Consider the following 58155-nt stretch of genomic DNA (forward strand, 5'->3'; position numbering starts at 1 on the left):
GGATGGTTGCAGTGTCCCTGGCCCTCATCACACCTCCTGACTCCCTGACACTTCAGGAATTGCAAGGGAAGCTGCCTGATCCCTGATAGCTGTTCTCTTTCTCCCTGCATCCTCCATCTTCCATTGTATGGATACTTTTAGGGGGACAAACGCACAAATTACTGGGAGAAAGAATAATTCACTGCAGAAGTAGGATATCACACATCATTGTTTTTTTCAATAAGTCGTTCTTCCCAGTCTGCCAAGCCTTCACACTCTTCCCAAGAGTCACCTGCCCTGGGTGCCTCCCAGCAAGGAAGTGAACAGCCAGGTGAAAACTTTTCTGCATGAGGCAGCCAGAGGAAGCACAGAGATGAAGGTTCACTCCACATGGAGGTCCTGGAGTTACAGCCCAAAATGTAACAATGGCTTAAAAGCTCCGGTCTACCATATTCTCATAAGAAGGAGGACATCTGTCTCCTCACAGGGAAGAGGAAGAGCTGTCCAGACACCCTACAAAGGCAATAGTTAAGCATCTCAGGTTCCTCCTGCCAGAAAGGGCAGTAGATGACCAACCCCCAGACAGGACCTCAATCAATAAATCTCTCTAGAGACATCCCCCACATCAGCATCCCACACATGGGCACAAACTGGCCTTTCTCAGCCTGACTCTAAGCTGGCAGGTTTTTTCCAAGCCACCTCTTCGGTGTTGTATTCCCTATAAGTATTCAATCCTTTTGACCCTCTTTCAAAGAGACAGTTCCCATATTCATCTACCTGATCATTCATCTCTTACCAGCTGCTTCCTACTCTCTGCCCAGCTAAACATCTTTGCTGTGAGTGGCTTGTCAACACCACCAGCAACGACCTAGGATAAGAAACTCAAAGCTGTGAATTTGCTGTCCATTGTCCCAAGAATGAACCTGGAGCTGAGGAAGTGTCTGCTGTGTTCCCTGGCCAGAGGAGTCCGTGGTTATTCCAGCAGGTTTGGCCTGGAAGATTCCGTCCTGGCATGAGGGTGCACTTCCTCCACTCCCCTTTATTGTCACAATCTTCCCAGAATAAGCACAAGTGACCACGACTTAGTTCCAATTAATTCAGAAGTGCAGGCAAACAGAAGTAGCCATTGCCCAGGGGCGGGGGCAGCAGTTGCATCACTAATGAGAACTCCGGGTTCAATCATCGAGCAGCTCCAGGCGGTGAAGTATACTTCAAATGCATGCTACAATACTGTTGACAGAAATGGTTCCATTTGCCATAAATTATTCAACTTCTAATTGTTTAGGCTTCAGAGTCTGTAAAGATGCTAATTGCCAACTGTAGGATTAAATTGATAATACCTGCTTTTCATTTTCATAAAGTTACACTTAAAATTGCAGACAGAAGAAAGACTGATTTTACAGGTACCTTGTTAAAAACAAGGAGATCAAAAAGTTGATGAGTTCTGCTATTCTATTCTGGGTTGCAATCATTAAAAATATGTTCCATATTTATCATGTCTGTGTGAACAAAGTAATAAATATTTTGACCAGAACACATACCTAAATCCATATTTCACTCACTCTAGGTTATCTCATCCCATATCTTGATCATGTTCAATGAGCACCCTGAGACTATAATTTTGCTTGTCGTATCTGAAGACCAATACTTTTCTTTGAAATAGGAAAGTAAAATGGAGTCAAGTATTTCCCAGTTGTCTGGCATCTCTTCCAGGTTTTCATGTATTTTTATCATTCTTTCACTGGCTATTTTATCTTGCAGGATTTGTAAGGACATTGTCTAGACAGCTGACAAAGAGAAAGTCTGGGGTTTTTAGTAATCGCTGTGGGGAAATGAAAATGGGAGTTTATTCAGAAATATTTTTCTTTAGGAAAAAAAACCAATTTGCTAGAATTGCAAATCTGGTTACAACTAGAAAGTCAGTCAATTTTATCTGGTTTTGTTTAATTTGAATCTCTGTTTAAACTGTTTGATGAAGGAAGGAATTGCTGTTCTGGTATCCTGGTTCACATTCCACTTCTGAAAGGAACATCAGCGCATCTAATCTCAAACATACAGAACAGAAATAAGCTAAGGAATCTTTTCCTCTGTTAGATGTTGAAAACCCCTTCCTGGAAAGCTGCAAAAAGGCCGGGGTATTTTTTTTCTTTTAGCTCAGAATTTCCCTTTGAAGCAGGATTCACTTACACAGCTGAAGAGCTTGATCCCAGGAGTGCTATCTGTTGAAGTCAGTGAGAGGTAAAGGATGCTCAAAATCATGCCCTAATTGCTAGCTTGGCTTGAAGGTACGTGCTCTGTCCTACTAAGGAGCAGCAATCACCCTGTGCAGGGTGAAATCGTGGCAGGCTCTGGTGGCTGAGCTTACCAGGGTGTAAACACAGCATTGCGAAGAGGCACTAAACAGGGCCACCATGTCAGGGCTGTTTTGACAAAAGATAATCAAGAGGGAAGTGGAAAAGATGATCTACTTGAGTTAGAGCTTCGATGAGGATACTCTGCTTGAGTATCCTTTTGCTTTAAGCCCCATCGTTCATAGGAAGGTCATTAAATTACTTTGTTTCTGGAGTATATTTATTACTTTTAAATCCAGTGCAGTCTATTTAGTCTTTCATGATGCTTCACTGTGAATCATTAATGAGAAGCTCCTGCACACAGTCATAGAATTTGTCTGATTACTCCATTCATATTTAATAAGCTTGCTGCTTACACTTCAGAGTAACAACAGAAATTAGATAGTGCAATACTTTAGTCCTGGAGTGCCCCTAAATTTGGCTCTAAATTATTCATAATGCTGGCTGAAGGCAAGAGAACTGTTGTAACCCCAAATTTATCTAAATCCTACGTTGTCTAATCTGTTCCTCTTTGTTGTTATTCTCACTTTAAAAAATAACTAATTTTTATTGAAACTGAAAACATCTGGGTTTTGTCTGTTGCAGATTTATCATCATTCTCTGCAAAAGCACTGCAGTCAGCTAAAAAAAAAGATCATTTACTTGGACTTCAGCTATATAGATAAAATGTGTGCCCTGCAATCAAGCAGGACTGTGAAGATGTGTTTTGTTAAAGCAGGGATTGTATTTTCTAGCTAAGACAGCATTTTTTTTAAACTGTCAATTAGACAAGAACACAGAGATTAACCAGCTGCACTCCCACATTTTTAGGATTTTATTGTTTCATTCTATGAACTAAATGTCTCTTTTGTATGGCTTATATCTAGAAACACATTATCAATGTAATATTTTTAAGATCTTCAAAATAAATAAACCTTGTGAGATAAAAGGTCTAATCTAAGCCTAGGTGGGCCCTCAGGCAGAGTCTAAAATCATAATGTAAATGTTTACGGGCTCATAACTGATTTACCGGAACAGACAGAATCTGCCACACTTTCAGATTTATCACTGGGAATGTCCCAGCCTTTAAAGCCGTCTCTGAAAACTGGACCACAAAGTATGTACCCCAACTTTGTCAAAAGCAGAAATTTCAGAAGAACAGCTCACCTAAAGAGACTTGTGTCCTCTGCTTCCATCTTCTAGTAGGGATTTCCTGTTCTCATGGGAATCGTTCATAAACCGCTTCTAAGTTTAAACCTTTAATGGGTTATGTTCTACTGCTCAGCATCAAAATGGATCAGGTACTAATGGATGGCACTGACTCCGAGGTTTGTCTCCCGGTGTTACTCAAGTCCAGCTGGCTGTCTAACACTGTGGCAAAAACAGGCTCATGGGGAGAGGTACTGAGCATCAGAGAAATACCAGCTCCTCTCAAAACACCTTGGAGGAAAATAAATATGAAAAATAAAGTGGGGTTTAACAAAATTACACGCAGCCAAGAGGCAGTGCAGCTACCCCCACTTCTCCCTCAATGCCTGCACTGCTGAGCGAAATGGCTCCACTGTGGAAAGCCCCAGCCCGGATTAGTGGCAGCTCAAAAACTAATCATTCATCACACACCTCAGCTGGACCAAACAACCTGGTCTAATAGGCCAAAATGAAGGAAATAGCATAGAAAATGTTGTTACACTATTCCTAAGATGCACTAAGTCTGCATTAAAATGTTGGAACCTCTTTGTACTCATTGCCTGTAAAGTGACGTGCATCGAAAATGTGTCGTTATCATCACCTGGTCTTAAGAAATAAAGTAACACATGTAAGAATTGGAGGCATTTTATCGCATCTCAAGTACTGTCTCAGTGGAACACTCACAGAGACAGATTGCATATCCTGACAGCAGTCCAAGGGGGAAAAAAAAACAACTTTAGGAAAGCAGCACAATCTAAATTTCTTAGAGTTGAGCCAACAGACAGATGGCAGGAACTAAACGTCCTTAAAAAAAATCCCACGGCCGTGGTTGTCCTGGCATCAGTCTGATACTCTGCCAAAGTGAGAGCCCAATGAATGAACTGCAAAGAGTTTACAGTTGTTTCTGTCGAAATGAGCTTAAGGGGTGAGAGTTGGAATAGATGAACTGCTGCAAATGACAGCAACTCAGAAAGTCAGTGTGGGAACCTGCCCATTCAATACTGCCGGTGGGAGACAGAGACTCTAAAAGAAATCTGTGATTTGACAGTCTAATAAGTTACTTTTCAGCTATAGTAGATCAGTTACTGTGACTGCTCCATGATCAGCGGCTCCAGCTGCTGGAAGCTTACTTCTTGTGCAGAAAACAAGGACAAGGCTTTCCCCCACTTAAATCCTCAAAAATAAAGCTTAAATTAGATTTGTCTTGGATATAGCAGAGGTAGATTTATGGAATAACAGCCTCTCTGCTCTGTGCATTGTCTGCACAGCACACACTCCTGGGTGGGTACCAGCCATGCAGCTCCCCCAGCCACCCCTGCTTCCAGTGCCATAGCAGAGCTTAAAGATTTCTCTTTCTGAGAAATCCCGTTAAATAATGCCTTAGCTTTCCCCTGTGTCTTGCAGAGCAGGAAATACCAGCTGGGGATGGAATGAAATCTAGAATAGCAGCTTGTATTAAACAAGGCTTTTGAGACCTTTCCCTCATTCTTTTAAGTACAGCTTAATGGTTCAGACACTAAAAGGATCTACTTTCCTTCTCAGAAACATTCATCTGGATTTAGCTTTAAAGTCCAACGGTTTTAACACTGAAAACTGTGAGTTTGTGAGATTCAGCAGCACAGTGTTCTTGCTTTCTCCCCAGGGGTCTCTACGTTGTCTGACCAGCATAAAATGAGAATGGAGCCATAGGAGATGCTCACAGGAAGATGTTTGTGTGTCAGAGAATCTCCGTCATGTCTCTGAAATCAGCTGTGCTCTGAGCTTGGGGTTGGCAGCCAAAACAACAGCCTTATATGATGCTGGTAGGCCACGCTTCAGTTCATAGGCGCACACTCCCAAATGTTTCTGAAAATCTTCTGAGCTTGTTTCAGAGGCTTCGTGGGGCAGGGAACAGATAGAAAACATGACCTTCCCTCAGAAGTTCCTCCCTCAATGGGTAGACTTGGAAATGTCTCCCACTCGTAATTCATATTTCCATCTGTCCTCTCACTGAAGGATGAGGGAGAAAAACATGCCTGGGGGAAGCCTGGCCACAGAGCTATGATTGGTTTTCCCTGCATCATTGCTGTCCAAAGTGAAGGAGACATCCTGGCCAGTGGCAGGAAGGCAGAAGGGGCTGCAAACACAAACCTCTGAGCTGATTAAACTTGCTTTGATCATCACAGTAATTCTGCATCAAAGATGCTGTGTGGCAAATCTCTGCATTGCGCAGATCACTGTGCCGGAGCCATTCCTGGGTGAATGCTTTTCTCCCCAGTGCCTGAAAATGGGTTCCTTATTCCACAGAAAAAAAGGAAAGATTGAAGCAGACTACAGGCAGAATGAGCGAGCTGCAGGGTCTTCTCATTTCCTCTGGGGCCAGCCTTACACAGCCTGTCCAGGATCAGGGAGCAAAGAGGACACTTAAAGTCACTTTTCTTCTTTCTGGTTTTGATTGCTGTGTGCTCCTTGCCTGCAGATCCAGTCCTTTGCTGTTCTGTTTACCCTTCCCAGAAGTGCACTTAGCCATTAATGGAAGATTCGAATTCAGGCATTCACTCTGGGGAAAACATAGGTTACAATAAATAATGGTCACAGGTTAAGTCATCCAGGTATTGTGTATGCTCTTAATGGGTATCTGAGAAAAAATATGACATAATGCTTGCAAATAAATTTCCCCCATTACACCACCATCCATTTTAAATTATATCTCTTGAGAGTTTTCAGCTATTTTCTTTGCTTTCAAACACAGCTTCCCTGTGTGTCTCTGACTCTGAAGTAGAGAGCTGAATTCAAACTGCAGAGAAATCTGTTAGAAGATGCCTGGAGGTGTATGTGGCACAAAGACACGGGAACTTTATCTTCTTTTCTAGCTGCTCGGAACTGATTGTGGGGATTAATGATTTATCTCTCTTTAAAGAACTCCTTGGAGCTACATAGTCTCAAATCAGATAAAGTATATACTATTCCTCAATCAGGCACCTGCCAGTTTAGGTTCAGCCTTTAATCTGGGCAGTTGTAGTTTTACAAAGATTTGACTTCAAGAAAAGTTTCCTGAGAGATATCATCAGTGTTCATCACTTTTCCAAAACCTGTATGATATTCTTTTCTGTTAGGATGGAATGATTATGAGAAGAAAGGAGAAATAGCAGAAATCTACCTTTTCTGCTGAGAACAATGAACAGCTACACACCTCTGTCCTGGGTAAACCCCTTGAACAGTGTGTAGGGCTTGAGTTGGCTCCTGACATAAGGACAGAAGTTGCCTTGGAGAGCATCACAGGCACATTTCTTCCTGCCCTCAGGAGCAGGGTTGGTTACCAGTAAAGGAAAGCAGGGAACTCCCTCATCCAACCAGTTCCAGTTTGCTGCAGATTTACATATCTGTGCAAAAAGGGAGCAAGGGATTAGTCAGAAGCAGAAATACACAATATTGGTCCATAGACAAGTGTTTAAGAGCTCAGTATGGGTGTTTGAGGAAATGCACCCATGTGGTTCAGTGACATTAAATCTGATTATTGACTCCCTTGTAACAAAGTCAATGGGAGTCATCTTGTTGAAAGCATGTTTGGACCGGATAGTTGTCTGATTCATGCCCTTATTTATATGAATCCAAAGTGGGATTTGCTATCTGTGGTAAAAAAGAAAACGAGCCGTTTATCCGCATATACAATAAAAGAAAATTCACACACAGTCAGAGGTCTGCCAAATGCAAGACAGCTCCAGAGAAAAATGGCATTGTAAACCACTTCATAGCTTAAAAGAAAATAAGCTGGGTGTAAAACAAGGTAGGAACCATCTGCTTGGCTTCAGTGGGAATTTCCCCAGAGTAATCATTACAGGGGTGGATAGATTGTGAAATAAAGGAATTTTTTTTCCTATCTCTCATAATTAAATTTACTGGGTTTCTGCAAAACAGTTCCTGGCACAGAGTAAGGCATGTAGATCTCATACCTTATCATTGTAAAGCTACATAATTACAGTGATAAACAAGCCCATTTAGTTTAGCAGAGTCTCACATTTTGTCTGACTGACAGACCTGAATTTCTACACATCATAAGTCCATGTTTTGTAGTCGTGTCAGATTTCCCATTCAGCCGCTGCTCCATGCCTTTCCTCCTCACAGCATCCAACACCAATATCTGCTTGATGTAGTACCAGTTCTAGGAAGCTGAAATTTGAAGGGGTGACCCTATTTGCTTCATTCTTCTTTATGACATTCAGACTAAGCAATTGACCTTTACACAGGTCTTCTGTAAAGTTAGGAGCAGAGAACATGAATCAAGAAGGTGGAGGTCTGCATGACCTTGTAATAAATTAATATTGTCCTTAGACTTGACGCTTTTGAACCTGCACTGTAAATTCTTGATCAGGATGTAAGTTCAGACCTACCCCTGGTTTGCTTCTGCTCTGGAATCTGGAATTAATATTGCAGGTAGTGATTCTGTTATAATGCAATTGGAATTAAATATTGCTGTCAATCCAAGCACATTTAATTAAGCAGTATTTACAGAGCAGTTGGGTGCTCTGAGGACTACAGTATAGTGACCTGGAATCATCCAAGTCTTCCTTTTCTTTCTTTTGTATTTCCATACTTCAGCATTTCAGCTTCTTTTGCCCTGGTAATTTAACACTGTGTCACATCCTCACAGCTGACCTTTAGAGGACAAGAAGCTGGGACCATTGTGTTGGTTCTGTGCTTTTCCCCTTACAGTTTCATATAACGCATATTAGATTTGCTTTTATTTTCTATGTGAAATGAAACTGATCTTGAGAGTTATACTCTCAAGAGTCAGAAATAACATTTTGTTGGATCTTTTTAAATATGCTAAGGTTTCTTTTTCCAGCTTTTATGCTAAGTGGAAAAGGCCAAAAGAAGTAACAATTATTGTCCAGTCTTGTCTTTACTACTAATTAAAAATTAATAGATTACATGTTAAAAGAAAGATGAATAATTTATCTCCAAGCAGTGGGCCTGACTAGGAAAATCCACATTCTGGCTGTATTTTCTCAAAATACATCAAATACAGAAAATAATTATCTCCCACAAAAGAGCTTAAAATTATATTGATCATCTATCTTGAATGTAAATATAGTCAGGTGAGTTTACAGAGACAGACAGAAAAAAAATAGAAATGGGGAAATATTTTTAGAATAGGTGTTTATCTTTTTGGATCTTTTGCAATGTTTATTTGACTTTCTAATGTTCTGTTTAGCAATACTGTTCTCTGTAATCAGAACCAGAGGAAAAATTATCAATGAGCAAGAAACCGGCTTTTCTAAAATGTCCCATACTCCATGAGAGAAGTCTTTGAGCCTCAGGGCTCTGGCAGCATTTTTCCTTGCAGGAGCACAACGAGGATTTTTTGCCTCATGGGCTGCAGGGCTGAGAGTCACTGAAGCTGTCTGAGCTTTGAAGGGCACAAGAGGAGCACACAAGCCCTCAGATGAACCCAGAACTCGAGGTTTTGCTCCGCTTCTTTTTCTCTAGGCATCCTGATTGTTGCACATTTGGAAAACATAAATGTTAGATGAATTTGAGTTGGACCGTGAAAAACCTGCTCATTGACAGGGTAGTCCCACCACTTGAATGCTTGAATCCATCCACAGAGAATTCCCAAGCTGGCATGTACCCTAACCCACACAGCTTGAGTGGTTTGAAAATGCTTCTGTGAACACAATATGTCTGATGTGACTTTCAGGGTGACTTTCAGCCCACAGTCTTTAGTAATTCCCCGAGTTCTTTATCAGTCTTTACAAACATGGTATTTTGCACTAAGAGGCTGCTCAAGAGTCCCTCTCCCATTAGAATTCAGCAGAGCAAAGACGTTCCCACCTTCTCAGAAAGCTGAGAGCTGGGACTGTCTGTCCTGCAGCGTGACACAGCTGTGCTACAGTTCTGCGGGATGTACCAGATGTATTCAAGGCAGGAGCTGGCCTGGCAGCCAGGGGAGGTGAGCAGCAGATGCATCATCCCCTTCTGCTCTGGGGAGAGATGAGCTGGGGGCTGCGGGGGCAGAGCGGCCTCTTGAAGCAGCGCAGCACAAACCCCCGGGGAGCGCTGAATCTGCGCTTTGGATCCTTAGGGCTGGGTGGTACAGATCTTTCTTTCTCTATTATGCTCGTTTTGAGATAAAATTCCAGTTGCAGCGTGGCGTTTTCTGGGAACCAGTCTGTTAGGAAAGGGTCAGCCTCATGATGTGCCCATGTCCGTGCTGGGCAGCGGCCACGCAGCCATGTGGAACGCGGACCGCTGCGATTACCGGGGAACACCCCGAGTCACATCGGGCCGCCTTTAACAGCCCCAGAACGGCCTGGCAGGGAGCGGGGCTGGCAGCCCCTGACTGGTGATGAACTGGCTGTGCAAGCTTTAATTAGCCAGCGACAAGGCTGAATTATAAGCGCTGTTTTACGAGGGCAAAGTAAATACTTGCTCTCCTGCTTTGCCCGTCCCTGGAATTTATTAGGCGCTTGGATGTGTCCATGCCTCGGAGCCAGGGAGGCAGATGCTGGGGGAGTGAGGAAGAGGCTTTTGCAACCTGACCCCTCAGGAGGAATAGCTGCAGCCAAGCCTTTTACGCTGGCACATTTTTCTGAAATATTTATGCCCGATCACCCGTTGTTGTTTATCTCAGTGCCTCCTCTCCTTGCTCACCCCGGGCTGCCTTATCAGACAGTCTCTGCTATTTAGGGAGCACAGAAAAAAAGTTAGGAGACTGAAATTAGAGAAAAAACCTTTTTGGCACACACTGAGGCTTCCACTAAGAGACCTGCGGGGAATTAATTGTCGGGCAGGAAAGGCTGGGAGTGGGGACTGGCGAGTGCCGCAGCAGTGTCATGCAATCATGTGAAGGGCAGAATTCCCTCATCTCGGCAGGCGTGACTGCTGTGGATTTAGGTAGGAACTGCTTTTCAGGAGCAGCTATTGTTGTTGCACCCAATCCATGCTGGACGTCTTCCCCTTGGCTGCTTGCAGAAAGGGCAGCTGCAGCCTCAGCAGCCACCCGCAGCAGGGAGACGGGGAAAAGCCTCAGAGCAGGAGGCAGAAAGTAGGTTAACCCGAAAGATGAGAGTGGGAACCCTGCTCTATAGACAGCTTTCTTACACAATTTGATATATTCACTTTTAGCGTCTCAGAAGCAGAGGGCGTTGCTTTGCATCATTGTCAGTGAGGAGGGAGCTGAGCTCCCTCCCTTCGTGCTCCCCTCTGTGACCTGTCTGATCGCTGTAGGAGAAGAGAAGCCCAGAGAAAGTCAATACGGATAAAACCCTGTTGAATTCTGGTATTGGTCAGACTGCTGGTGGAAGGGTACAGCCTCCCTCGGGTCACAGATTTAGCTGAGAATAGCAGATTTGTCCTTTTCAACAGTTTTGCAAGACAAGGTGCTTTTGCTGTGGGATTTTGGGGTTGCTTTGATCAGTTTTGGGTTGTTTTTTTCTTTCCTGTGTCTAGATCCAGGCTGCCTGAAGATAACCATGTGTTTGCCAGCGGTTTTAGTGAAACAGGAATTTGACCTTGAAATATGCTGAGTTCACAGGCTATATCAACTAAAATATTTTGTATGTTTGCTCTAAATCCAGACAGCCAGAGAGCTAATGGTACATTTCCCCACTGCGAACAGATCTGCTGAAAAGCATGAACCTTGATTTAAAGGAAAGCCACCATTGCTGATGGTGTGATGTATCTTCGATGGAGAGTGGAAGGAGAATTCAGATCAAATGCAGTTTATTGACTTTATTCTTTCCTTAACTAGCAGACCAACTTCTGAAAATGTGCACAGTAGCCTTTTTATGAACTATGAAAGTGAACACTAAATTACAATCCTCAAATCACCAATTCAGAACCCACAGATTTTTTTTTTTCCATTTCTTCATCTATAATTTCCGGGCTGGAGCTCTAGCCATTAATAGCAGCTACATCATTGCAGTGCCGACACTTCAGCAGCACCCTCATCCATTTCAGTCATTGATCCACTAATGTGCGCCGGATGAGAAAGGAAAAGGGCGGCTCATTCATCCACCCCCTCCTTCCTCCTCCTCTCACCAGGTGGCAACCACTCACCCATTGCTTTTAAACCCTATCAGATTTCAGAGGCTCAGTGTTAATTGTCCCTGTACAAGGACTGACCCCAGACTGTGAAACTAAAATTAAAGTAATGGGGCCGTGGTAGTAGGTGAAATGCTACAGGAGGGGACAGATCTGCACCTGCTTTCCTTGGCCCACAGACTGCAGACAGCGCTGGAAATGATAAGAGCTGGAGCTCCTAAGCACACTTATAGGCATTGGGCTCTTCCTGGAATGTGAAGCCAAACAAGGAAAAGAGTAGGAGAAAGGCTAAAGAATTCAGGCAATGAGATTAAAGTTAAACGTACAGCAAAGAAATGGTACTTTGGGTAGCATCAGCTGCATGAGCAATACTGTAATTCCAGTTGCATATGGAGAAAAAAATATTCTCCCCATGGACATCCATGAGTGATCCATATTGCAGCCCCATTTGGGTGTTTTTCTGACTTACAGACATGCTGAGCTGAAAGATATATTGCTTATACCTGTAGTTTGCTGGGATTTCCTGATCCAGAAACCTGATTTTTTTTTTTTAAATCTACCCAACTAACCTATAGGCACATTCTTGCTTTCCCTTTCCATTCTTTGCTTGGTACATCTACTCTTTTGTTCTCATATTCCTTATCTTTATATTTCTCATTTTGGGGATTAAAGGGCAAAGGAAATAAAAAATCCAGTTAGTTTTCAAATGACCACACAGCAGTAGATAATTGGTTTCCAATCAAGCCCAGACTTCTTTGATCTCCAAAGTCCTTACAAAGGAGATTTTGCTAGGACACAAGCATGTGTTTGGTAGCACTACCAGGAGATCTAATTCTGGAAGTCTGCGATTACCTGAGCAGTGACACTTTTAAAGATGAGAGGGACTGATAACAATGCTGTGTTCTTACACCATCTTCCACTACACTTGCATTAATGAGACATAGCTACACTCTTCTGAGGAAACACTTTCAGTAATATTTCTCGCATGCTGTAGTAACAGAGATGTTGGGTCATGCAGCAGGGTCAGGAACAGAAACCAGCTTCTTCCAGCTCCCCAGACCACAGCTCAACCACATATTCACCCTTTCTGCTCAGAGACTGCTGCTCTTTCCAGCTCTGCTCCGTGGAGACAAATGGAAATGTGCTGCCCATTCCCACCCTGGGTCACGTTTCCACCTCTGCAGCGGTTTATAACCTTTGCCTGTGCTGGCTGAACTTTCTGGGCTGTGGTGCAATGACCAGTGTAACGTTGTTTATATAACACAATGCCCAGCAGCTAAGGATATGAACTTTTGAAAACAAGCTTTGCCACCAGAAAAACCGTGATGTGAAGCTACACCCCTGTTCATCTTTGCAAGGACTTAATCTCTTCTGTCACTTTGAGTCTCAGTGACCTTCACCTCAATTTCCCTTGTTCACTAAATGCTTTTCCGTCTCAACCCACACTTAAAACACATGTGGGGTTGGTCTTTTCCCCTAGGTGACAAGAGGAAATGGAAACAAGTTGCATCCAAGGGAGGTTCAGATTGGATATCAGGAAAAATTTCTTCACTGAAAGGCTGGTCAGGCTTTGGAACAGGCTGCCCAGGGAACTGCTGGAGTCACCATCCCCTGGTTGGTGGATTTAAAAGACATGTGGATGTGGCACCGAGGGACGTGGTTTAGTGGTGGCCTTGACAGTGCTGAGTTAACGGTTGGACTCAAAGATCTTAGAGGTCCTTTTCAACCAAAATGATTCGATGATTCTGTATGAAAAAGCAAAATGTGTTCATGCTACAAAAACATGGGATATAGTTAAATGAGTGATCTAGGGTTTGTAGGAATCTCTCTGATTTATTTTTCTTTTTCCCTTTCTCTTTTCCTTTTTTTTTTCCCTTTTGCTTTTTGGTTTTTCTTTCATAGTCTTCATGCCAGGGCTCCCCAGAAGCAAACAGTTCCTTTTAATGTATCAAGGCAGCATTATTTTGTGCAATATGGAGAGGCAGAGTGCACAAGATGCCAGATGCACAGGTGTATACTTGTGCATGCATAGCAAAATCTATAACTGACTCTGCTTCTTTAAATAAACAGAATACATTCATTTAGCTCAAAATAGGACTCCTGTCAAGCTCCTGCCCTAGAGCAACTACCAATTGCATTGTCAAAATCACTCTCTGTGGTTCTGAATAGGTTTCTTAATGAAAGAGCAACATTAGCTCTTTAGAACATTTTGTCCCTGAAGGATGCAGCAGCAACAGCCACAAAATGATTTCTGGCTCAGACATGCTTATAAACGGTAGAAAACATAATGGTTTAAATCGTGATTATCAGCTCCCTGGAAATGCTTCCCATCAGTGATTCAGGGAACCAAGAGACAAATGGATACTAAGAATGGTACCCACTGATGAGAGCTTTGTTTCTCACATGCACACTGACCCCCCTAAAATAAATGTGGTGTGAGTAGGTTGTCACTGAAACAGTGCAAAAACCAGGGAATGAAATTATTTGGGACCCAATCGGAAGAAAACTATGTTCTGGTGAAATGAAATCGTAATATTTGCTGGATTAAACAATGATGATCATGTGAATGAAATTCCGCGTTTCTGTTTTTGCAGTCTGGTCATACTGACTGTCACAGTAGCAATTTTTTATTCTGGGTAAACCTGGAGGCAGTAGTAGAGTAGAATATGATTTGAATAGATATGTTTATACTCAAACCAAAGAAAAAAGAGCTTTTCTTATAAAATGCATGGTTGGAGACAGGACTTAGGTGTTCTCTTGTTTCTTTAATAGGGATGGTGTGGCTGTACTCGGCTAAAGTCTTCCAGTTGGAGCTACAGCACCATTTAAATGTTGGTAAATACCAACAGCCTCATGCATATCCCCAGTCTGGCCTCCAGACAGATTTCAGATCAAATGTCACTGTTCTCAGGCAGGAAAAGCCCTCAAGCAGCTTTTCCACAGCATGGAGAGTATCTGGATCAAAACCAACAACAAAACAGATGACATTTTTCATCAGAAAATAGAAGTGTCTGTCCCTGCTTTGTCAGAGTCTTCTCCCTGGCAGCAGAAGACTAAACTTTTCCTGGTGTCTTTTATCCTCTTGCCTCCTATGCTTGCAGTCTGTTCCAAGAGCCACTATCAGCCCAGATGTAATTATCACAGAAAGAAGCAGCTATGTCTAGGCACAAAAATTTTCAATGCTAATAATAAAACAGTTAAAAGCGTTCTTCCTATGTTTTACCCCATTTTCTGATGATGTGGTCCCTTTCCCAGCTCCTCAAGGCGCTGGTGGTGGTGCTGAAGGGCACTGGTGTCTGGAGCCTTTGCCCAGGAGGACTGTGATGTTCATGGTGATGGTTTTGCCTCAGTTTAAGACACATTTGGGTTCATTTATATGTTTGCCAACCCATTTTATACCTTGCAAACTCTGCACTAAACCTGTGGCCTGTTACCAGTGTCGGCAATACAATACAACAGGCATTCACAGCTGCATTATTATGCTGTTTTTAAGTTTCTCCTTTGTCATCCAACTAAGACCCTGCTAATACATCGCTCAAGGTAGGGGATCAGCAGAATATCAGGAGTTAACTTAATGAAAGCCAGCTCATTCCATACTGCACTCAGGGTTGGTGTCTCCTTGGCTGTTTATAAAATTCCATGGAGCATCTGGAATAAATGGTACTGAATTAATACAATGCTATAAATAGGTTAATCAGGTGGAATCTTCAGCTGCTGAAATAGTAGAGTTACACAATTATACTGACCTTGGCTCATTATGGTGCGAGTTTTCATTATCAAATTTCAGTTCCAACCTGGAGAACTTCTCTATCTGGCATTTGGGTCAGCTTGCTCTTGCAGTCCACACTTTTCCACTGCAGTAATAAACACTGAGGCCAATGTTGGAGCAATTTCTTAGGGCCTCCTGGTAATTGTTCACAAGCTACTGGGCAGAGTCTCTGTAGAAAACTGAGTCAGGACTAAGAAGTCAAGCCCCTTCCACCAAACAATTTAATACCTGAAGAGCTGGAAAGATGAATTTCACCTATATAGCTTGCACTTTAAAAATGTAAATGAAGCCTATACGTGTAATTCCTCTGTGACAGCTTCCTCTATTAACAGAATAAGTCATCCATCTGTCACAGGGAGAGAAAAACCTACCTGCCACTCAAAACCACAAACTCAACAAAATTGCTCAGAATACTCAGCACCACCTCAGTGCGTGGTTAGTAAGCAAACTGCTTAACAATAACTAAACAATTGGCAGCACAAGACGGTGATCAGGGTTAAAGAGTAAAATGTGCCTTGAAATGGCATCACCTGGTGCAGATGCTGGCTGGGATTATTAGCATGGCATTATTTACAGTTCCCACACCTTTGCTTCTTCCTGGAATAAAATGAAATATAAAAATAATGCTTTCCAGGGTAAGTATATATGCCATAATCTCAAAGTATCCATCATAATGTACCTCTAATTTCCAACCCAGAAGTAAAAGGTATAAACTTTTCATGTTGCAGCTTTCCCCTCTTAGGCAAGAACAGTCCTTGCCAGCATCTCACTTGAGAGACATAAATTGAAGAGAGAAGAAGCCGTGGGCCTGTCCCACTGGTTGATCAGGTCACATTTAATCATATCAAAGCATCTATTTTTTCATTATTCTGTTTGGTTGATATTTAGAAACAAAAAGGCAACCCCATTTTAGAAATTTGGCAATTAGAATTGTATTAGTAGATCAAATTGACATTTGGAATTAATTATAAAAGGGGGGAAAGGGGTTTGTGCTCATTCTTGATCTTTTAGAATGTAAAATTATGATCTGATAAGCATATTTGCCATCTTGGAAACATCAAGGCTTATTGTGATTTATTGGCTGATATTAAACCAACTCCTTATTTAATGATCTAAGCTGAGATCATGGTTCCATAGAAGCAGACATTATACATATATATATATATATATATATATATATATATAATGGAACTTCTCACACAATTTTGATGCATGATTTAGCCATTATTACTACTACTTTTCCTAAATTTTGTCAAAAAGTCAGGGAACAGCAGAGTTCTAAGCTGTTAATGGAAGGTCTTATTTACCAGAAGGCAAAGCAGCCTTCTGCTGGATGGCTCGGAGAGGGTAATACTTCAGTTATTACTGGCTGAAGTATGAATCTTGTATGATCCTGCTAAGTGTTTACCAATGTAAGGTAAGGGGGTGACTGCATTCCTTAGTAATTTGTGTTTGATTGTTTGAACAAAGAAACAGCATAAAATAATAAAGTTTTGAGCAATTAGAAACATTATAGATATGATACATTTCTCATCTATTATATATATTATATAAATATACATGAAATATGTTTCTCCTCTCATTGGTTTATCTTTACTTCTGTGGTAACTCTTTAAAACGCCCTCTGAGGGTTACAAACTGTTGTATTTCCCCTGGTCCCAGACAAGTTGTCCCACACGTGCCAGAGCTGATCCAGGTCCTGTCCCTGTGCTGAGCTGACACCAACCACAGATGTTGGGAAGCTCAGAACTGCTGCCAAGTTAGAAGAAGACATTTGTTTTCAGTGTCTTTCTTTTAAACATGTCCAGGCTGTCCAGTTTTCTTCAGCAACCACTGTTTTCTTAATTTTCATCTGTTTTTCCTTCTTAAAAAAAAACATTATCAGAAATGCCATGAAGAGTTTGAGAAGCAGAGAGTGAAGACTGTGTGCATTCCTCCTGACAGCAAAATTTCCACAGATTTCAGCGTGTCCAGGTTTTCCTTCTGACCACTCCACGTTTTCTACGCAGGTGGGATTTCTTCCTGCACAGATCCTGCAGCTGTACCTGGGTGGGCAGAAGCAGCTCTGATTTTATCCATGCTGTCCATAACCCTCCCTGCCTGCTGAGCCTCACAAACTGCTGACTACTGAATCCTCAAGGTGAAGGACACGACAAAGAACATTTTCAGGGATTTGAAAGGATGGAATTAACAAGGCAGGAGAATGTGAGTCTAAAAGCCAGGATAAACAATACAAAGATTTTTTTTCCCCCCTCTCAGGAAGCTGAAAGGAAAATTGTCTGGAAACGTGCAGTGTTGATGGACAACCTGCTAACAGTAAAAATAGGAGTCTCTGAAAACGCTAGGAAATAAAAATTCATGACCCAAATGAAGAAATATGAACTTGACAGGTGTTTCCTGTGGATGTGGAGATGAGGGAAGTAGAAGTGGGTTTCTCAAGTAAAGCATAATGACGATGCAGAGAACAGGTAATTTGTTTCTTCTCTCCAAGGCAGCCCAGCATGGGGGGACCCTACCCTGCTAATCAAGCCGTGCCCCCGCTGTGCGTGGTGGGTGCTGCGTCTGCAGAGGGGCTCTTGTGTGAGTCAGCGGGGTCAGGAAAGCTGAAAATTGCTTCCCTCAGACTGCAGCAGCTTCCCTCATTTACAGGAGATGCTCAGTCCATCTCCCTGCTTTCCAGCAGAACAAACCCAAGTCGTGCTGGAAATGTCCATCAGCTGGGAGTCTGAGGGTGTAACTGTGTGTTTGCCTCACCTCCTCACCAACACAGGCTGGTTCCCTCGTGAGACATTCCATGGTTTTTGTCCAGTCTGGCTTCAGAAGTTTGAGGTTACAGGCTCCTTCCACTTCTCATCGAGTGACATTCAAGGTCAGGAAGTTTTCACTGACAAGGAGTTTCAGTTTGCCTCAACGCTGTTACTTCATTCTTAATTGCATTCTCATCAATTAAGGTTTCAAAATTCTTTCAGTCCTGCTGCTTAAGTCTTCCAAATCTTTTTATTGGGAACTAATGTTCCTCTAACCCTAAGCCATAACTTAACTACGCTAAACTTAGTTACTTCTGTTGCTCTCCTCTCTAAAATAACATCTTTTGCTATTTTCTACAGAACTTCTTGTATTTTGTCTCTTGTTGTATTACATATAACATTTTCACCTATTTCATCTCTCCAAACTGGAATTCAGATACTACATATCTTCAAATATCCAAAACAAATAACAGATTTCTGCCATGCTCAGGGAAAATGACTGAAACAGGTTTATCCTCACTGTCTAGGGCTCCCTGTGGAGAATACTCTCCCTCTTTATAGAAGAGAACCATTCACTTTAGAAAATGAGTTTCAACTTCTTGAAAATTAAGGTGATTAAGAGAATATGTTCCCACAGCCTAGCACAGAAACAGGGTTCTCCCTTTCATGTGTTTCCTTATTTTTCAGCCTGTAAAATGTTTCACCAGAGGAAGGGACACCATACTCAACCCTACTGAGTTATGATGCTGTAGAGCAGAAAGGCAAAGCTAGCAAGAAGTATCTACTTTTTTTTTCCAAAGTTCCAAGACACTGGCAAAGTTGTGAGCTCCACAGCACTGTCGTGGCAGATTTTCTACCAGCAGCAGCATTAATTGTAATAACCAGCAGGAATTCAATGAAGCATACTTCAGATTGGATGTGCCATCCTAGCAAGGGCAATCAAGTAGCCCAGTGAGACACCACGTTCCAAGATGCATCATTTTATCCTCCCAGATCTGACTCCAAAGGCACAGATCTAATTCCAAAGGCAACCAGTCAAAACATGTAAAATTTAAAATTTCACACTCTCTTTTTGGCATTTCCAGGAAGCTTATGACACCTGAAAATTTGAATCCACCATATGCTTCACTTGGTTCCTGAATTGCTCTTCAGTTCTTTCTCTCACCATTCAAAGGGAGCCTCAGCTGATAAAGGATGCACAAGGAACACACAGTTTAGGCTGAAAGGGTTCACACAACCTGGGACAGATTCACTTCACTGAGCATTTATCCACTTTAATCCAATTGGATCACATACCAAACCAGCAAAAGCCTTGAGGCTTTGACAGCACCAGTACTGCTGATATTTAAAGGTTAACAAAGTCAGTAGATCCTGTGCTACTTTGTATCTACACTGAGAACTCCAGCTGATAACCCGTACACGGAGTTAATGAATATGAAGTAGAGACCACACACTGACAGCACTCTTTTTTCCCCCCCAATAGGATGTAGAGCCCCCAAATCTTAAATCAGAATGCAAGTGCCATAAGATAACCACGCTTCAATAACTCAGTCATTTCAAGAATATCAAAGTAAAGTATAAGAAGATGCAAAGCATTCCATTTTGATACAACTTCCTCACTGCTTGAGAAAGCAAAGTCTCCCTGAATCTCTGACTGCCTCATGCAGACACAGCAGATAAATGATCTGGGGTGGGAGATGACAATCTCTGAGACCCAAGAGGATGGGAGAAAGATGCAGAGAGCTATAATGAAAGCTGTCAAGTGCATCATCTTGCTGTAGCACTGTTCTTATTAAAGATGTAAGAGCACTTGCAGATGTTAAATACCGAGGAGGAACAGCTTAACATCCAAGTGCAGCTCTCAGAGGGGATCCTACAGAGCAACAAGATTTTTAAGAGGCTGACGAAAACTAGAAAGAAACCAAAAATAGAAAAAACACACAACAATTTAAAAGTATATAAAAACATATATAAATCCCTGCGTATAAAAGCCTTCTTCGAAGGCCCTGAAGGAAGAAATGATGCTCACTCACTCCCATGACATGTCTCCAACAAACCAGTGTTGTGACTGACACACTCTGCACTCAAATGCAATAGAAAACCAAGGCCTTGAGCAGCTGCAGCCTTCCTGGGAGGGTATCAGAGCTCCCAGGAAAGAGCAGATGTTAATCTGTGCCCAGGATGGCTCCATCCTGCCCATTTCCCTGATTCCCATTTTCCTGGGCAGAGCATGCTGATTCAGTTCAAGCCCTGCACAGCACAATACAGCAAGTATGTCTGTCCCAGAAGATGCTGTAGTGACAGACTCCAAATAAATGAGGACTTCAGGATCAAAGGCATGATGTAAAATGTAAAAACATACTCTGTCTCAAGGTCACCCACAGAAAAATTATTACGGATTCTGTAATAATAGAAGCAGTCGCTTCACTGAAATTAATTTATTTTGAGAATATCCCTTTTAATCCTCCATGCATTTTTTTAGCACAAAAAGTTGAGTTTTATCACAACCTCCTTCATAAAACTTAATATTGTATGTCTGGTAATGTGGCTGTTTCAACAATTCCTCATTGGAAATTCCCACATCTGTGAAACCTTGGCAACACTGTTAGTAAATGACCTACACAAAGTTTAATAGAAAATTTTTACTGAATATCCTCTGTTTAATGTAAACAAGGCAGGAGGCAAAACAAGGAGTATATATTTTATATAATTACACTATTTTACAGGGCACAGAAAGCATTGAGGACATGGTTTGAAAACCCTGTACGATATGCAATATCAGATATGGATTTTCCATGTAGCCCCAAGTCTACTCCAGGACCCTTTAATCTTATCAAGTACTTCAGGTTAGTATTTCTTCTAGCAAGACAAAGAGCACTAATAAAATGTCACCTGTGAGATTGCACAGCAGGTTATGGTAGAAATTACCATGCATTTACAAAGCCATTCCATGATTACTTGTGCCCTGTAAAATGAAGTGTGACGATCTTTACACTAATCATAGTGTAAGCAAGCTCGGGATTCTGGTCCTTTTATATATATATATATATATATATGTATATATATACATAGGTGATGTACAACCAGACTTAAGCTGTGCATCAAGTCACAGCTTTTATATTGCACAGACAAATATAGAGTAAGAACATTACACAGACAGAATCTGAATACCAGGAATATTATAGGAGAAACTAAGGACAAACTTGTTCTACCAGAGCTAGCACATGGCTTATTACAAAATTTTCTAAATCAGAGTCTAAATCAAATACATACTATGAATGAAATAAACATAAAACAATGCTTCTATTTACACACATGTGCATCAGGATTAGAATGTGGTTTGGATCTGCTTTTTGAAATAACAAATTATTCTACTATCCCATCTCATGTATTTCAATCTAATACCGCTGGCCCCATTCCCATAGGTGATGAGCACTCGTCTTTCCCACTGACATCTGGAGGATCTGCACAAACCATGAACTCTTCAGGCCAAGTATTTTCTTGGGTGGCCCTCTCTGGGTAATAAATAACCACATACAAACACACACACACAGAAACAAAATGGGCTCCTCAATGACGTGCATAGATCAAAAAGGTGAAAAAATGGACCTGAACTAAATTCTAATCATTAAAAAAAAAGTGCATGAAAAATATCACCACAAAAATAATTAAATGAGTTCCATCTCTTAAGAAAGATTAAACCACTTTTACAAAAATAAAGGTCATTGTCATCAGGTATGGTAATTAAGGGTTTGTAGGCAGCACTCACAAAAGCAGTTTAGGCTAAAGCAACTTAAAGGATTGCTTCACTTGTGTGAGGATGGATCCATATCTTATAAATGTATTGACTAAATAACATTTGGTTTGCAAGAAAACATTACCAATGTCACCGGAGACTGAACAATCCTAGCCTGAATTTAAGAGTGATCATAGTTCTATCAACTTATTTTTCTCATGGACAAGCTTCAGGAGCTGTGTTTGCAGCTCTGCGTGTTTTGCATTAAACCACCACAGAGGCTGCAGCCTTTCAGTGTAATGAGTTCAGGTGCCAGTGAAAACAGCAAAACAAGGGAAGTGATGTTAATGCTTTCATTCAAAATCAGGCAACTCTTGAACGGCTTTATCAATTCTTACATTACTCAGAATGCTCTTGCAAGCTTTGTTTAACATTTCGCTCAATTTCATTTATAGCAGTATTATCATTTCCAGTTTCCACTGAAATTGGGACATTAGAAATATTCTGGAGCACACGCTTTAAAAAAAAATAAATAAACGATTTGAGGGAAAAGCAATTAAGCTCAAGCAAAACCAACAAAGACCAAAATTCAGTAAAGCATCAGCATTTCTCCTCAACTGCTTAACTTTGTTCATATAAAAGATTGTGATTTAAGGAAAAAATACTTGAAATTAAGCTTATGTTTAACTGTTTTGCTGAATTGGGACCTTATAAATAACAAATGTATGTATTATGGATCGCTCTGCATAGACATCAACATGTTCTAAACTATGTGTCAGGTATTAAAGGAAGCTCCTAACATGGACTGCCTGCAATGCAGGTCACTAAAAATGATTTGCTACATTCAAAGGATGTTCCTAAAAAAGAAAAATGAATAAAGTGTAATTTTTTCAGATTTTATCCTACTATGCTACTTGGACCTGAAAACATTTGGAGCTAAATCCAGAAAAAAACCCCAACAGGTGAAGAAGTAAAACATGCTTTTGTTTGCCAGAGAAATGCAACACTTTTTACAAAAAAAAAAAAGTACAGGGAGCCACTGAATACAGGTTTTACCTGCTAAAATGTTTCCCCAGTTCCAGAACTGCTTTCTCCAGCTGAACCTGTACTGGAAGCTTTTACAGCAGGATGCTCTTCACTGGTGACAAGAATAAATTTAGCCCATTAACTGTGACACTGCTCTAATTAACCTGCTAACTCAAAAGGCCTCTTAACATCCAGCTTCCATAAATATTAAAAAACAAGACCTCAAAGGCATGGATAGAGAGCAGAATCTGATTCTAAGTACAGTCATGTAAATCCAGAAGAATTCTAGTGACTGAATAAATTAGTCCATGTTTGCACACGAGCAATGACATCTGAAATGGGCATTAGCTGTGCAAACAGGGGGGCAGCAAAGACAAACGAGGACAGACAATGTAAACGGAAGGAGCTGAGCCCGACCTGGCCTTGTTCAAAGGAGGGGAAAGATGTCCTACCCACGAGTGTGGAGAGCAGGACAGCTGTGACTGCAAGGTCCAGCACAGCCACCTGCCAGTGCACAGGGTGCTGGCAGTGAGGACCCTCTGGAGGGCAGAAGCAAAGCACCCTGTGGTGGCCTCTGCTGGCACTGCCAGCGCCTGCCCTGGCTGATGGCACTCACATGGAAAACGAGTCACTGAGAGGCGTTCCTGCATCCCAGCACTGTGAAAAGCAGGTGCAAATTTTGGTCCTAAAAAAGTTATCAATGCTTTAACTGAGTTGGCATCACTGTGATGGTTAGGTAAGCAATAAAAACGTCTCTCAAAATAACAGAATGTTTATGCTGCCAATTTTCAAGGCACAAAAGATTCTTAAACCAATTCAGACTAATACCAATTTAAAAGAAATTAAAAATACTGTTTCAGCAACAACTACTGATGACCTATAATTAACCTATAATGTAAAGGTGATGTGAGTCAAACAACTAGAGTTCCCATGTAAAAAGCTAAAGCAAATCTGGCTACATGGATGACCTGGAGAACAATCATTTGGAATGACAGAGACAAACACGCTACAAACATGGACACTTCAGATATATCTGCTATGCATGTGATGCCGAATCAGGATTCATTTCTTTAGTATTGATTTTAGACTGATAGATTTCTTGGAGTAAACCACTGAGGAATCAAGCTCAGAGTTCTACTTAAGGTCTACCAAAAGCAAAATGATCCCTCATTAACATTCCTACTGTATATGGACTGGTGGATTTTTTGAACTTCTTCATTTTTAATAACATACATTGCAACTATAGGTGTGTTTTTCTTTCATATACCCAACTGAAAAGAAAAAGAATTAAGACATAGAAATGTTATAAAATTAATTTGTTTTTTTAAAAGTAATATGGTCAGAAAGAGCAAATTGGTGCATGTGAGCCCCAGGACATACAAGAGCCCAAACAGTCTAAGCATTGTCATCAAGGTCTGATGTCTGTGGTTCTTCATGCAGCTTTTGCAGCTCTTCACACAGTGGCTAGAAATGTTGTGTATTAGTTTGTCCCCAAATGCCTTCGCTCATGTTCCAAGTCCATTTGCAGTCTCAACATCTGGTGAAAGGAACTTGTCTTCCAAACATCTTGCGGCACTTTTCCGGTAGACACCGCCTTGTCTCTGGGCGCCCGGAGCCGGGGCCGCTCAGGGCGTGGCTGAGGTGTGGTACTTCACAAAGGCGATGGCCGCCAGCTCCTTGCAGAACTCCTCCAGCACAATCACGCCCTCTAGTAACGTCATGTGGTCAATGCTGGGACGGGAAGAAAATTGCAGGGAATCAGGACTGGCACACACAGACCCAGCCACGCGCCTCGGTGAAGGCGCAATGTGTTTACTCACATGGGCCCTTCCGGCTCCAAGCCCAGCAGGCGTTTTCTGACCAGCAGAAGTTTGGGAGTGAAATCTGGGATGCGCTGGATTCTAACCATGAGGTCCCCGACGACCTGTAAAGGGCAGGCCATCAATACACAAAGTTAACACCTCTGCAGAGTGCCTGACAGCAAGGTTCAATGGCAGCCTCAGTGCCCACTTCAGCATCCTCACAGGCTCACAGAACAACCCGCAGAGAGGCTGCTCTGCCCAAAAGGAGGGTGAGCGAGTGCAGAAAATAAAGAAATACAAAAGCCTTACTTGCTCTTGTCACAAATGGCATTACTTATTTCAATTACATCAGTGATTAACTTGTCTTTTTAAATGTTGACACAGACAAGCAACCAGTGACTTCTTGGGCCTAGGGAAAGCACAAGGGGAGAGAGTGAAGGCTGCATTTTGGAACAGGGAAGGCTGCTGGGAGAAAGGGAGCTAAGCCCTCTGTTACTATTGGGCAAGCATCATTTACAGGCTCCTGACCAGCTTAGTAACAGCTGGTGCGTGGAGTGGGCGAGGGATTCTGACTGAGGACACTGCAGCGTGACAGGCACCCAGCCAGCACTTCTAGGATGCAAGTCTGGCAGGAAGAGATGGAACTGGAGAAGAAGGGCACTTTTGATAAATCCAGGACTTAATTGTCAAGAACAGCCTTCATCAGAAAAAAAAAAAAAAAAAAAAAAAAAAAAAAAAAAAAAAAAAAAAAAAAAAAAAAAAAAAAAAAAAAAGAAAGAGTATGAGCAGAGATGCCCATCTAGGCCCAATCTTGATTTGAAATCAGCATTCAATGACAAACATTTACCAACCTGAACTACCCAGCAACTACTACCACTAACGACAAAGTTATTAAATACATTACTGCCATACAGCCATGTGTAATTATTGCTGTGTTTACTCACCCTGACAATCACAGAGAAGAGAGACTTGCAGCCAGAGGCGAGGTTGACGTAAGGATCCAAAAGGTATTCGTGTATATGAGGATGGGGAAACAGGGACAGTTTGGACAACACTGATGTAACTTGTAAATTTACATCATAGGGCTGCAAAAGAGGCAGACACAGTGCTTAGTTATTTTCATGCTGGGCTTCTTTTCATCCACCTCATGTTTATTTAACTACTAGAACTTTATACATAGGGTTATGAATAAATAAAGATAAAAAGTTAGATTAGAAGACAGGCCCAACCTCTGCTTTTCACAGCTGTGAATATGACAGTTGGGCATTAGATGTTATTATCTGTATTGCTGCTACAACCACTTGAAGCTTTTGCACACTTGTTTATTGCATGGCAAGCCCTCTTCCCGTAAAATATTCCTTCAGCTAAAGAAATAGCATGGAATCAGCCTAGATTAAACATCTGCTTGCTTCTCCTGGGAAATTGTAAAGTATATGAGCTCAGGAAATTGCCAGAGAGAAATCCATGTTTACAGCTAATATGTTATTTCTCTTCTACTTTATTTTTTTCTGGGAAAGAACCGTTGCAGAAGGCCTGGCCATCTTATGGCAGCAGCCTATGGGAGATGGGACCAGTCCTGGGCTGGGAAAGCAGCAGGAAGTTCTGAGTTTCAAGTCTACTTCCCTTCCCCAAATCAACCAAATGGGAGAGGCAACACTGCCAGATGCTGGAAAACGCTTATCAGTCATAAGGAATAAAACAGTACCTAATTTTCCAGGAAAAAAGTGCCTAGTTTAAAGGATTTGACCATTCTAGTAAGAAACTTATTTCCATAAAATCAAGCATTTTCACCATGGCTTCTTCATATTTCAAAACTGTTTTTTTTCTCTTTGTCATCCCAGTGAAAACAAGGTGACATTTTAATTCAGCCCAGAATTTACAAAAGAGTAGAACCTCCTCGCGCTTCTACAATGGCAGAACACACTAAGTTGACAAGAGAGGGACAGACATTCCTTTGGTACAGCTCTGTGTCCATCAACCTTGTTGATCTAAGTGGATGACAGGGCCCTCATTTAATCTCTGACTGCATATTGGCAGTAATACCCTCACTGGCTTCATCACACCTAGAAGAGGAGGATTTCATGACCTCAAATTCCCATCTTTATGCTCTCTTTATGAAAAGAACAGCTCCTTCCCCTTTTCAGGTCTGGGAGATTTGGATAAATTCAGCCTCAGATTAAGACAGATACATTTAGCCATGTCTGCATGTCTAAGCTCTCATTAGCTGGCTCAACAGAGATCTGACACTTCATACACCTGCCCACACACAAACATCTCCTGCCTTCTCAGATGCTCCCAAGTATCTGCTGGTCTCTTGATGGTTCCACAGAGGGTGGAACCTTCAAGATCTGTGTTGTAACCACAAACTTCTGGGAATATCCTGGGCACCACAAAAATGGCAACAGATACCTGAGCTCAGGCACCAGAGTGGAGCTTTCAGTCCACAGAGTTGAGGAAACTGAGCTGGTGATTCACTTTGCACTGAAAGAAACACCTACTTGTCTTTCTGCTTAACAGCCTCAGGGACTACTGGGGCTGCTCTGACAAAATTTCCACTGATTACATGTGTCCACGTAAGTAATATTTAGGTATCTTATTCTCGAATTTGTTACCACACACCGTTGCATCGCAAAGTTGCCTCATAAATCTTTTGAAATGAAAGCATTTATTTCTTCCAGTCAGTGGCAGTTATTTCTGTACTTGGCACTCCAGCAATAGATTCATCCCAATCTCCTAACAAATGAAGCTTTCAGCCCCTGGACCACAGATGTTACAGGTAAAAAGAGATCACTACATTTTGAGTTATTATAGCAGAGTTACTCTGCAGAGAGAGACAAAAATTCCCTCCATAAATCCATTCACTGTCTACCTAGCTGAACTGTAGGAGAAGGTCTTTAGAGCTGTTTGAGTCAGCCAATTCATTAGGAAGCTTTGAAGGCATGGGCATTATCTGGTGCTCACAAGAGGAGAAGGAAACAAAGGAGTAACACGTGCTGCATTGTTCTGTCAGATTGCTGTTGTGATTCCAACTAATTGACAGCATTAAAGAAAGCTGCTTCTTCACACAGAGCTTTTATTTCTGTCCATATGTCAGCAGACTCACTAAAATGGCCCCATATCAGATAAATCCGAAAAAAATTTCCCTGTAGCTAAAAAGATTAAACCCAGCAAATTTTGACGTTCAGGAAATTAAAAAAAAAATTCTTAGGGTACAGTCAGTTCTACAGAAACTTGTAATACCAGCAGGAGGAAGAAGGTAGTGTCTAGTACATGAGGCATTTGAAACAAGTTACTTCACTTGTGTGCTTGAGCTCTCTTCTGCCAGAAACGAGGTGAGAGCCACCACCTCTGCAATGCTTTCTGATATCACAGATTTGTATCAGTGTTCCCATGAACACTCACAGAGCTGACCTAGAGGCTACTCTTGGCTTCCTGCACATGTTCCCTGTGCATTTGTACGTGCAAATGGGTCTGGCCCTGCTTATGACCAGGAAAGGGCACATTACACAATAATGTAACACTATAATAGAGAGTGATGGGAATCCACAGGACCTGATGGAGATCAGCTCTTAAAAGTGATGAAAGTATCAGAAATTGAATACTTAACTTGTTTTTTCTTACCTGATCAAGAATCCTGCCCATTCTTTCAAACAGGACTTTCAAGAAGTGCCCTTCAAAAAATGACGCTTCTAAATTGCACTTTTCCAAAGATCTGGGAGATCCAGGCCACTCCCACCGTAAGCAAATGACACAATAATCCCGGAACTACAAACAAAGTAGTGAGGAAAACAGACTTAAATCTCCATGGAAACCATTAGTCCATACACCTTAAAACCATAATCTGTAGCTAAATGATAAATCCAAGCTCAAAAAGATCAGTCACTATAAAGTAAACGCTTTCAGTAAAACCACTATCAGTAGGCACCTCATTTTCCTGGGGATATTCCTGCTACCAGGGTAGTTTGAGAAGCAGTGAGTGGAGAACAGAGCTCCCAAAAAGCAGCTGGGGCCAAAACACAAAGCAACACCAACAATACGCAACCTAATCAGGGTTCTTCTGAAGCAGGAATTGCATTCTTAACTATCTTCTCAAAACACATCACACTTCCACTACATTATGGGTAGCTGATCTTGCTATCCAAACCATTCTGCTCCCCAATTCCCAGGACAGGAAAGGCACGTGTACATGCAGAACATACAAACTAAAAGTATTCTGAGGCTTCCTCTTCCCTCTCTTTGTTTCCTAACACCCCTGGCAGTCTTTCTCTACCTTGCCCCATATTTGCTGTACGCTGCCTGATGCCTCACGTGCAAGGAATTACACCTTGAAAGAAGCACAAGTTGAAGCAGAGAAAATAAGGAACACAGGAAGAAACAGAAGCAAAAGAGTCAGAAAACACACTCAAAAATTCTGCATTGATTGTAGCTTACCTACTTGTGCAGGCTTCCAGAAATAGCAGTAAGGAAGCAGAACAGCTATTTGGATGTAATAACAGCAACAGGCAGGGCTACTCTTAGGGGGGAAATATTTTAACAGTAGCCATATCATCGTCAGGAAGTGACAGAAACCAATTCTGCTCTCTAATAACTCCCAGTACACTCTTTTTCCCAAGGCATGAAAGAAAGACGAGGATGATAAGTGGTTTCTGGCATCCAAGAATAGAACATAGGGGAATTTTACATCAACCTTTGTTTCCTTATTCTCTATTTTCTATTCCCTTTCTTTTCAGGAGAGACTACAGATGAAGCAATATAAATACAGAAATCCAAACTTCCCATCTTTAGCAGCTGATAACACAATTCCAAGGTTATGGAATTTTTGAGTTACCTACTAAATATAGCTCTCAGTTACTCTGCTCCTTTGCATAAATTTGTCTGTTCTAGAAGATTCACATGGTTTCAGTAAGAAAGCTGCAAACAAACAGTGGCTGTCCTCTGACCAAGGAAACTTCATGTTTGTAAAAGCAAAACTTGCATTTATTTCTAAACAGTAAATCACAAAGCTTTCCCTGCCTACCCAACCTCCCAACTTCAAACCTGAATGCCTTAGGCTGTGCACTCCCTGTGATGAGCCTTTATTTGCAAAGTCCCAGATTGCATAACTCCTATGCAGCATTTTAATTTCTCTTTAGTTCTTTCAAACAGCTTGGCAGGCAATTCTCCAAGAGAATGCAGATAAATGCAGAAGCAAATTAAGAATCTATCTGCGGTTCAGGTTTTCTCTCACTGTATTTGTTACATGAATATTAATGCATTTCATGTCATCCATTATTCCCACTAGTGCAATACAAGGTGAATTCATCATCGACAGATCTCCAAAGGTAAGTTTTCATTAAAAATGAAAATTGAATTTTCCCATCTTCCATTACCAAAAGATGCATTTAATAGGACTATTTACAGAAGCATTTGTATATTCTCACCGGCATTTCAAATTCTCAAGGACTGAGGAAGAGTTCACTGACTTACTTGTCTGTGGGCATCTCTGAGGTAAGTATCATAACCTGTACCCTCCACATGGTATGATGACTTTGCTTCATCAGGTACAAGACAGAGAAAACTGAGGAGAAAAAAAGTACATTAATGACTATATTCCACAGAGCACCGGATCAATACTTTCTCATCATCTGCAGCAGTGTACACACAGTGCTGAACTGTCTGGCCAATTAATCCACAGACTCTACCATAAGTTTATGTGAAGAACAGAGAACACAAAATCTATTTAAGCCTATCTATTCCAACTACTGTTTGTAGTAACAAGGTATATGCTTGAGAACTTTTGTATCTGCCACTAGAGCTAAAGTCATCAGTGGAAGCATTTTCTGAGAATCAGCAGACAGAATGGAGATTAGAGGGAATACTCATAAATAGGTCAAGTATTTGCTAAAGGTCAGACTCCATCTTACTAGAGCTAAAACAAAATATACTTGGGAATAAATGAGCCAAAAGAGAAGAAGAATTACAGTTAAAATTCTTCTTAACCTATTTCATAGGTAGTTTTATTTACCAGTTTGTTGTGGCAAAAAATGAACATCTAAGACACACAAGAGGATTTGCATATAAATGTCCCTGTTACAACTGTAATCGCTTTTGCCAGGTGTGTAGTCAAACACTCTGTCCTTATTACTCCAGTATCTGCCCTAAAATGCATCAGAAAATTCTGAATAATATTAAAAACATTAAAAAAAGTAAATTAAACCCATTGAAATTTCTGGTCTGCAAAATAAAACCCAGTCTTTGGACCCTGATTCCAAATTTCAGCCTTCACCATACCCCAGAATTTATATGCAGGAATATGTAGTAGCTGACTTTTCATGCGGAGTTCATCTTATCTCAAAAAATACAAATTTGCAGAACATTTCTATTCTATAGAAAACATTTCTATTCCCTGATGGATGTTACACGAGGTGAATTTAGGAGAGTGTTCTTTGTGTCTTTGCTCCAAACCATGTCCACCATGAACTATAAATAGTGATACTGGGAGGAAAGAGGGCAAGAAGTGATGATGTCACTCTGTCCTGGCTGTCCCTGGGCTGTTTGCTTCCTTTGGCTAACACCTTTGATTATTTCTGGGCAGGCAGATAGGTCAGCACTGACACACCAGTGCTGCTCTGCTACCAAGTATTGACAGAGCAAACAGCCCTCATCCTAATATTAGCTCCTAAGAGAATTACCATCACTAAGTTGCTCAGAGCTTTGTGATATCCAATTTGCAGTGAGTCTAACAGGCACTGAGGTATGTCACAGCTGACACAGGTGGCCCTGACTTTCAGGGAAGGTTATCTCTAGCATGGCAATTATTTCCTTTTATGTATGTGCTTAAGAACTTTGAAGTTCTAAGGAAGTTTGAGGGTTTTTTTTTCCCCTGAAAGGTTTATGGCAAGACTCCCCAGACTTGTCCAGGAAGGTCAAGTCCAGGAACAGCATTTGAAGTACAGCAAATATTTCTGCAAAAAGCAACTTTTATAATCAACGAGTATTCAACCACTAGCTGTAAAGTTCTTCCATTTTTCTCATTTATGTTGAATTAATGCAAGCTCTAATCTTTCAGAAGTAGCTTTCTGATAAAATGCCACATAATTTCCTTCTGAGGAGTCATTTTCCCAGCTGGCACAGAATAACATCCATTACAGAGTACACATTTAATTTGCACAGTGTGTGCAGACACCCACACATTCAGACATTTCCTCAAGTCTTTGTTTCAACTCACCTATTTACAATTTTATGAACTTCAGTCTTCCCATCATTTTTCGGATGTTCTGGACTGATGGGCGGAGAAGCACTGAGCCACTCCTGAGCTGACAATGTGTTATCTGGAGACAGATCAGTAAAAAATGGATCTTCCTCCAGATCTCTGTGAAATTACATTAGACAAAAACATAATCATCCACCTAATGTTATGGAAGGCAGGACAATCTCTGGGTCACAAGGCAGGCTGCTTTTCTTCTCTGAACAATGAGGATGTTTTCCAGAACATAACAATATCCACACTGCATTACCTAATTAATGTGCAGAAATACCAACCTTTGCAAATATCCAACAATCTGAACAACAGAAGAGACATCTTTGGCTTGTACAAAATTACTGCATTAAGTCACTTAAAACTTCTTAGCCCTATTTTTCACATGAGAGGATTCTACTCCAGGACATATTTAAATTATTCTAGATGACTAAAATAGTCTGTGGGGCCAGTCCTCACCTGTCCTTCACTAAAACATTGAGTTACAAGAGTTACCTAGCATATATACTTTATGTAGTGTCTCAGTATTTTATTTATTTATTTTATGTAGTGCCTCAGAAGTGTTCTTTCATCAAAAAATACAAGGAACATAAATGTAAGCAAGACACTGAAGTTATTGACTGCAAGAATATTCTCACTGATTGCAATAAAATATGCATAGATTTCAGCTTGGTAGATGCATAAATAAATTAAGACCTCTGAATGTCTGTATTCTGAATTGTTCTGCAAAGAGGCTTGTGGAAATTTTAGATTTTCTGTTCCTGTTCTAAGAGTTTCCATAAATTGCTGATGTAGGAATTTCTGCATCACTGTACAGATATGGATTAATACATACAGCACTCAAGTGCTCTCCAGGCTCACTTTTCTTTCAATTACTGGAAAAAAAAACTGTTTCATTCTAAAAATAAGGATCCAAGTTACTTGTGAACACTTTTCTTAATAATGAAACTTACACTGCTCCAGCAATTTGTCCATTCTCTACCACATCTCTATCTTCTTGACAGGGAGGCTTGTATTCCATGTAGTTTCTTTCTTCCAAATTTCTCAGAACCAAATTATAAAGAATGTGTTCATTGGGTTTTTGCAAAAGATGCTCAAACATTCGTAAAGTCATTATGCTGATCTGCAACAGAAAGAGTAAAAACTCGATAAACTGAAGCACTGCTGCCCTGTGCTTGTTGCCTTTTATCTGCTTTGTCCACCCTAGAACACTGCAATCACTTATTGACATTATGGAAGGAAACAAAAATCATAAGAAAAAATAGGAAACTATGATGCTACATGTGGTATAAACATGGAGGAAGAGTCCATTTACATTTGAAAATCAATATAAGAATGCCTTTTTTTTCTGGAAAAAAAACCTCTTTTGAAATCTGTGAAAATAGCAATACAAAGAACATACAGAGAACTCAGAATTTAGCTTCCTCTTCTACAGTCAGATCCATGCTGGTTATCATTGTGCAAATGAGACCCACAACAGGACTTATAGTAATAAATACCCAGAAAAAAAAAGAAAGTAATACTCGGATTTTGTGACTAGATCTATAGGCTAAGATTTTTACTTGCAGACGTTACATAGGCTTTTAAAGGAACACTGACTTTAAGCAATATAAATACAATTTTTCAAGACTGCTTGAGAGTGCTTAGCTTTGCAAAGATAACTAATTTACAGAGATAACTCATTCTGACAGGGTGAGCAGGTAGGCATACTAAAAAATGGATATGAGAAAGCACAGACTTGTATTTCTGCAAGCTTGGTCTTTATTTGAAAAAGTAGAGGGCTGAGATTGTTTAATGGAAAAAATGAAACGAACAGCTTCTAAGGAAGGATTTTACTGAAGTAAATTATTTCAATGATGCTTACTGTATGTAAGGAGCTTAAAGTTACCACATCCTCTTTTAATTGGCATTGCATATATTCTCCAACCACACTCAGTTCATGTAAGTTTTTATCTGGATCTTATATGATAATGAGACAGAACTGACACAACATGGAAAATAACAGCAACAAATTAAAATGCAATTAAAAACACTCAGTTTATCTTACAGACGAGCAAGTCTAACTGGATATGCATAGTGCACAGGCAAACTCGTCAAAAAATTTTTAGCAAAAAAAAAAAAAAAGAAATATGCTCGGTGGAGAAAACAGCTTGACTTCATTTTCTAAAGGGAATTTGCAGGGCTGAGAGCCAGAATTCTCTTTCTTGGCAAAAACCATTACTTGACACAAACGTGAAAAGTCCTCACAGCGGTGTCTTTACAGACTCCCCGCAGTCCCAAACCGGCCAGCAGACACCCCTGTGTCACATCACCCTCACCTCATCAGAAATGTGATCACAGTGCTCGATCAGCCTGTGTCGCAGTGGATGCCTGTTGATGTCTGTCAGTGTTTCTGGCTCCCTGTGCTCTCCAAGTATAAAATACACCAGCTCCTGCAGCAGCACATCCGAAGTCACCTGACGAACAATGCGGTGCAATAGTGCAGTTGACGTGAGGATTCCAATCTCTGAACTGAATGAAACATTTTCATGTCAGATATGGAGTGGATTTCCACCACCCAAAAATCAGCTTGATTCAGATTCTGTTCTGCTGTGTCTTGTAGGAGCTACTCACGTTTGCATCAGCTGAGGTTCCATAACATCAATGAAGAATCGTTCCCGCACAGCTTTTGCCATAGCAACAGCAGTCGTCTGAAACAAAAGTAAAAAATGGTGTGTCTCAAACTCAGAAGCTGGGAAACAACGGCAACTGCTTATTTGCTGAATACATTTGTATCAGCTGAACACATTTCAAACCTTTTGTGCTTCTTTGATGAGTTGATCACAGTAGTCAAACCAAGAAAGAAATGAAATCAACGCTCTTTTCCCTGGAAAAGCAGATGCATCTTCTTTGTGGCTATAGGAATCCAAGCTAGAGAACACAGAGAAAAAATATTTATTTAGTCTACAAGTAATTGAAATATCTTGGACTCCATTCTTATTGAACCTAACAGAATAATTAATGACCTACTTCTAATGAAGGGAACATGAAAAAGGCTTTTCTGCCTCTATGGATCTGGCAGTGCCATCACAACACAGGTATTCAGTGTGTGCTAAAGGATATACAGAATGTACAGCACAGGAACTCTGGTTAAGTGTTTCTGGAGTCAGAAGGGAAAACTGATCACCAAGCCTGTTCTCCCAGGAAACACAGACCACAGAAAATGAATCAGCAACTCCTGTAGTCATAGAACCGTAAAATGAAGGCAATTGTTCTTCTCTACTCTGTAGGCGTCCTCAGGCAAGCCGACCAAAACCACACAGTGTATACCTGAACTTGACTGTATCTTTCAGAAAGAAACATCTATCTCAATTTAAGGGATCTAAGGAATAACAAATACACCACTTTCTTTGGTAAAAAAAACCACTGCTTATTTAGCCCACAGTTTTAAGTTGTGGGTCTTCCCCTTCTAATTTCCATCTCCAACCACCGGAAATTTTGCTATGCACTTTGCAAATACCTACTTCTGTCTCAGTACTAAAAGATCAGGAGAAATTCATAGTAATGAAGGCAGAGTGGGAAAGAGAAATGTTTTAAGAATCTAAATTACAAGCAGTTAAGATAACAGGTATGTATCTTTTGCCTGATGGTGGTGACTTATGCAGTAACTCTTTCCTTCTTCTTTTTTTGCTGCAAAAATTTTGCAACAACAGCCTGTTAACAAACAGACCCTTCCTGCCCCTTGCAGCAGCTTGTAATGCCCACTGTGTACAGTGAGAAGTTAATGCTTCCTAAATCCTTGACATCTGCATGAGAATATAATCCATATCTGATACTACAGTGACACCACTATAAACTGTTGATGTAATCCAGTGGAAAAACTTGCCCCCTGAGGCATCTCTGCCAGGGACTGGCAGGCAGACCTGGCCCCATATCAGAAATCACAGGTACACTGGACACCCAAAGGGCACCACTGTGCTGCAGCTCTATCTCAGCTCTGCCCTTGAGGCTTTAGCCTGTGTGTATGTGGGGAAATATTTTATACACATTATCTACCTATCAAAATAGTTTCAGGGAGGGGTGTAAAGTCACTTTGAGTATTAAATACAAAAATAAAATTCTTACCCCCAGTTAATTGCCTCCACTGTTTCAATGTCTAAGGGATCCAGTGACTGAGGCAAGGCTTTGTAGAGGGTGGCCAGCCTGTCTGTCAACAATTCACATAAACAAGTGCTTTGAGTCAGGCACTTGGCAGCTGCTGGTTCTGGCAAACTCACCAAAAGCATGAGACCTTCACAGGCCTTCACTGCTATCCGGCCGTCCTGGCAGAAGGGCATGGAAGAATTAATCAGAGGGTGAATGAAGGTCACTGGAAATCAAGAAGCAAACACCTCCCAAATAAAACCTCTCCATTCCCCCACAGTGACTGAATGCAACTATTTTTGTTGCCTTTTCAGTCATTAACTCTAGTGAATTTGGATGCTACAAAATAAAAGAATCTCACCTGAAAAAGAAGAATGCCAGCTGCAACCTTCCAGCTAACAGAAGTAGAGCTGTAGGTCAGCTTGAGACCAAGATACTAAATCCTGTAAACTACTCATGTAACAATAATGAGGTACAGTGGTAGACTTGGTTTTCTGCTCTCAGCACTGCTGCAGCAGTTACAGGCTTACCCAAACTCCTTCAAAATTTTCTGAAAGAATCTAAGTCTGAATTTGAGGATTGACATGGGTAAGACATACAGCAGGCTTTTTAAAAAGAAAACCGACTCCTAGAGATAGCTCAGTGTCATTTCAAAGAGAGTGGGTTTGGTTAAGTCAGAACAATTGAAAGTACTTTTAAAAATATTCTCTTGTAATATATTTAACTTTCGAATTATCCTGTGTAGCTTTTCTGTGAAATATCCAGCATCCTATACAAGTTTCTTAAAAACCCCACTTATATTACTATCAACAAGCTTAGTAATAATTTTCTAAAATAGTATTTCTATTTGAATCTGAATTTGCAAAGAAAATTGCCAATTTACAAAAAGTGCCTGCAAAACCCCTCATTTCACTTTTTATAGCTAAAATACAGTGTGTTTATTCACTCCCTCTGCCCACTTCACGCAGCATCCAACTATTTCATTTTATCACACAGAGTGGAAAAAAAAAACCCCAACAAACAAACAAATAAAAAACCCCAACTTACAGGACTTTTAGTGAGATTTAGTAGAGAATTCACTAAATTATAGTCTTGATTTGTACAGGCAGTGGAGGACTCAGGTGATGCTGTGACATTGAGTTCATCCAGGCTGAAAGAGAGCTCATCTGCCTGTTGTGGGAGCTCATCTTCCCTCTCCATGTGCTCGGCTCCGGCAGCACCGGGCGTCTCCTCAGGCTGGCCAGGCTGCCCCGTGTCTGTTGTCACGGACTCTTGGTCTTTTATCATGTCTTCTGTGATTACACTTGCTGATCCTTGGAGAGCCATGGCTTTCAACTTACTCTGCAAAGCATTTTTTGGAATTACACAGCTGAAATTACTGTTCATCCTGAAGCAGGAGTTTACTAAAAGCGTTTTTTTTAACATCAACATTTGAAGTAGTCAAGGCTGGATACAGTAACCATGTAAAACGTAAAGGGCTGTGGGAGCATAGGTGTTTTATAAACCTAGGACACTTTTAAATCTGCTTATATTTTTTTAAGCCCTATACACTTGGCTTCAAGGCTGAATATGCCATTTACAAAAGGATGGCAGCTTTTTCTTTTGCTACTGAAAGCTCAAATTCACTTGATTTGTCCACAATTTGATAGAGGTTTTAATTTATTTTACGTGTGCACCTTTAGAACTTAGCACTTACTATAAAACATTCCTTTCTTTGTCAAGGCCTCACATTCATCTAATGTCTGAAACACCATTTCCAGCTGGAATCACACAGGTAAAATAATTCTAAATTTCTTGAGATTTTATCTTCAACAGGAAAAGGAAAGAAATACCTTTTCTGACAGCAGAGTACTCTCAAATTTGGTTTCTTAACAAGAAAAACATGAGAAGATTGAATGGACAGAAGATATTAGAAGTTAGCACTGGGCACTGGATACTCTAAAAGGTCGCAGAGAACTGTCTTGGAAGCTCCAAACCATCTCTGCTTTGCCTGAAAAAAGGCAACGCATCTGTCTTCCCATAAAACTGTCTCCAGCACATAAAAAGACATTTAAATTTGTGGTCTGTGATACCATGAAGAAACTCACAGAAAGGCAAGAATTCAGTGTTCTTCTGGCATAAGCGCAGGTGAAGAATACTTTATTGGAATCATAAATTAGAATGCAGCACAAGACATTTCTTTCAAGTGAGAACTGTAGTGAGATTATAAATCCAAACGGTTCCCTTCTCTATGATAACACCAAAATTATTCCACAGATATCTCAAGCATTAATAATTTAAAATACTAACCATCTGGGGTTAATGGATTTTAGTACAGACAAACCAGCAGGGACTGAGTACATGACAGTCAGGCAGCAAACTGGAGAGCTGCTGTGAACACTTGCTCGAGTGCCGCGCATTCATTGTGGGGAATTGCCTCTGAGCATTCTGATGCACTCACAGAACCAATTCCCTGGAGAAGCAAACCAGTGGTAAAAGCAGCAGACTGCATGCTACAAAATAAAGATGATCTTTGAATGCAGTAGAAAAATTACTGCTTCAATATAGTTTGGGGGTTTTTTTTGACAGTGTGAAAAGTGCAAGGCTGGCAAAGCAACAAACGGTGTCTGTCTGAACCGAGTGTGTCCATCAGCAGAACTTCTGTAGGCCTTCAGTATTGTCCCATCTTCCTCATCAATTCACAGAAATGTCTGAATCACAACACTGACCCTTGCACATAAAGCTTGGAACAGCATTTCAATCCTGGACTTTACACTGTTGCTGGCACCACTCAAGCCGCAGGTAGGGTTGTTAAATGGAAAAGCCTTTTTTTTTTTTTTTATTTTTCAAAAACTGGGCAATATTCTGTAAAATACTTATTTCATCTTACAGTGGCTTATTACTTCATATCTGGATTCTTCTGCCATTTGAAAGGCCATTGTTCATTTAGCTAAGGCAGTGATGAGAGAACTAACATATATAAACGTATGAATGCCCCTAGAAATGTGTCCATAGCTCATTTCTCTTATGTTGGCAGGTGACACAAAACAGTTTGTACATTGAGCAACACACAGGCAGAATCTTTGTGTGTATTTAAGCTTCCTATTGTTTAATCATGCAATTCTGCAGCTCAGCTGCTCACCTGCCTCCTGCAAAGGTGCAAAACAGGATCCTGAATGACCTAATAGAAAAGGTTACATAAAACACATATTCAATGCTTTCTAAACAAAGTACTTGAGAATTCAGCATTAACAAAGAGCAGATAATATAAAACCACACTTTTGTTTTTCTGTGATCTGTAAACGTCAGTTTTAAAATCTGTGGCGGATAATGCCATATCTAAATTCTGATAGATTTAAAAAGAGTTCTACGAAAACATCCAGTGATATCACAGCTGATGGGAATATCTACTTAATTTGTTGTGATAAATATAAAGGTGATAACTGATAGTACTGAAAGTAGAAGTGTATAGTGAAACTACTGTTCATTCCATAAAATCAAGGCACAACTATTTAGCTACTATATTAGAACTTTTTTAAGGTCTCAAGAGCAGAAATTGAAGCACAGAGCGTTAAGTGTCCCTTTGCCACAAACAATCAATTGCAAAGGAGTATCTCAACTAAGATGGGATGAGAGGAGATAGGCAAGTTTACCCTAAAACATAACTGAGGTAGAGGTGATAAACAAACATTACCATGTATACTCTTTCTCTCTGCACAAGAACTAGGAAAACTCAATTTAAACAAAAAGGAATACATTAAAACCAAAATAAAATTAGTATAGGGATTATAAAGTTTTAAAAAAGTAAAATGAAGTTCTTCAAGTTCTTATGTCCACAACAGACTTAACTTGCCCAAGCAATACAGTTATGCCATGTAGGCTTATTGGTTAAGCAATATAGGTGACAGATTTCACCTATATTGATTCACCAATATAATCTAATTTATATATATATATATATATATATATATATTAAATTTTAAATAGAAACCAGCATTCTATCAACAAACTATTTGGTATGGAATCAAACAAAGGAAGTGAGTTTGTACACACTCAGTTTTTTGTGTTCATAAGATCCTGTATAAACTGACTGGAAACAGTCGAAGAAGGAAGCAAAACTAACAGACACAAACACTCTCTGGAGAGATCCATCTGCATTTCATCTTTATAAGTGTTAGACATTGGAGACAGAAATGCCACACAGAATTCCGTGAATTTACCCTTTCATGCATTTTAAAATGATCAAGTTACAACAGCACCTCTAAGAGGCCAAATGTGAACAACCAGAATATCCTATTCCAAAGAAGTACAATTCTGCACCCCACATAACTGATCTGGAAACAACCATCACAAATTGTGAAGATAAATGCTTTAGGCTACAACACCTAGAGTAATACTGTAAAATAACAAGAGCGACAAGAAATGTTTGCCAGCTTGCCTGAACTCCACAGCCAGCATTTTGTGAAACTAGAGACCCCTTTGAAACTCAGAATCATTTGTTTCTCCATGTCTGTTTGTTAATATTGGAATCTCGCTATTTTGGGGAAGAACACTAATAAAGTGGGACAAAACACTTGTGGTTCTTGTGACTGGGCTTCTCAGGTTTGATTGCAAGGGCACCATTTAAGAGGCTTAAACCATACAACTTACACAAATAACACTAAAAATAATCCTGCTTCAGAATTTTACCATATTTTGCATGTAATGTATGCAGTAGTTTGCTACTGAATGCTTCTAATGTTTAAACATTAACTTTTCAATCCCTATACCATTTCTGTTGCCTGTACAACTACAGTGGATACAATTGTAACCAGGATAATACTTAATTAAGGTAAAAATAAAGTCAAGATGGATTCTTTACTACTGACATGCAAATGATAATCACATACTAATAGAAAATAACATCCTCTTGCAGTTTTGCAGCCTCTGCTGTCACAGACCTTGTTTGTGGAAAGCTTGTAAAATAGTCCTGAAGGAATATTTTTCAGCAGTCTTATGTAATTAATAGAGATTGTATCACCATAGGAAACAGCAAAGTGGGAGCAAGAGGCATTTTTAAATGGACTTTTATAAACTGATTGCTTTATGGTCCTTCTAAATAGGAAAAGTCAGTCTAGAAACTGTTTATCCTCCCACTCTGATTTCATAATGCCACATGTTAAAGGAGGCAGTAAAGATACTTCCAGGCTGTCTTACAGATAGAAGATGGTGTGTTGTAGATTGTGAGCTGGCACTGCAGCTCCAACATATGTGCCACTACCAAATAAGGACCCACTCCTGCAGAACACTCAGCAACTTGCAAGGTTTCAGTGCCCTCTGCAATCTGTCCCTTGGTCTTTGTTGGGATGATAAAAACACCACAAGAAAGCCAAGGTCTCCCTCACACAGTGTTCTACACTGCAATTCATATCACTGCTCTAATGGTACTTTCATGGCAAAGGAAAAGTACCTTGGGCAGGTGTATTTCTGAGCCCTGAATGAAATTCTAGTGAAAATCACATGCATAAAGTCTCTGGGAGAAAAAAAAAATTCCCAACAACAAGACTTCTAATATCACAGGATAAAAAACAGCAGATGGAATGAAAACTAAGCTATGAAGCACAATGTGACACCACCAGTTCTCCACCAGATTTTGTATATGACACAGTGAATACAAGTGTAAAATTTGGAATTGATTTACTCACCTCAAGGAAGAAGTTGACCAGGTACGGATCCTGTTTCAGCTTTGCACATACTATGCAGAGAAACTGAATTTCTTCATTTTCTGTTGGTGTTGCCAGAACCTCACCACACAGTCTGATTAATTTCTGTCACATAAAGTGAACAATTAAGACAGAAAGTTATTGCTTTTCCTCAGAATAATAAACCGAATTATTTTTCTGTATACACACTAAAATTATTTATAAGTGGAACATTTGCTCTGAATTTAGACTGCTATGAACAAGTTTTCTTCATTATTTATGACCTGTATTGCAGTGGCAGTCCAGGGCTCTAATCATCAGCACATTAAAAAAACCCAACTGATATGGCACCTAAGCAATTTCCTTACAAATTCACTTGACAACGGAAGAATTAAAGATAACATTAGCTACAGCAAAATAAAAGAAACTTGTCATGCAAAAATATAGTTTATTTAAAATCTGAACAGTACCTGCACTGGCCTATGCACATTTATGTGGGGAAGAAGAGGTTGCCGTATTCTTCCAAGAAGTTTGGTAAAAAAAGCCAGAACTTGCTGTTTCATTCCTGGAGGACACTGAAACAAAAACAGATGAACAACAATAAAAATACAATAAATGTGGAGAAAAACACAGATGTAAATTTTTCACTCTGAATGGCTAATTAAACAGCAATGATTTAACCAAAAGGATTTTTTACAAAGTCATCATCTGTTAACATATTACTTTTATCAATATTAGCAGAGATCAATAAAAAATGTTGCATCTCATTACTGTTTTCTCTTTCAAATTATTCATACTTTCAGTTAATTGCTCTAGGGCAAACTTCCACCAATCTTTCCAGAAAATATTCCGTATCATTACAGTGATAAGGGTAAATTAACTTGGAATTAATTTGCTACAGGTCAGATGTCTTCTAAGGTACTGTGCCACAAAATCCAGCAATTCAGTGAGTCAGTACATACAAATACAGACTGATAAACTATAAAAATCTTAATACCTACAGAAGGTTTCTTAAAGTCATGAGCAATTAACCTTAGCCAGCTAAAGTGTTTATAAATGCACAGATGGTCCAGGACAAGAGAAAGCTGTTGCTTTTCCTGAGCAGAATATAAATCACAAATATCTGTGGAACATGCAGACCCTTGTTCTACCGTCCCTAATGCACCACATCACATGAAAGGACTTTCCTATCTCCAGGAGATCTGATGGCTTGTGGGCCTTTATGTACCTTTGTTTCCAGCTAAATTCCCCCAAACTAATGTGTTCTACCATGTTAATAAATGCTGTTAGTTTTAACCCACATAATTTCCCTCCTCTGGTTCACTGCATGTCTGAACGCAGCTGAGGTGGCAACAGCCTAACCTGGCTCTCCTTTCTAAGCAATTATCTCTCTATTTTTAATCCCTAATCATTGCTGAGTTGTCAAGCAATCCTTTGAAGAGAATGGCAGGATACGTACCATCAGGGCACATCCACAGTAATGCAGTAAGTCTAACTGACTGCTGTGAAAGGGAACTATTCATTTTGCACCAGATCTTTGCAACATCTTGCAAGCACTGAACTGTGTGTTTACTTCAGATGTATCAACTCACAAGTGGCAAAGTGTAAAGACAGGCTGTACAAGAATTTCCTGTACAGACATATTTGTATGAGTACAGAATGACTTCTCTCAACTCTTAGAAACACACTACTAATTACCCGCTTCACATATGTCACCATTTCATCTTGGTTTCTTGACAAATTTTAGAGATTACTGAATGAGCTGTATCTCTGAGCAAATGCCTTTAATACAGCAGTGCTGTGGTTTTAAGCCCAGCTGGAGCAGGTATATTAGCCTGACTCTAGGACAGTTGGTACAGTAACAGGTACTACAGATCTCTGGCCCTTACAGAGCAAGGAATGTCTCAGGCTCAAACAGCCACTGTCCTGTGTTGCTTATTTATGTAAAATGGATTAAAAACTCATGAAAATGTGTAAAAGATTGACTGAGAAGGAACCCCTGGAGAGCTCCATTTATCCTTGGAACAGGATAAATGCCTCCCTAACTGCATCTGCACTGTGATACAAAATGTTCCACCACAAGGGCTGCCAAGCTAATTCACTCCATGATCCACCCAACCACACACATTTTAGCCCAGAAGTCTGCCAAGAAAGACAGCAACAAGGATGGACCAAGAAAATCAAGGTAACTTCATGTGTGCCACAAAGCAGACATGAAGAACCAGACAACACTGCCAAAGTATGAAGTCTGTCTGGAGATCAACTCAAATTAATGCTTTCTGATACCAAAGTCTTTCTGAGCAAGAGCTCAACACACACAGGAAAGTTAACTGAAAATTTCTATTTAACACAGCACTTTTCACCCAAGAATCCCCCAGCATTTCACAAAGGACACAGAGGCATAATACTGTCTTGTAGTAGCCAGAAAAACTACAGACTGAAGAAAAATGTTTCTCCTACTTCTAGTATCACAATCAGCATTATCAGAGTGGTGAGTCTCAGGGTTCTGTCTCAGCCGGCACCTCAGAGGTTGTCTCACCCTGATCACACCTCTAAAAGGCTGTTATTTGCAATTTGCTGGTAATATACGTTGGTATATTTGTAATATAAGCAAGCAGCTCTTTGCTAGAGTTCAGTGTCCCACACTACCACCTACTGTAGAACTTCAGTCTCTATCACAACTAGGAGCTCACACAAGACATAATCTGTTCTGCTGAGAGATACATACATCAGCTTTTCCTAGAGTGTAGAGTGTCTCCAAAATCTTGTGATGTAGCAAATATTCCATGCATGGTCCTGTTTCGCCTGATTCCCTCTCATTTTCTTCTTGAACTAGAATATCCAACATCTGTTCCAGGTGGGAGGGAATGTTGGTATCAGTCACAGGAGCTTTGTCATCTAAATAAAAGAAATAGGCAATTAAGAATGATTTAAAAACTGCCCACATATTTAAGTTCAGTTCCACATATAAGACTTATAAACATGACATCCATTTAAAGAACCTTATATAAAGTGCAAGTTTTTAACATGTTTTAAAACTTTCAGAACTGTATCTGAACACGTACACTGGAATATGCATTGGGCAGATATCTGACCTTGCAAGGAGGAAAAAGTGAAGTGCCAAAATTCGAAATATGCATTAATTACACGGTCAAAAAAGGAAAATTCCTACTGCCAGAGAGCAAGCCAAGGGAGGGAAAGGTACAACTGTCAATCTTCTGTTTAATATGCACTACGTCTTGATAACTTCCTCTTTGACCCTGCATGCAGCATTCTTGAATCTGTGAATGGCCTCTAACATCAGCTTAATTTGCAGCTGATCAGTTCCTTTATAAACTAGATAACTAAATAAATGGCTTTTCTCCTGGTAACAACAAAGAAAATTCAAACTCTATGCTGTTTGTTCTCTAAAAGCTACTAAATTTCTCTTTTGTACTTTCTGCATTGAAATAGAATTCTGTCAAACTTAATGGAGGAAAGGGTAAAATGTTGATTTTATTATATTGAAGTCATTAAACTGCAGTGGATTTGTGCCACTGGCATTCACATATTGCAGAACATATCCACACATGAAGATTTTCCTCTTTTATGTTTTTCAGCTGAATTCTACTGGAACAACTGTCCTAGGGAAATGGTTAGTACTGTTTACGCAATAATCTAAAAATAACTTGTCACTTGCATGCAACTGGCAACAACATCACACTCTGCCATGTCAGAGTGAGTTTGGTCTCTGCCACAACCTCCATTTAGCCTGGAGTGTTTTGCTTGAATTTCCTACACATAATTCTACTCCTACTGCAGAGGACAGAAATATATCCACCGAGTGGAAACTTGTTTTTCAAAAGACTTCTGAAACTCCGGGAGAGAGGTCAGCTTTTATTCTGCACCACGTCACTGCAGGTGTCAGTTTTCCCTGCCACCCTGTCATTTCCACCTTTGGAAACATCACATAGTGTTCCAAAAGATGGGTATTGGAACCAAGGGTCATGTTGCAGTTTTACGAGTAAATATTGATATAAACAAGATCATCAGACACAAACACAGATTCAACAGCTCTTGCAGCAGAAGGTCAGAATTAATATGCTTGAGGAAAGCACAGCAACACTCTCTTTTAAAACATAACTGTTTCATAACTATGTCCAAAATTAAAAATTTACATGCTGCATAACTGTAGAAAAAAACCCAAACCAGGGAAGTTGCCTTTTTTTTTAAAAAAAAGCAACTACAGTCATATTTCATCATAATACTCATTTTTAACAAGAGCAGCATAACATCTGAGTAAGGCTGAACAATACTGAGCACGTGGAATCCATCTGTGTCTGGGAAAATCTATGACCACAAAATTACTTTTGTTCAAATTTTGCAAAGAAAAGAAAATCCCTGATGCAAAGCAATGAAAATGTTAACAGCAGGGACTGCATTTCTGCAGCTGTCTGTTTAGATTAAAGAGAGTATGTGAAGGCAGAAACTGGGTCAGATGTAAAAAGGTGCAGTCCTCTACACAGTACTCAGGAAACAAGACTTCAGCCATTTTTCATGCTCACTTTTATGGGTGGAAATACATCATATTTTTAATTACTAGTCATTATTGTCAGTATTTTTGACTAAAGACATAACTCGTTTTAGTATTTTTTAATCTTTACTTTTTAAAAACACTGAAATTGTGAATTCTAGTTTCCACAATAAAAAGACAAACCCAGGATGCTTTCTTCTTTTACCTGAGGTCTCTATGTAGTAATGGGTGATTGCTTTCCAGTGGTAAACAAAATCTTCTTGTAGTGGAAGGGAAGGTGCGAGCTATGGGAAAAAAAAACACAACAAACAAAAAACAGTTAGAAATGGAATGAACATACTTGCTCAGAGATTAAATTCTGTTTTATCTTACACTTGGAAGTGCTGCAGATAGTGTTACAATTGTTACTCTCTGCTCGTTTACCTTTAACAAGGACTACATTCATTATTCATGGCCGAGCCCCATGCCACACTGCCTGCCTTGTAAACATCAGTAATAATCTCTGTGATGTCTCTATCACCAGACAACCTATTTGAAGAACAAAAGCAATTGCTCCTACAGCAAAGCAACACTAGAAATGTATGTTTGTATTGTTTAGACCACAGTTTTGTCCTGTTGGAAAAAATCATCTTCTTTTACATCTGCTCTTGATGCCGCCTTCCTTTTCTGCACACTCTGTTCTCTCTGTGTGCTCCCTTAAAATACCAATTAGTTGCTTCATCCAGTTTTTGCCATGCCTTTTATCCTGTTTAGCCACAACTTCTTTTAAAAGATCTGTGTTCAGTTTTTAGTTTGGGTTTGGTGGTTTTTGTTTTTGGGGTTTTTTTTGGGTGCACATTTTTGGTTTTTTTGGGGCTTTTTTAGGCCCACACCCAGAACTTGGCAGGTTGTTCTTTTTTTTTTTGACAAATATGTTTCTTATTTCATTTCTGCAAGAAAAGAAAGTTTCTTCTTTCCCGGAGGAGTTTGGGATGGCTGGCTGGGTGTGAGCAGCATCCAGGAATAACATCGTGCAAGAAGGTCCCCACCGAGACACAGGTGGCCTGCGGCCCATTACACCACAGGCAGCCTGTGAGAAAAGGACCACAATCATCTCAGCACTCTGCTCTCCGAAGTGAGAGCTGAGACAAACACTGAATTTGTGCCCATTAATGTTTAGAGCTGGTAAAATCAGGAATCCTATAGGGAAAACCCCAACCACTCAATAGGTCACATGGGGATCTGTTGTTATAGAGGCCTAATCCTACTTGCTTGAGGCTTTTTTTTTTTTTTTTTGGACCATTAAGTCCTCAAGTCATTCTTTTAGAGGCCATCCTGAAATAGGGGATTATCACTTGACAGGATGGCAGCAATAAGCCCTGTGGGCAAACAGAAAGAATCCCAACTATAAACTGCTGTGTCTGTTTGGGAAGGGTAAGGAGTTGAACCATCCAGACAGGATATGGAGTCCAGTCCTTCTTCCTTCACAGCACCTCAGAGGGGCTGAAGCTGGAAAGGGCTGCTGGAGATCACTCAGTTTAACCCCCTGCTACCGCACAGTCACCTAGAGCTGGCTGCTCAGGAGCATGTCCAGATGGCTTTTGAATATATCAAAGGATGGAGACTCCACAGCCACTCCAGGAACCTGTGCCAGGGGATAGTTAATCTCACAGAGAAAGGTTAACCGAAGGAAGTTTTCTCCCCAGGAGGTACAGATAGAGATTTGAGACCAATAACTCAGAACTCCTCTACTATCCCCCCGTAGGGTCTAAAATGTGCTGCGCTGTCTCAGTTCTTGGGCAAACAAGGGCTCAGGGCACAGGGCTCATACACAGTCTAGCACAGTTCAGGCTCATACGGTCTTTACTGGGTGGTGTTGGACTCTTTGAAAAAGCCCTGGACGTTTTCCACATCAGTCTTTTCTTTGCCTTGAATTTAATGACACTTAAATCTATCTTGGGAAAGTTGTAAAGCCCAGTATATGACGAGCATATGACATGCCAAGATAAGTGCAATGCTAATTGTTAATGGCCTTTTGCACACAGGACTTTGAAATGCAAGACTCTGGAAAAGTAGTGGTGCTGGGCAACTATCTCTGTCTGCATCCTGGGTGGAAATGCGTCCTTGGAAATGGCAACCAGGAAATCAAACTGACAGTGCTTATCCTTTCCCTGACAGGCTGTGCACTCACTGAATTCCATGGCTGAGCACTCAGAGCAGCACATTAGCACAGCAGCTACCACAGAGGATCTGAACACCCCACACTACACAAAACCAGTTTATTTTACTCTGACATTTACTAGGTTATTGAAATTCAGGAGAATAACCAAACAAACTGAAGATTGAGCATGATAGTGTGTATCGTGCTCTGTTTGTCACGCTAGCTGCTCTAGATGTGAATTTCAAGCAATGTAATGATCATTTCTGTTAAAAAAATCTGTATCAAAATCTCAACACCAGCTGATGAATAACCCAGAGACAACTTTTGAGGAATACAGGCCTCTCAGACCACTCTATTTCCAAAGTAACACATGAAAGATAACATTAAAGATTTATCCTTGGCTGATGTGATTTTCCTCTCCACTTCTTCTTGTCTCATCTGCCTCAAGATGAATTTAGTGCCTCTAAGCAGTGCCAGGAAAAGGATTTCACTTCTCAGCACTATCAATAATTTATCCACCATGGGAGCGAACTGTGGATATAGACACTCTCCCTCCCAACAAATGCCTCTAGGGACTCTTCTCAGAGGTGAAAAAATAATTCAGGGACAGGTCCTGCCCTTTCAAATTAAAATACCCAGTGATTTCAGAGTCTTCTCTGATCAAGACTGCAAGCCAGACATAGCAGAGATAACGTCAACATATGTGTACACCTGGGCAGTGCAGCCTACTGGAAACACACCATCAATATTGCCACCAACTGAAGATGTAACCCCAGCAAGATTATTTTGAGATAAGTGTTTACTGATCAAAAAGCCCAACAAAAACCCACAAGAAAACAAGCAAACAAACAAACAATAATAAAGGAAAAAAAAAATCCCAAGCAATCCTCTTAACTTAGTTATTCAGACACGAATTCAAGGTAAAGACCAAAATACCAGCCTGCATGTATACAAAGCCAAGCATTGGAAAGAATTAGGAAACTGTAATACTTGGCTGACATGCTTTAACCCTACTAGAACAGGGTTAACTAGGTTATAGTTCCTATTTTAGGATGAATTATTAGCTATCAGCAGAGATAAAATACATGTTACAGCTGCCAGCCTGAATAACCACTCCATTGTGTTAAGTATTCATATTTCTGTGGAGATTCCAAAGCAAGCCAGAATTCCTTGAGAAGGCCATTAATTCCTGCTACTTGTCTAATTTGAAGGAGACACCTTAAAAATGCAGTTATTTCTCACAATTACAACAGCTGGTTAGGGCATGGTGTTAATAACACCAGGGTTGGGGATTTGATCTCTGTATGGACCATTCATTTTAGAACTGGACTTGGTGGTCTCTGTGGGTCCATTCCAACACAGAATATTCTGTGACTCTGTAATTAATCCTGATGTAATTAAATATGTTCTTCCTGATTCCTAATCTCAAAGTGAAGTTCTTCTCCTCTGGGGAAAAAGCCCCCATGACCTTCAAGGCTGCAGTGTAGGTGTTGATACGTGAAACAGCTGAAATTCACTGAGCACCACTGAACTACAGCCCATTGGAGCAGGCATTGATTAGCAGGATCTTCCATCTGGTGCCCAGCTCCAGCAGTTGGGCTTCCTGGGAGGGAGCTGAACTTAACACATGCTGCCTCATCCTTCTGCTGACAATATGGAACAAATAATCAAAGCCCACTCCTTCTAAGGAAAGTGCTGCTCTCAGGAGAGCAAGAGATCTTTGACCTGAACTACAGTGTGCTCATGACAAAACCCATCCAAAATACAATTCCATGTCGTTTTCCAAAGCATACAGAATTTGTGTTTCGGCAGCAAAAAAACCCCCAAAACATAATGAGCACAGAAACTTACATATATGCAGTATTTAACAGCAATGCTTTTGTGCATGTAAAATTCATTGTCATATTTTTCATGTATGCTTTTCAGAAGCGTAATTCAATACTGGAGAGGATGGTAACATCAAAAGGTGGTGATATGCCTCAATATCTTCAGGGTAAATTCACAAAGGAAAGAGAACACTGGATAAAAAAATAACAGGTACTGTCTGGTCAGATGCCAGAGTAAAAAAAGAGAGCAGAAACTGGGTCAAAGAGAAAGGAAGGGGAAGTGCATGCACACTGCCCTGACTGACACAGTCACTTGATGCTTTTGTTCAGTCTTACTACTGTACCAGTGTGAATGGTCTGAGAGAAAATGTGAAAAAGGACTAATGCTTGAAGGTTTACTTGATCTTCAGTTGATGAATGCACAGAGTTTATAATGGCCACTGCTCTCATATATAAAATTAAGACTGCACATGTTTGCAAGTCATGCATTAAATTTTGTCATCTAATTTGCCAATACCAGCGCAACATTAAAACAACGAATAATGTAAGGTCATTACATCAAATGAAGTGGGTTCAAGAGGAACAAATTCTGTGCTAATCAGTTATGCAGTTCATGATTTTGGAGCACTGCCTGTACCAAGTGACTTGGTTTCTTTCAAAGCTGAGTTCTTCTTCAAAATATAAACAGAAGCTACCTGAAAGCAATACCAGTGTCAGAGATACAGCTGAATAATAGGCTGGTAGAGAGGGGGTCCCAAGAATGTGCAGCAGGCACCAAAATCCTCATTCATTCAATTGTGTGGTACAAATATTCCTGTTTGACAGCAAATTGCAAAATTCAAGCCAACCAAAATTTTATTTTTCCTGCAAGGAACACAGCTAAAAAACATCCCTTTGAACTGACTATTGAGGTGAAACATCCAAAAGCCCAAATCAAACACAAACTAAAGTCCTTTGAACACTGAGTGGCCACTTCACAGACAAGTTACTTTGTCTAGGGAAACATGAGTGAAAAGCACAAGATAAGAGAAAAATAAGTCTAACTTGCCGCTTTGTTATTGTACACTACATCTTGTTGTTGCTGACAATGTAGTGCTCATGGACAGCCCTTTGGGATGAAAGTACATCAGAAATGCATAGCAAAGAGAAAATATCTTAAGGACAAGCTATATATAAACTGTCACAGATTTAATAATATGAACCCCATGAAGCAACAGCATTTCTATTCTGCCCTGAAGTAACAGAACAAAGACAGCAGTCCTCTCCACCATTCTCACTAACACATCCAACACATCCAACTCAATTTAAGGATGCTCTGTTGGCAGGGTAACACAGTGGTGCTTGCTCATCTGGATGAGAAATCCAAAAAGCAAAAAAGCATCTAAAATATTGGCAGGATTGACATAAGATAAGAGGTGGCAGAAAACTAGAATTCAGTGGTAATGAAAATCAGGAATATGGTTTCAAACACTTGGGAAATTTAGTCAGAAAAGACTGAAAGTTTTGTGTTATTCAAGCAGAATCATAGGATCACAGACAGGTTTGAGTTGGAAGGGTCCTTAAAAGACCACCTAGTTCCAACCCCACTGCCATGGGCAGGACATTTTCTACAAGGCCATGCTGTTTTAAGCCCCATCCAGGCTAGTCTTGTGTCCCACCACAACCTCTCTGGGGAAAAACCTTGGTAAGAAAAAACCTTAGTAAAAAGCAACTGCTCCCTTACGTTTGCCTCAAGCACAGTCCTGTCACAAGGGCAGACAGTTCAAGAGCGATACACTGACAACAAGTAAAAGGCAAATAGTGCCATGTCTATCAGGCTGTCAACCTTTGGAACTCCTCGTCAGGGTTCAGAGGGATGGCGTATTGAGGGTAAGATAACAACCATTATCTAACAGCATGGGAACCTTTACTGTTTAAATGCATCTCTAAAGTCTGCAGGCCTGTGGGCCCTGAGGCAGGGCAGGAGCGTTATGTAAGTGATGGGCAGGAGAAAGGACAGGGCAGAAGAGCTACCCAAACCACTCTGATTTAAGGAATCCCACCCGTGAAAGCTAAACCCAAGCTCTTCAAGTGTATTTAAGTGTCCAGCTCAGCAGAAAACTGTACAGTTGCAACTCTACCTACTCTGGGGTAGGCACCCAAAACTTTTGAGAACTGATCCTTTAATTACTAGTTCTACTGCTGATATTCAGGGTTAAGAATCCAGTTGAGTCTGTCCATGTTACACTTGCCCCCCAGCAAAAACAGTAAGCAAAAATGATGTTCCAAATTCTCTTTGTTCTGAAAAAGCAAGCAGCATCAAAGTGGACTAAGCCAATATTTAGTATTTACAACAGTTTTCATTTCCCCACAGCAAAGCTAAGCAGATCACCTCTTTTTACTACAGGGAGAATGAAACAAAGCCACGTACAGCCCCCAAACTGATTAAAAATTTGTATTTCTCAGTTCTGTCTTTGTATTAGTGGGTCAAACTTGTAAAGTAAGAAACATTCTTATGGTCTTCCTGCTTTTGCAATTCCATGTTTCATTCCTAGTATGTGGTGCCTGGTATTTGTCACCATCCTGTAAATGCAATAGTGCAGTGTTTATCAAGAGATCCACCACAGTGGTGGTGGCAGGATGAGGCAATTGGCAAATGGGACACCAGAGTTGAGCAAGGACAAACAGCATGTTGTTGGACAGCACTCACTTGCAAAATGATGGTATCAATATGTTTCTGTACTTTCATTTGGATTTTTTTAATCAGAAAAGAGCGTCTAGTCCCTACTACCTCTACTTTTCTCCTGTTCCATTCAGCTCATTTGTTTTTTGCTATTTTTTACTGGATCTCCAATAAATGCAGTTCTTCTTATTTTTTGCACACATCAATAATGTAAACACTCTCCTAATAATAACATCTATTGGATGTCTTAAATTGGTAGGCCTGAAAGATTACCTTCTCCTCCACTCCTGCATCTCTCAGTCATCCACTCTTATTTCTGTTATTCAAAATGTGGCACAGCTCACTGCAACAAACTTTCTTTAGTCAGGCAGGCACTAATTTCTGTTTCCTCCCCAGTGAAAGCACTGTCTATTGAACGCATTCACATGTGGTCAGAATGTTTTCAAATAAAACGTTTCATTATTTAAATTATTTAAAACATTTATTTCCAAATGCCACTACACCATTAAAAAAGCCAACTCGGAACCCGCAATTAATGAACACATGCTTAACTTTTAAACCTGAATACTCCTGCAGAACTGCAGGCTCATATAAAGACAGGCGTATGCTCAAGCGCAGCATCAAAGCATACATTAACGCACAAAGGCTGCCCCTCAGATGAGGCAGGATTTGGCATGCAGGCTCTTGTTTCAATCATTTGGATTTGGCGTGCAGGCTCTTTTTTCAACCATTTGAACATTTTTTTCTTCTACACTTCCCACCTTCATTTCAGTATTTCACTGCCCATTTTTACCCTCTCTTCACACTCAAGTCTCCTGGATGTGCTGGCTTACTGGGAGAGGGCCTGAAAGGCAGGGGAATTATTACCAAGACCCCGCCTCACTGAAAAGCAAAAAATAAATGGTGTGTCCAGGCAGTGCCGACAGCGGCCTGCAGCAATGGCAGCTGGAGAACAGGGCCCGCTTCCTCTGCCCAGCACAGCCGTGCCAGCCCCCGCCGGGGAACCTCGCTGCACACACGGCGCCGCGGCCCCCGAGCCCCGCACACCACCGCTAAATACACCAGCGATGGAAAGCGCCGCTTTGAAACGGACGACACCCCGCAGAATCGCCGGTGACGGCGGCTATTGTCTGGTGGTCACAACGAGATGGAAATCCTGGGGAGTTTCCTGATTCCTCTCCTTTATTGTTCGTCTCGCTGGAACAGCCGGGCGAGGGCCGGGCCAGGGCCGGGCCAGGGCTGCCGTCAGGCCCGGCAGGCTCCGGCGGTGACAGCCGGAGGCCGCGCTGGGGCCGCCCGGGCTGCGTCCGCTCCCTCCTGCCCCGGCACCCCCGGCTCCCCGGGGCCGCGCTGGGGCGATTCGTTCCCCTCGTGCTCCCACCGGGGCCCGCCCGGGCAGCTCGGCCTCCGCCTCCCCCGCCCGCGGCCGGGCCGAGCCGGGGGCGGACGCGCGCCCAGCGGGGCCCCGCCGGCAGCGGCGCCGGGGGGCGGCGGGGAAGGGGCGCCGGGCCCGCTGCGAGCCCCCGCCCCGCGTTCGGCGCTAGGCCCGGATCGCATCCCCGGCGCGGCGTGGCCGGGCCCGCCGGCGGCCTTACCGCCTCCACGGCGTGCTGCAGGATGGAGGTGAACTTGGAGAACATCCTGTCCCGCGACTGCAGCAACCGCTGCCGGGAGGACCTCGAGAGCTCCTCGATCCGCCGCCGCCGCCGCTCCAGGGTGAGGGCTGCATACGGGGGCCTGGCCGCGGGGATCGGGCGGGCGGGCGCCGGCGCTGCCTCTCGCTCCCCGGCGGACACCGTGGCACTGACACCGCCGGCTGCGAGGCGGCGGCTGCCGAGGCTGCGGGTGGCCTGCAGGGGCCGCCACCCCTGCACACAGCTCGGCCCGGCTCTGCCCGCCCCGCTCCGCTCCGCTCCGCCCGGCCCCGGGCGCTGCCCACCGGGAGTTCCCGCCCGGCCGGGCCGCTTGTGCAGGCCCCGGGCTGCGGGCGGGGCGGGACACGGGCAGTGCGCGGCAGTGCCGGGCTGGCGCTCCTGTGCCCCGAGCCGGCCGCCGGTTTCGCAGGCAACTCCCGGGCAGGGAAGTGAATCACAGTCACAGAATCAGTTAGATTGGAAAGACCTCTGAGATCATCGAGTCCAACGACCGTGCACCACGTTGTGAACCAGCACATGACACTGAGTGCCGTTTCCCGTTTCTCCTTAAACGCCTCCAAGATGCTGACTCCACCACCTCCCTGGGCAATCCATTCCAATGTCTAATCACCCTCTGTGTGAAGAAATTCGTCCTTAACGACTGACCCAAACCTCCCCTGGCACAGCTTAAAATTGTGTCCTCTTCTGCCGCTGGTTGCCTGGGAGCAGAGTCTGACCCCACCTGGCTACAGCCTTCTGCCAGGCAGTTACAGAGAATGGTAAGGTCCTCCATGAGCCTCCTTTTCTGCAGGCTGAACAGCTCCCGTGCCATCAGCCACTCCTGACAGAAAATGTGCTCCAGACCCTTCCCCATTTTCCTTGACCTTCTCTGGACTAATTCCAGCACCTCAATGTCCTTCCTGAATTGAGGAGCCCAGAACTGGGCACGGCACTGGAGGTGTGGCCTCACTAGTTCTCAGTGCAGAAGGACACCCTGCTCCTGCTGGCCGCACTATTCCTGAGATGGGCCAGGATGCCGCTGGCCTTCTTGTCCACCTGGGCACACCCTGTCTGGGGTGAGGGGAAAGGGTGCCCACCTCCACAGTCCCTGTTCCCAGAGGCTGCCGTCAGACTTCCACAAAGGTCTCTGGGGTCCCTCAGAATTGTGAGGGTGGGGCGATGGCTGCCTCCATCCTCCTGCCAGCATGGCATGGATATGGAGCAACCCTGGCATGTACGGCAAAAGGCCCAGCTTGCTGTCTGCTGGGACATTTTGGGTCTGTTATCATCCACAGGGATGATGAGATCCTCAAGAAAATACCTCTTCACGAAGGAGTGTAAGGGTGATGAGCTCAGAAAGTCAGTGACAAGTTATGGAATCACCACCCCTGAAAGTGATCAAAAAATGAGTGGACGTGGCACTTCGGGATATGGCTTAGTCAGCGTGGTGGCATTAGGTCAAAGCTTGGACTTGACAATCTGGGAGGTCTTTTCCAAAGGTAAATGATCCTGTCTTGTTGCTGCTGGGTGAGAGGCTGGTGGCGTGGGTGGCATGGCTCTTGCAAGGTGCCGCAGATGACAAGGCCTGGGGCAATGTGCACATTGCCCATTTCACTGTTTGTTTGTTGGGTTTTTTTCCACACAGATAAAGGGAGACAAAGAGGGCTTTATTTCACCTCGGAATCAAATACTTCAGAGCAAACGATCATCCCTCCCATTTTGCAGTGCTACAGGAGAAGCAGAGGTAAAGTGGGGTGAGCAGTAGTTATAGATGTAGCTGGAAAGCACTGTGATGTTTTGGGAAAGTGTTTGGACACTTGTCAAATTTACATAGGAGAACAGGATTGCTTTGGCACTGGGTAGCAGAATGAAGTGTTGGGAAGGTGATAGACCAGTATGGGAAAGGGAAGAGACCCTGTAGTACCAAATGAAGGAAGGCTTCCACATTCATTTTTGGGGAGGAATGAACACCAGCTTCCTCATATGCTAGGAGCATGCAGAGAGAGATTAATCAAAAGACAGGACAGAACTACTATTTAACTGCTATTCTTTGAATTGTGTCATTTGGGAAGTCTTTGAAGATGCTGTGATGAGGTCTTACTAATGATTCTGGTATACTGATTGCTATTACTACCCCTATGCTTTTCAGGCATGGAGAGCTACAGCCCAAATACTCTAGGGATGTAAATACTAGTTGAAGGTGGACACCTTTGTTGCAGTTGTTAAAGAGCAGAGCTGTTTCCTTCTCAAAATCCAGAAATCTTGATATGTTGATGTCAATTGAAAAGGTAATTATGTTGGGTTTTTTAAAATCAGCTTATTCTTTACTTGTCATATAACATTCTATAGATTTTTGTAGGAAATGTAAATTTTTTATGTGGGTAGCCATATGATGAAACATCTCTGTGTTTGGGTGATTATTGACTGGACAGGTGCTGCATTTGGATGGTGCCTGCATATCTGTGTCTAAGAGAACATGGTCATTTAAGATGCTTTTGCAATCTGTTTTTTCCTGCAAAAATGTGCTTGGGCTTTCCCATCTCCAAGCAGCAGAATGAATAAAGAGACAGTAAGATATCATGAAGATATAAAAGGAGACAGTTTTATAACTGTGAGAGTATTCCTAATCGTACTTAACAATTTATGAAATCATAAATCACAGAATCACAGATGGTGAGGTAAAACTTCTGTAATGCTTAAGGGCCTCTTATTATTCTGAGAGTGACTGATGTATATAAAGGCATTATTATTTAAACAGAACTGTTCATTGTGGTTGAAATTAAAATTTTCGTTGAAAAAGTGACTTCTTATTAAATGGCTTCTCAATGTGAAGTGCCTTGCAGTAAAGTAAAAAAAAAAAAAAAAAAAAGAAAATATTACATGTAAATTGTTTTTCCTATGCCTATTAAACAAATTGAATCTCTGCATATAACTCTGCATTTACCAACCAATAGATTGGGCTTGAATTTGTAGCCAAAGTGCAGAATCCAGTCTTTGGTGCTTATATGTCTTGCAAATTGTACATATATTTTTAAACAATCTTTTAAAGTAGTTTCTAATTTCTCAGCCATATGTATGTATGTCTCACTGCTGGGAATATCGGATAAATACTGGCAAACCAGTAGTAATGCAAATCACTGGAAACTGATGGAAAAATTATTTCAGCAGTGTCAGTGCAGAAGAACTCAGCTGAGGCTGCATTTTGTTTGGATTCTTCTTGTTCTCATTCGGGATGATTCAACTGAAGATGATGCCATTATGGATGGGCTACCAATGTCATGTCTTGTGCAACAATACATCTTTACCTGCTCATGCTTGATGTTTTTTCCACTGGAATAAACACAAGTGTTGCTACCTGTTTTAGTACCCTTGAGAGCACAGTTCTGCTGGCTTGGGGTTGGGATTTTTTTCTTTGGCAAGGTAGTTCTATTTTTTGGAAAAGCACATGCAGTGAGTTAGTGTTTTGCTTGAATATGGGAAGTGAAAGTGTGAAAGTGAGGCTGTTCTAATTGGTAGAGCTTTTGAGAACTTTCTTCTTTCTTACAAATTAATGAAATTGTCTAGATTTAATCAATTTAGATGGTGTGTGACCATGAGATAATGTGCTGGCGTTTCAATCTGAAAATCTCTCTGCTATTTGGATTGATGGCACCAGGCCAGTGTCTAATGGATGCATTTGTCTACATTACAGAAGAAGTTCCTGCAGTCTGGACTTTTGCTTCAGAGAGCCAGAAGATTTGGTGAATTTTTTTGCCCTAG

The 58155-nt window shown here is 41.3% G+C and overlaps 1 protein-coding gene across 2 annotated transcripts; it reads right to left on the reverse strand.

Annotated features, from left to right (window-relative positions):
* Positions 1–20420: 20420 nt before the first annotated feature.
* Positions 20421–54617, reverse strand: FHIP2A (FHF complex subunit HOOK interacting protein 2A). 2 transcript variants are annotated; one of them, XM_066190871.1, is made up of 18 exons: positions 54358–54617; positions 46340–46418; positions 44350–44519; positions 42092–42196; positions 41625–41747; positions 39083–39121; positions 37009–37302; positions 35944–36140; positions 34635–34749; positions 34453–34529; positions 34158–34350; positions 32793–32962; positions 31810–31953; positions 30069–30159; positions 28224–28367; positions 25547–25687; positions 24621–24724; positions 20421–24531 (listed from the first exon to the last, which is right to left on the reverse strand). In XM_066190871.1, exons 1-18 carry the CDS (start codon positions 54400–54402, stop codon positions 24426–24428), a joined length of 2337 nt encoding a protein of 778 aa, XP_066046968.1. In that variant the 5' UTR covers positions 54403–54617; the 3' UTR covers positions 20421–24425. The 2 variants fall into 2 exon arrangements, with proteins under 2 accessions (XP_066046968.1, XP_066046969.1); XM_066190872.1 differs by lacking the exon at positions 39083–39121.
* Positions 54618–58155: the final 3538 nt, after the last annotated feature.

Source organism: Chamaea fasciata, unplaced genomic scaffold, assembly GCF_029207755.1.
Source record: "Chamaea fasciata isolate MVZ Bird 193981 ecotype frontalis unplaced genomic scaffold, bChaFas1.0.hap1 SCAF_9, whole genome shotgun sequence".
Taxonomy (NCBI): domain Eukaryota; kingdom Metazoa; phylum Chordata; class Aves; order Passeriformes; family Sylviidae; genus Chamaea; species Chamaea fasciata.

Coding starts and splice junctions, on each gene's coding strand:
- FHIP2A (XM_066190871.1), bottom strand. CDS start 54,402: ATGTTCTCCAAGTTCACCTCCATCCTGCAGCACGCCGTGGAGGCG. Junction 46,419..54,357: donor TGCAGCACGCCGTGGAGGCG/GTAAGGCCGCCG, acceptor TTTTTCCCATAG/CTCGCACCTTCCCTTCCACT. Junction 28,368..30,068: donor TCAGAGATGCCCACAGACAA/GTAAGTCAGTGA, acceptor CTTTGTTTGTAG/TTCCGGGATTATTGTGTCAT.